The sequence below is a fragment of the Camellia sinensis genome, chromosome 12 (genome assembly GCF_055761805.1).
Source record: "Camellia sinensis isolate YWXY chromosome 12, ASM5576180v1, whole genome shotgun sequence".
Taxonomy (NCBI): Eukaryota; Viridiplantae; Streptophyta; class Magnoliopsida; order Ericales; family Theaceae; genus Camellia; species Camellia sinensis.
This window is the reverse complement of record NC_138972.1, coordinates 134225719-134297168: the sequence shown is the minus strand read 5'-3', so window position 1 is coordinate 134297168 and position 71450 is coordinate 134225719. Positions and strand designations below refer to the sequence as shown.

Sequence of the window (71450 nt, the reverse complement as noted above, 5' to 3'; positions counted from 1 at the left end):
AAAGTATAACCGCCATGATTCGTGTATTATAACTCTAAGGTTTGGGTATTTTTATTTAATGGTCATAATTAGTTTGTTAGTTACCCAACAGTCGACAACGTGTGTTATATGTGCCAAGTGGGAGAATGTAAGAATATCCATAAAGTGACCCATATGCCACATGTTTATTTTATTTATTTATTTATTTATATTGTATATATTTATTATATATATTTAATTAGTTTTATGGTTAATGGGTAACTGACGTCTGTTCAATATCCCATATGGTGGTTTCATGGGACCTTACAACTTCCCTGATTGTAGGAAGTTATAAGGAGTTTGTGTGTGTCAATTTCCAACCACACTGCCAAACTAGTACTCAGTTAGAGAACACTGGCAGAATAGATTAAGCCCGAACGACTTGCAACAGAAAGAAGAGATTACGGCGGTGGTTCGTCTACCTAGGGGCACTCCGACGATCAAGTCAGTTATCTCTCAAAGATAGCAAAAATGCTTAACTCACTATTCAGAATATAAATTGCGTACCTTAGACCCATAGGGGTGCCTTTCTTTTATAGCCAATACAATCCTAGTCCCAACAGAAGCCTAGCTCCAATGGACTTAGGATTACTGCTAATCTTGGACTCCCAGTAGAATTAGGATAAACTCTCTTAGAGTCTTATCTTTAACCAAGCTGAAGTCCTCTCCCTTTCTAGGACTCTTGTCCCTTATCCGCTTATCCCGAATTCTGATTTCTTCGCAGATAACCTCGGCCTAGCCGAGATTATCTCGGTGTCATGACCAAGACACGTGGCACCTAGGCTGTCACTTCGGTCACACCTCGGCCACGTGTTATCATTCAAAATTTATGTCCCCACAACTGCCTCATAGGTTCTATTACCTCGGCATCCTGAGGTGATGGAACCTATATCAATACTTCCTTCTAGCACGTCGGCTAAACTCGCTTCTTTATTTATTGCCGAAGTAATAACTCATCGGCTCAGTATGACCAAGACCTATAGTCTGCTTCCATCAATGCCTCAGAACCATTAACTAGGGTTTGTTTAAGTTTCTCAGCCGAGATCATCCTCTCAGCCGAAGTCTTTGCTTCTTTAAACCAAGAACTTCAAGAGTTCTATCACGCGTGTGAGCTGTCACGCACAATATTCCAACCGTTTTTGCCACTTGTCTTTCCCCTACTGAGCCGTTCCCGACACGCGCTATCAAGTCGCATCACTCATGCATACGCCGTCTGATAGGCACGTCATCCTAGGCACATTGATGGTATTTTGCCACCATTCTTCGCGTTTCGATCAAAAATCCCTTCTCTCTCTCCGTCGCTTCACTTTTTGCATCCTCGTTCTTAAGCTCCCAACTCTTTCTTTCTCTAACTTCTCTCTCCAAATCCGCTATTGTTCCAGATGTTCAAGCTCTGTAACTACTTTTATTCCTCTCCTCCGGTGAAGCTTTCGCTGTCCTCTTCCGATTGTAACTGCCTCCTGACTCCGGCATCTTCAACACCGGCTTCACTCCTCTGGTAAGCTACTGTTTCCTCTTGGTTCCCAATTCTTGGTTCTCTTTGAATTCTGTTACATTCGTGCTTTGTTACTGTGGCTTCGTTCATATTTTTTTATTACAAATCTGTGTATGTGAACGCAATCATGCATTTGGGTATATTTACATCGTGATTTTATTTTTGGCCCATTCCACTCTTGATTATTCACACACTGCTTACATATCTATTGATCTTTGCCACTGTTCTTGGCCTGACACACCTGCACAAACTTTGTCACTGTGTTCTTGACGATTTCATCACTGTTCTTGATTTTGAATCACGTTCCTGTTTCTGTTTGCTGTGTTTTTTTCCAGATTCTTGCCTTCAATCTTCACTTGTCTAGACTTAGGTTTGGGATTTGTCTATAGAACATACGAACCTTAGGAAAAACTGACACGAATTCCCTTTAGATCCATACAAACTCTTACCATAGTACATTTTTAGGTTTTAGTCGAGGTCCCTCAAACCCTTCCAAAACACTTCCTTCTGAAATCCAACTTCTCCAATTAAGCCGACGTCATGAGTATGTGGAAGCATAGGGTAGACACCCCAACTAAGTTAGAGTACTTTAGGTGGGAGTTTTCCATCCCTGCCGACGTCCACCTCAGGTTGGCAGGGGAGGAGGACTCCATTATGCCCGACGTGGACCTCATGCCTTTTCCAGTAGTAGCCTTTATCGAGTGTGGACTTAGGTTTCCACTTGACACCTTTTTCCGAGAAGTCCTCCACTACTACAAGTTGAACCCAATGCAACTTGCCATCAACTCTTACCGAGTTATCAATAGTATAATCGCCCTAGCCAAGAAAGAAAATGCTAGGGTTACCCTTGCCGATATCTAGTACTGCTACACCATGTGTCGCCTGAAGTCGAAAAAAGGCCACATCTATTACCTCAAGCCGAGGTCCACTGAGTACAAGCTCATTGCCGACCTCCCAGACTCAAACAAGGGTGCTGGAGATGATTACTTCATCGTCTCGGGCAACTGGGAGTTTCAACCAAACGATGACCTCCACATTTATCCCCTAAGCCGAACAGTTTTCAGGGAAAGAGATGGTAAGCGCCAAGTGTCACTTTTCCTTGCTCTTTTTTTTTTTCTTTTTAAGTTTCAATACTTTGTTCTAACATCTGTGCTCTTCTTTTTGCAGCTCTTCCATAGCCACCAAAGGGCTTTCGCAAGTCCTTCTTCCCCAGCAAGGACTTGAAGAAGCTACTGGATCTGTCACTTCACAAGCGGAGAGCCCCTTTGCTACTCAACTTCATTCATACTTACAAGACGGTTCTTCTCGACGTTCTAAAGAAGAAGAAGAGTCAGTCTCCTCCGTCCGCCACTACTCCTCCCATGACTTCATCATCTCGGCTAGATCAGGGGTCAACCTTTGATCCAGCAAAGCAGCTATCTACCTTGGCTCCACAACTGATCCTACCATCTCAACGCCGTCGACGACACCGAACTGTTTTCGCTGCTGAGATGGGCCGCAAGAAAGCAGTCGCTGAAAATCTCTTGGCCGACATCCCATCCACCGTTGACGCTCAACCAGCACCAGCTCAGCCTCACCCAAAGCTGAAACGAAAAAGGCTCAAGAAGGCTAAGCCAAAGGCAACGATGACTCATATTGATATTGAGGACACCTTGCCAATTTCAAAATTGGCTAAGAGTGAAAAGACCACTTTCACCGCCGAGAAGAGGCCCACCGAGGCCGAACCATCCCAATCCACTCGATCAAAAAGGCCAAGGTCTGAGTCGGCCACAACCTCGGGGCCAATGAAACCAGATGCCCCCTGAGCCCTCCCGATCACCATTGAGGACAAGCCGGTCAGAGCTGGCGACAGTGCGGCTGACCTCGAAGTCGGCGTCGCCCTCTCTACGGCTCTGCTCCTTCCAAACGATCTTAACCGAAACGCCGAGATGAGCGATTACGAGAATTTCGCTCTGATGCTCCAATATTAAGTTCAAGTAAGTCTTTCACACTTGGTATTTTTCTTTCTCCATTCTTTCATACTCAAAGAATTTTACTAACTTTTATCTTGTTCATTTTCTTTCAAGCGATCCAGCATGCCCACTCATTCTCAATGCAAGCTTTTGAAATAAGGAAGGAGTTGGCCGACAGAATCAGGGAGGTCGCCGCTTTACAAAAGTCCCTCAATAGGGCCAAGGACAAAATGAAGACCTTGACAGATCAAGCCGAGGTAGCTGTAAAAGCTCAGGACGCGGCTGAGGAGAAAGCTGACACCGTAGAGGCCATTAAGAAAGTCCTTGAAGCCGAGAAGAATGAGCCCTTAATAAAAACCGCTGAGGCTCAAGCCAAGCTCCGGACTGCCCTGGCCATAAAAGATGCTGAGATCAAGGCCGCCGATGAGAAAGCGTATGCTGAGGGGGTGGCTGATGTCATGGCGGACTACAAGAGTCAGGTGAAGCAGGCATGCAACAAGGGTTTCACCCTTGGTTGGATGGCTGCCCTCAAAAAACTTGACGTCCCTGAGGACTCCCCCCTCAAGAATACCGACGACCTCCCCCTGCCATTTCCCCCTACCCCAATCCAATCCGAAGACGATTCCGAGTCTGAGGATGAAGCTTTGGTGAGGAATGTGAAGGAAGTCTCTGGGGCCAAGTCCCCTACTCTGAATGAGCAAGTCATAGACTTGTCTCAGGATAAGGAGGGTAAGGTCTCTAAAGATGCCTCCTCTCAGAAGATAGACTCCGAGGTGCCCATCGCCAAGAAGAGCCTTGATCAAACTCTTCAGGAGATTGATGCTGAGCTCGCGACTGAGAAAGCAGCTGAGAGGTCTTCCCAACTGTCTTCTAGGGGTGAGACATAACCTGCTGCTGACGCCGAGTAGTTTGTTTTGATGCTTTCTTCTTTACTTCCTGTACTTTGTACTTTGTTTTTCTTCTTTTTGGAGCAGGGTAAGTTTTAAGTCGGCCGACATGTCACTTTGTAGTCTGAACAATTAATTTTCAATGTTTAGGCCGAAGTGCCTTCTTTCTTTTCTGAATGCATTCTCTAATATTTTCTTTGAATGTTCATCCTCTTTTTTCTGTTCTTGTATGACTCTTATACTAAGAACATGTTGCATGTCTTCAACGTACACCTTAACTGTGTAATCTTTTCAGGGTGATATATCTCGGTTTATACAAACCAATGCTTTTATCTCGGCAAGTACGCAAGTACTTATTTCGTTTCAACCTTGGCTTAACTTGTAAATTTTTCAAAAATTTCAACAAGTGTTTAAACCAATCTTCCTTTAACACAAAGTCAGTTTAACTTCAACTTGTAAATTTAAAATTTTAACAAGCGTTAAACATGACCTCCGTTTAACTTCAACTTGTAAATTTAAAATTTCAACAAGCGTTAAACATGACCTCGGTTTAACTTCAACTTGTAAATTTAAATTTCAGCAAGCGTTAAACATGACCTCGGGTTAACTTCAACTTGTAAATTTAAATTTCAACAAGCGTTAAACATGACCTCCGTTTAACTTCAACTTGTAAATTTAGAATTTCAACAAGTGTTAAACATGACCTCGGTTAAACTTCAACTTGTAAATTTAAATTTCAACAAGCCTTAAACATGACCTTGGTTTAACTTCAACTTGTAAATTTAAAATTTCAACAAGCGTTAAACTAATTTCATCTTTCAAGAACCATTTTCCAATTCTCTACCCCCTAATGTGAACCTAAGTTCCACTTTGGTTCTCATTAAGTATGTATTTCGGAAACATCATCAAGTATCTCATCAGTCACAAGTGTAAAAAATAAGCTAAAATTTTATTATTACTTCAGCTAATAACAAAGAACAAGAAAGTCTAATAATAGAAAAATTTCAGATTGTAAGTATTCGAAGGCCTTAGCAACTCCTTGCCTTCGCTATCTTCAAGCTGATGTGCCCCATTGCCTAATACAGAGATGATTCTATAGGGTCCCTCCCAATTCGGGCCAAGCTTGCCTTCTCTAGGATCCTTCTTGTTGCCGATGACCTTTCTCAGGACGAGGTCACTGACTTGAAACTCCCTTGGCTTGACTTTCTTATTATAAGCCCTGGCAAGGTACTGTTGGTATGCCCCCAGCTGAATTGCTGCTTTCTCTCTTCTCTCTTCTAGCAGATCCAGATCTTGGGCTAAGAATGCCTCATTGGTCCCATTCTCTACTACCTGGGTTCTGATCCTTGGGATGCCGACCTCCAATGGGATTACTGCCTCTGTGCCATAAGCCATGGCAAATGGGGATTCCCCTGTTGATCTTCTCGGCGTAGTCTGATATGTCCAAAGTACACTGGGCAACTCGTCCACCCATTTTCCCTTTGCTGCTTGCAGCCTTTTCTTGATCCCATCCAATATGACTTTGTCGGATGCTTCTGCTTGTCCACTACTTTGGGGAAAACTCGGAGTGAAAAAATAATTCCTGATTTTGAATTTTGCACAGAAGTTTTTGATTAGCTTACTGTCAAACTGTGTTCCATTGTCAGCTATTATTGCTCTTTGGATCCCAAACTTGGTGATGATGTTCCTCCATATGAAGTTCTTCATATCCACGTCTCGGATCTTGGCAAGGGGTTCAGCTTCTATCTACTTGGTGAAGTAATATATTGCTACCAGCAACTGGATATTGGGTTTAGGTCTACTGCTGGTTGGTGTATCAGTGGTGCAAACCTTTGGCACTTTTCACACTTCTTGACATAGGCTTCTGTATCTTTCAGCATGTAAGGCCACCAATACCCTTGGGTAATGGCCCTATGAGCAAGTGATCTACCCTTAGAGTGGCTTCTACACTCCTTCATGTATTTCATACAAAAAATATTCAACTTGTGAAGGATGTACACACCTCAAAAGGGGTCCAGTGAATGATCTTCTGTAGAGATGTCCCTCTGCTGTCAAACTGAATCTTGTCGACTTCAATCTGATCTTGTGTGCCTCCTTGTGATCATTTGGCAGTTTTCTTTCTTTCAAGAATGCTATTATTGCATCCATCCAGCTTGGTCCCATGTCCACACACATTGTTTCACGCTTTGTGGTCAGTGGTTCGATGCTCGGGCCCAACAAGTAGTCAACTATTATCGTCATTGCCTTTCCAGGTTGTATTGCACTTGCCAGGTTGGCCAGGGCATCAGCGTGACTGTTATCATCTCAGCTAATCTGCTGTAGTCGGTAATTCTGAAACAGGGCTATCAATCTGCCGACCTCCTTTACATAGGCCGACATCCTTTCGTCTCGGGCTGCGAACTCGCATGTTGTCTGGCTGACTATAAGCTGAGAGTCACAGAAGACTATCACCTCATCTGCTTCTACTGCTACTGCCAGTTTTAGTCCTACAATCAGTACTTCATACTCTGCTTCATTGTTTGAGGCCTTAAACCCCAAATGAATGGATTGTTCTACTATCTGTCCATCTGGAGATACCAGTACTACTCCTACCCCCACTCCTTGTTAGTTTAAACTCCCATCAACAAACGGTCGAAAGGAGTCGCCGATATAAATGCTGCAGGGCCTAAGTTTTTCTTCCTTCCTTTGTTCCGTTGCTCGCAGATGGGCTCCTCTTTGCTCTCTTGGACATCGTTCACCTCGGCTCAACGAGCCTGATGTACGATGGCTCCTAGTGTGAACTCGGCCACGAAGTCGGCCAAAACTGGGCCTTTGATTGCTGTTCTAGGTCTGTATTCTAGGTCTGTATTCTAGGTCATATTGGCCCAAGGCCACTGCCCATCTGGCTATTCTGTCTGTCAGATCTCCCTGCTGCAACAGGGACTTCAAAGGATATTCAGTTAGCACCATAATTTTGTGGGCTTGAAAGTAATGGTTCAGTTTCTTTGAAGCCATTACTAAAGCCAGCGTTAACTTCTCCAAGGGTAAATACCTAGTTTCTGCATCAGCCAGGATTTTACTCACGTAGTAAACTGCCATTTGCTCCCCATTTTCTTCTCAGATTACCACTGCGCTTACCGCATGTTCCGAAACTGCTAAGTACAGGAACAGCTCCTCTTCAGGTTCTGGATTTGAGAGAACTAGAGTCGTGGTCAAATACTTCTTCAAGTCGGCCAAGGCGACTTCGCACTCTTCTGTCCATAAGAAGTTTGTGGCCTTCTTCACTAAGCTGAAGAAGGGTTTGCATTTGTCAGAACTTCTGCTGATGAACCTATTCAGGGTTGTAACCCTTCCAGTCAACATCTGTACTTACTTCACAGATGTTGGGCTTTTCAGTTCTATGATGGCCTTGATCTGATCTAGGCTGGCCTCAATACCCCTTCTGGTCACCAAGTATCCCAAGAACTTACCAGATCCAACTCCAAATGCACTCCAAATGCACACTTCGATGCATTGAGTCAAAGCCGATATGTTTTAGGATGTCAAAGACTGCCTTTAAGTCTTCCAGATGGTCCTTAGGTTCCCTGGTCTTCATGACCATGTCATCGATGTATACCTCCATTATTCGGCCAATTAGGTGTCCGAACATCTTGGTTACCAATCTTTGGTAAGTTGCTCTTGCATTTTTTAACCCAAAAGGCATCACTCTGTAGCAATACAGCCCTTTTGGGGTGATAAATGCAGTCTTCTCCTCATCTTGGGGGTACATGGCTATCTGGTGGTACCCTCTATAGGCATCCAGGAAGCTCATCCTTCTATGCCCTGAAGTGGCATCCACCAATTGGTCAATCTTAGGTAATGGGAAACTGTCTTTGGGACATGCCTTGTTTAGGCTAGTAAAGTCCACGCAGATCCTCCATTTACCATTCTTTTTCTTCACCACCACTGTATTTGATAGCCATGTCGGGTAATTTACCTCTCGAATGGCCTTGGCCTCCAGAAGTCTATCTATTTCCTCTTCCACTGCCTCAACATGCATCAACGTCGGTCTTCTTGCTCGTTAGATTACAGGTTTGGCCGATCTGTCTACGTTTAGTTTATGACAGGTGACCTCGAGGTCAATGCCAGGCATCTCATAAGGCGTCCAGGCAAATACCTCAATGTTTGCTCTCAAGAAAGCCTCCAGTTCTGTTTCCTCTTCCTTGGCTAAGCCCGAGCAGAGAAAGAAGAAGCGTTCCTCATCCCCTTGCTGGACAAGGATTTTCTTCAGGGCTTCTTCACTCTTCTTGGCTGGCTCTTTGCCGACGTTATCTAGGACTTCCACGGTCTAGACTTCGATCTCTATTGTCTCTGGTTCTCGTATGCTGCAGGTGGATTTCATTGCTGCCATGGAGCAGTTCTTTGCCTGCAGCTGATCCCCTCTAACGTCCTCTATCCCATGCTCTGTTAGGAACTGCAATAGCCGATGCAACATTGAGGGAACAGCCCCATTACATACAGCCATGGCCTTCCTAAGATGGCATTGTAGGAGGAGGGTGTGTCGATTATGGTGAATTCTATTTTTATCTTTTTGGTACCAGTCTGCACCTCCAAGCTTGCTGCTCCTAGTGGCCACATCGGCATTCCATTGAACCCAATCATTGGACTGTTGGACTACTCCATATCGTCTGGGTGAAGGCCAAGCTCCTTATAACACCTGACATACATGTTGTCACAAGAGCTGCCTTGGTCAATTAGGATGCGCTTCACTTGGCACTCTCTAACCTGGAGGGATACTACCAAGGCATCGTTGTGTGGATGTTGTACCATCTCCAGGTTGGCTTCAATAAAGGACACTACTGGTCCTTGGCACTCCTCGGCCGAGGTCTTTTCTGCCGAACCTGGTACACATGCTGCAAGTGATTTACCTTCTGGGTCTCCCCCCGTATTTCGTTTTCGTTAACCTTCGAGTGAATTACATTAATTACCCGAGGTCTGCCTGCCTACGATTGTTGTGCTGGGGGAGGTGGAGCTGCTGGTGCCTGAGGCAGTCTTGCCTGCTTTTCCCTTGTCCTGGCCTCGTCTACAAGGTCCCTTAAATGGCCCTGCCTTACCAGGTCTTCTAGATGTGCCTTCAAGGCTCTACAACCTTGAGTCAAATGCCCATTTTCGTTGTGGTAAGCACAATGCTTACTAAGGTTTCTTCCCATAAACTCTCCTAGTACCCTTGCTGGTGCTCTAAAGTAGGGTTGGGTTCGGATTTTATCCAGGACTTTGTGAATTGGGATTCGGAATACAGTTGTGACTGCCTGTGCAGCCCTCAGTCCTATCTCTTGCTTGTTGGATCCATTGTTACCTCGGTTTCGCTTCGGCGAGTCGTTTCCTTTCTCTTGCTTTGTCGCCTTAGTCCCTGGCATGTCTTCCTCGGCTCTGGTATATTTCTCAATTCTGGCCATGAGCTCCTCTATGCTTTTTGGCAATGTCTTTGCCAATGAATTTCGTAGTAAACAATCATCTTTTAGGCCGTTCTTGAAAGACACGACCGCCACCTCTTGGTTGCACTCGGGTATTCGGTTGAACACCTCATAATACCTTTTAGTATAGGCCCTAAGGCCTTCATCCTCACTAATTCTCAGAGCCATCAGGGCATCTACCCTTAATGGCTGTAGTTTGTTTGTCACGAACCTGGCCACGAACATCTCGGCCAGGCCTTCCCAGGTCTTCACAGTTCCTTTCGGCAATTTGTAAAACCAATCCGATGCGATTTCCCTGAAGGATGAGGGGAACATCTTGCAAAGCAATGGCTCGTTCCTAGTGTACAATGCCATCAAGTTCAGGTATAAACAGACGTAAAAGTTGGGGTCCGATTTACCATTATATATCTAGAACCTCGGCATACTGAATCTTTTCAGGGGCTCAAATTTGTCCAATTCTACCGAGAACGGTGTTCTTGGCTTAACCGGAGAATTAACCTCGGCATCTTTCCGCTTCCTTTGGAGGTAAGCTCTCAGATCTTCCTTTGTCCGTCCAGGAGCTCGGCTATCTCTAGATTTCAGCCTTTTCGGTGCACTACTATGTGTCATTGTGAGTCCTCTTGGATCTTTCTCCATTAGTTGCATCGAAGCACAACTCCTGTCCTTGAACATGCCGGTGTTCTTTAGGGTTGGCTTCCTTGGTGCGATATGTCCTCCTCGATTCTTCCCTTCTTGACTCTCCTCGCCCGACCTCCCTTGAAGGCCGGTGAGAGTGTTTCTCGGCCCTAGTGTGCTGAGGGGCTGTGGGGACTGTTTTTTGCCCCTCTTTTTGGGCATTTTTCTTTGTCGCTGGAATCGGCGTATCTTGCAGTGGGTATGGTGGTTGCATGACGTTATTCTACATCATGAAATTGACCACTGTTTATAGGTCCGCCAATTTGTTCACCATGGCCTTTACCTCATCGTCCCTCCGCAGGCATCTTTCTTTTCATACCTGGAGGTCGTCCTCGTTATAGTACCCGCTTCGGTCCGTTTTCTTTGGTACGTCGCCTTCCTGGCCGACGTCCTTTCCTTTGTGATTCTTATCTTGAGTCTCTCTGTTGTAGTTGTCTCCTTCGACGTCAAGGTCTACAGGTTTCCCACTCCCAGTAGGGATGTCGTCCCCAACCTTCTCTTTCTGTCCGTCGTTGGCCATCTATTCTCCTTTCTTTCCCACAGACGGCACCAAATTGTGTGTGTCAATTTCCGACCACACTGCTAAACTAGTACTCAGCTGGAGAACACTAGCAGAATAGATTAAGCCCGAACGACCTGCAACAGAAAGAAGAGATTCCGGTGGTGGTTCGTTCACCTGGGGGCACTCTGACGATCAAGTCAGTTATCTCTCAAAGATAGAAAAAATGGTTAACTCACTATTCAGAATATAAATTGCGTACCTTAGACCCATGGGGATGCCTCTCTTTTATAGCCAATACAATCCTAGTCCCAATAGAAGCATAGCCCCAATGGGCTTAGGATTACTGCTAATCTTAGACTCCCAGTAGAATTAGGATAAACTCTCTAAGAGTCTTATCTTTACCCAAACTGAAGTCCTCTCTCTTTCTAGAACTCTTGTCCCTTATCTGCTTATCCCGGATTCCAATTTCTTCGCAAATAACCTCGGTCTTGCCGAGATTATCTCGACGTCATGACCAGGACACATGGCACCTCTGCTGTCACTTCGGTCACGCCTCGGCCACGTGTTATCATTCAAAATTTATGTCCCCACAGAGTTATACTTGGATATGGGTCCAAGCCTATCTATATATATGTCTGTGATAGCCATCAAACACAGACATTGTTTTGTGAATAAAAATAGGCTTGAAATTCTGTTCCTTTCACTTTTCCCATATGGTTCTGTAAAAGTGTTTTGTGAGTAAGTTTTGTTTATACATTCAAGATTTGATCATTCAAGGATAAAGATTCAAAGGCTTGAACATCATGGCAGGAGGTATTCTTTTTTCTGAATTAAAATTATTTTAATTCTCACATTTATACCCCAAAAAAAAAAAAAAAAAATCTAACCTTTGGTAATTATTTGGGTAAACAAAGCTTCTCAAATGATAGAGTCCAGTGGCACTGGAAGCCTTCCATCTTCGTCGATGGGTTTGTTAATGGGGAGAACGGAGGCACAAGAATGTAGGTCTGGAGAGAGAGAGATAGAGAGAGGATTGGGTTATGAGTTTCTGAAAAATGCGAGAGAGAAGGGATCCAAATCTGGATATGTAGTTCAACATAAAATTAAAAAAAAAAATTCGTTACTTACTTCCGTTTGGCCAAAATGGTAGAAATTGATGCCATTTTGTCTGGCTCTTGAACTCCATAAACATGGCTCTCTCTTCGTCGTCGGATCTATTGTCGCCACACATCTCCATCTAGTAGATATGGCTAGAAGATGCTGGACCATAAAAGGCAAGAGATGAGGGAGATCTAGGCTTTTGTGTAGTAAACAAAATATTCAAGGACTCCATTGTAAAAACATTCCCATCAATGCCCTTGTTTCCTAAAAATTCACTAATCTAGAAAGCACGGGTGCCTTTGTTTACACACCACATATCATCTCAAGACACACCAATGCTTAATTCACACTTTTAATAATTTAATAAATAATAAATTTGTTCAGTACACACAATGTTTCATTTTTACCCTTAATTACACACCCCGCCACCGCTACCACCTGCAACCCAGCTCTGTCGCCGACGCCGGTGTTAGCCCCTCCCCCTTGCCCTCTCTTCTTCAAGCCACCATTGCGATCTGCCCTTCAACCTCCCCCACTTCGGATCTAAGGTTTCAGAGGCGAAGGGAAAATGAAGAAGAAGAAGGGAAAGAATGGTGGGAGAAGGGTATCGGAGGGAGGGGGCTGGAGAGGGAAGCTGACGGGAGAGGTGCTGCAAGGGTGGCGCAGAGGGGTGGAGAGGATGGCACGAAGCTAGTGGCGTGGCAGCGTCATCACTGGCATCGACTAGGGTTTGCAGTGGCACCATAGATCTTTCACCCCCTCCCCATAGCCACCAAAACCCCCTTCCACAAAAGCATGAGAGAGAGAGAGGGCGAGCGAGAGATGTGCGATTTACCGGAAGAGAAGATCGCGAAATCTAAGTTGTGGAGGAGTGCTTGCGATGGATGGAGAAGGCAAAAGAGACATTGGCAGCTGCGAAAGGATGCGGGAGAGAGGTTGGCAGTGACAGGAGATGGGGAAGTCACCGGCAGCGGCGGAAGAAGGAGCTACTGGTTAGGACTTCGGAGGAGAGAGAAAAGAGAGATAGAGAAGAAGGGAATATTTTGATAATTCTCTTTATAGACAGAATAATAATTAAAAAAATTGGCGTTGGATGAATAAATTACTTAGTGTGTAAATAAAGGCACCCAGAAAGCACTGTGTAGTTGTCACTTCACTCCACTTTAATCTTAAACCCAACATGTAATGATGTAAGTAAGATATCACCGAAGAGAGAGAAAGTGAGAGAGAGAGACCATGATGAGAGGTACTCATCCTCCGCTTCCGCCGGACGACGACGGCGACGCCGTGAGGTGGGGCGGAGGAGTCGGAGTGATGAGGAAGAAGGCGACAGGGGTGAGGCCGTGGCTCCTCCTGGACGCCACAGGCCGAGCACAGGTCGAGGAGGCCGGGAAGCACGCTATCATGCGGCGAACGGGTCTGCCCGCAAGAGATCTCCGGATCTTGGACCCAATTCTGTCGTACCCGTCCACGGTGTTGGGTCGCGAACGGGCCATCGTGATAAATCTCGAGCACATCAAAGCCATAATCACAGCTCAGGAAGTTCTTTTGCTCAATTCTCGAGACCCTTCTGTGATGCCCTTCGTTGAGGAGCTTCAGAGACGCATCTTGCGCCACCATCAAGCTACCACATCCCAGGTTTCTCTCTCATCTTATACATATATTTGTGTATGTATATATGTATGTGTGAATTATGAATTTTGTTCAATTGATTTATCTATGTAGGTAAGTCAATTGCACACTGTAATTGGGATTTATGAGGTGTTTAATGGTTTGCCCTTTTTCAATTTACTCGCTTAATTGCTGTTAATTTTCTCACTAATTACAAAATTTCAACAGATTCGAGCAGTTTTCGCGGGGAAATTTGTTGAGAGTGGTAGCTCCATTGATGAAAAATCTAGTTGAAAATATATGATTGTCTTAGCTGAAATTTTGTATAATATTTTAATTATAAATAAAAAAAAAAAAAAAAACTCTATGGGCTGATTCAGCCTCCGTTTGGGTAGTAGGTTGCCTTTTTAATTTTTTTTTGGCTTTTTTAGCTTGGTTTGGGAAGGACTTTTTGGCTTTTTTTAGTTTTTTTGTGAGAGAGTATTGTAATGATTATGGGTTGGATTTGATGTTTTGTTTTTTGTGATTAAAATAGCCTATTTTGTTTTTTGTGGCTATTTTAGCCAAAAAAAGCCTGGCTTTTTTCTTCCCAAACGGAGCCTCAATCACCTGAAGTAATTGCAATTAGGTTATTTTTAACTCCTTTATACTCGAAAGACAAGATTGAATGGTATGGAGTTTACAATTCTGAATTTATTCCCCCAAACCTATGTATGTGTTTCTTGAAATCACACAACTTCAACGCTGAAGTAAAAAACACTACTTCAAAATTTTTTACAATATACTAATTGAAGTGGTGGTTTGAAAATACGACTCTAGAGAAGTCATGTTTTAAAGTTGTGTTTTTTAAACATGACCTCACAAAATAAAATGGGTTAAGTTCAAAACAGCGTGGATTTGAGAAATAAGTTTTAAAAGAACATGGATTTTATTTTTTGTTTTTGTTTAAAAATAACTCTACAATTATCATTATGTGGCCAAATGACATGCTATCTGTTTCTGACATTTGGTAAACACCCATTGTTGATCTAAGGGCTAAAACTTCAACGTTCCTATTTCTCAAAAAAAAAAAAAAAAAAAAACTTCAACTTTCCTAATTTTGCACTGAATTGACTTCTGGTTTTGTTGTGGTTATGGTTTTCAAGTTATGTGCTTTAATCTTGAGAACTCATAATGTCTGTATTGTTTATTTTAAGTATTGTTGGCTGATTGTTTCATGTGCTGTTTGGAAAGGAGGGTGGGGTCAATGCTGATGACACAGACTGGACAAATTTGTATGATTTGGTAGAGCCACATTCAAGGTTAAATAGCCCTCAAAAGTTATCCGGAGGCTTCCCGCCAAAAGATGACGAAGGTAAGGTGGATGGGAAACAAACTCTTGAGAAACAAGATGCATTGAAAGTTCTTCCATTTGAGTTTATTGCTTTGGAGGCCTGCCTTGAGGCTGCTTGCAGTTGCTTGGACAATGAAGTAAGTAACTTTACTAATTACTTATTATTGTTATTTTTCTATGCATTCATATTGTTGATTTCACTTATTTTTCTCGTTATTGTATTGATTTTTCTTGTAATTTTAATCTAGGCAAGGACATTGGAACAAGAAGCTCATCCAGCCTTAGATAAGCTGACTTCAAAAATCAGTACTCTTAATTTGGAACGTGTGCGTCAGATTAAAAGCCGTTTGGTTGCAATAACTGGGCGTGTTCAAAAGGTAAGTGGTTTGGCTTGTACTTGTATTTCCACCACTTGATTTAATTTTAGCCTTCCAAGATCTTATTATGGGCTTTTGTTTTCAGTCAGTATAACTAGGGTTAATGATAAATATAGAGGTTGAATTTGAAACCATGTTAATCTTTGACAATTCCTTGTTAGCTGAACTATACATTATCTATGCCTCACTAATCTACAAGGTAGTTAATAGTTGTTGAATTCATGTTAAATACATATTGCTCTTATTCATCCTATTTCATTGGTGGGTAAATAAATGGACAACAATGCTTTTTTATTATCACAGATTCCCAAGTGTGGTGTTTACATTTGTTTGCTAAAAGACGTAAAAGCTCGGGCTTTTAAGTTTGTGAACACGGAATCGTGTGAGAACAACCATCGTATGCATATTTTCTCAATGATCAAGGTTTTGTTCAGTTTACCCCTCCCAGCTTCTTGATTTGGAAGGTCATTATTAAGGAATGGCCGTTTCACTCCTCCTGAGTCATGCATACTATCTGATCTTTTTACTTATCCGGTTCCAAGCCTGGAGAAAGGAGGGTTGTGATAAGTTTATAGCCAACTTTAAGTTTTCTGAATGAAACTGTATATTAGATTGCCAAAGAATATATTATTTATATAGAACACTAATTCCTAATCTTATAAGGAAAAAGGAGAACACATTCTCACACCCCCGCTCAAACTCAAGGTGTTTTAGTAGGAAACGTTGAGAGTTTGTGAAGAAAAAATCGAAACCGAGCAGTGGTGTAACTCTTGGTGAAGAAGTCAGCAAGTTACAGAGCCGAAGAGACAAAAGGAAGCGAGATAAAGCCAGATTGCAGATGCTGACGGGCAAAGTGACAATCAATTTTAATATGCTTTGTCTGTTTATGAAAGACAGTGTTACGAGCAATTTGAATAGCACTTCGGTAGTCACAATAAAGGGAGGTCGGGAAAGATTGAGGGACACCCAAGTCAGATAAGAGACCACGAAACCAGACAATTTCAGCAGTAGCATGAGCCATAGCACGATACTCAGCTTCTGTAGTAGAACGGGCAATAACAGCTTGTTTCTTGTTTTTTCAAGAAATCAGGGAATCGCCAAAAAACATACAGAAATCAGAAATAGATTTACGATCATTAACATCACCAGCCCAATCAGCATCACCATAAGCCACCAAGTCTAAGGAAGAAGTAGAAGAGAATAGCAAGTCCTGGAAGATAGTACTGTAAAGATAACGAAGAATCCAAAGCAAAGCAGCCCAATGTGTAGAGCGAGGAGCAAAAACAAACTGACTAACCACATGGACAACGTAGGTAAGATCAGGGCGAGTAACTATCAAATAGACTAAGCAACCCACAAGCTTGTGATATTACGTAGGATCAGTGTTTTTAAAGGCTCAAGGTGCACTAAAGCGCTGAAGGTCCCTCGGGGCCTAGGCGCAAGGCGAGGCGCGGGCTTTATTGAAGTAAGGCGCACAATCTTCGTAAAAAATAGAAAAATTAATATAAACTAATCATTCATAGTACTAAGACAATTTTTTACATACTAGTACTTACTACACAACACCAAAAATAAATAACAGAAAAAAAACAATTTCAGTATAATGATTATTACATAAATAAAAAAAAAATAACAATTTCATACATACAATTTCAGTATAATGTTTAAATTAAATAACAATTTCAGTATAATTAATTAATTCATACATACATAAATAAAAAAATAGATACATAAATTAATTAATTATTATGATTATTACATACATAAATAAATAAATTAATTAATTAATTCATACATACATAAATAAAAAAAATAATTAATTCATAAATAAAAATTATTATGATTATATGATTATATAATTAATTCAAAAAATAAAAATAATTAATTCATAAATTAATTATTATGATTATAACAATTTCAGTATAATGTTTAAATTAAATAACAATTTCAGTATAATGATGAATCAATTTCAGTATAATCATAATGAATGTAACGTATCTATTTTTTTTATTTATGTATGTAATAATCATAATGAATGTAATGTAATGTATGTATAATCATAATGAATGTAATGTATGTATGAATTAATTAATTAATTAATTTATGTAATGTATCTAATTTATTTATTTCAGTATAATCTATTTATGTATGAATTAATTAATTAATTTAATTTAATTCATGTATGCCATTTTTTTTTTTTTTTAACAGAGACAGTCAAAACAAAGGAAAAAAATAAAAACAAAAAATAGAACAGAACTAACTAGCAGAATAAAAGGGGAAGAAAAAAAAAAAAAAAAAAACAAACAGAGTTTCGATTCGACAGAGAAGAGCCCAGTCGGAAGAAGGAGAGGAGCCCAACGAGCGAAGCAGAAGAAAAAAAAAAAAAACGATCGAGGTTCGAAGAAGGAGTCGAAGGAGGTTCGACAAAGGTTCGCGAAGAAGAAGAAGAGGAGGAGGAGTTCCTGGTTCGAGAGAAAGAGACAAGCCCAGTCGGAAGGAGTCGAAGGAGCTTCGTCGAAGGAGAACACAGATTAGGGCTTCGATTAGGTTCAATTCGAGTCCTCTTCTCTTTTCAGATGTATTGTATTGCATCTGAGTTGTAATCGTATGTGTTGGAGGCAAGAGCTTCACAATTTTCAGCCGTCAGATATGAATTAAGCACAAACCGAAGAAGCCCGACTAGGCGCGCGACTTGCGCCTCTCTGCACCTCTTCCAGGCGCACCCAAGGCGCGCGACTGTTATACCTCGCCTCGCCTGGGCCTCCTCAAGTCGCGCCGACTGCGCCTCGCCTCGCCTGGCGCCTAGGCACACCTTTGACAACACTGCGTAGGATCGTCTAGAAGAACACCATCAGTAGTATTGAGCTTTACATTAAGCTCAATGGGGGTATCAGAAAGCTTAGTGTCAGTAAGTCCGGCACGATGGATAACCTCGTTGGCAGCCTGGGACAGAAAGTAACCCTTAAGAGAAGAAGCCACCTTAATACCAAGAAAATACCGCAATGGTCTCAGATCTTTCATTTCGAAGGTACGGAAGAGATGCTGCTTGACCTCAGAGATAACAGAAGAGTCAAAGCCAGTAATAATCATGTCATCCACATATAGTAAGAGAGCAACAAAACTAGCTGAGGTATGTCTTAGAAATAAAACAGAGTCGGAAGGAGAAGGATGAAACCCAAGCTCGATAACAGCAGTTTGAAAGTGATCATACCAAACACGAGGAGACTGCTTCAGACCATACAGAGCACGCCGAAGACGACAAACCTGGCTAGAGGAATGGTGAAGACCAAGGGGAGGACGCATGTACACTTTCTTAGTGAGATGGCCATTAAGAAAAACATTCTTAACATCCATCTGATAAAGAGGCCAATAATGAACAACAGCGACAGAGATCAAAGTTCGGACAGTAATCATCTTGGCAATAGGAGCAAATGTCACCTCATAATCAATACCACACTCCTAGGAGAAACCTTTGGCCACCAAACGAGCTTTGTATTGCTCAAGAGAACTATCAGAATGAGTCTTGATTTTGTAGATCCATTTGTAACCAACCAGATTCTTACCAGCAGGCAAAGGAATCAACTCCCAAGTACTAGTTTTCTGTAGAGCAAACAACTCATCCTCCCTAGCTTGAAACCAATGAGGATCCTGACAGGCTTCTTTGTAAGACTAAGGTTCTGCAAAAGAGTGAATAGTAGACAAAAAGGTACGATAGGAAGCAGAAAAACAAGTATTAGACCAACCCAACCTGTTTGGAGGATGACGCCCACGAGGAGGATGTCAGTGTGTAGCAGGATCAGAGTCGTCAGAAGCAGGAGGATTCAGCAGTAGAGGCAGAGACAACTGGTGGAGGAGGAGCCTTGCGACGAGAATAAACTAACAACGGATGAGGAGGAGAAGACAAAGGAGGAGATGCAGTCAGAGGTGAAGCAGGAGGAGAAGATGGAACAAGCTCAGGAGAAACTGTGGAGATGTACTCATCAGACAGGACCTCAAAAGGAAATGGATCAATATGAACCAAATCCTCTTTGAAAACTGGGTTAGTGAAAGGAAGAAGCTGAAAGTAAGATAGATGTTCGAGAAAGGCAACATGGCGGGAGACATAAAGGCGATAAGAAATAGGATCATAACAGCGATAACCTTTTTGAATGAGGCTATAACCCAAAAAAACACATAGGACAGACCGGGCACTAAGTTTAGTCCTATTTTTACGGGGTAAAAGGACAAAATAAGTAGACCCAAACACACGAAGGAGGGAGTAATTAGGAAGTTGAGAAAACAGAGCCTCATAAGGAGACTGACCAGAAAGAAGGGGGGTAAGCATACGGTTGAGAAGAAAAGCAGCAGTAAGAACTGCCTCACCCCAAAACGGAGCTAGAACGGAGACAGATGGAAGGAGAGACCTAGCTCTCTTAAGGAGATGATGGTATTTACGTTCAGCTCGACCATTTTGGGCAGGTGTATCAGTACAAGAAGTTTGGTGAATGATACCCAAGTTGGCCAAATATTTTCAAAATTCAGTTTTAAAGTATTCCTCACCCAAGTTAGACCGCAACAATTTAATAGTAGACCCAAATTGTGTGGTGACCATAGACTGAAAAGTACGGTATATCTGGTAAAAGTCAGGCTTATGAGTCATAAAATAAACCCATGTGTAACGGGTGCAATCATCAACAAAAGACACATAGTATACTAAACCCTTTTTATTAAGAACAGGAGAGGGTCCCCAAATATCAGTATACACAAGAGAAAAATGAGAAACATAAATAGATTTTTATTAAATGGTAAAACTGACATTTTGGCAAGTTTACACTCTCGACGTTCATCAATTTGGCTTGGAGAAATTTTACCTAACAACCCTAACTGAGCTAAAGACTCTAAGTGGCCAACAGACATATGATTAAGGCAAGAATGCCATAAGTAAAACTAATTTGACTAAGAATATAACTGAAATGAGGAAAGTGCAGCTGGAGAGGTGGATAAGGGGAGATGCAAGCTTTCAACCACATAGAGATCTCCAACTTTACGGCCAGTCCCAATTTGTTTCTTGGACACCCGATCCTGCACACAACAAATAGAAGATGAAAAGATAACATCAAAACCAGACGCATCAAGTTGACTAATAGATAATAAACTGACAGATAGTTGAGGGACATAAAGAACAGAAGGAATAGTAACAGCAGACATAGCAGATGGTAAGATAGACTCAATAGACAAAATAGACATACCAGATCCATTAGCAGTATTAATAGTAATAGGAACGGGTGGGGGAATATAGTTTTGAAGTAAGAAAATGTGAGGAGTCATATGATGAGAGGTACCAGAATCAAAAGGCCAGACAGAAGAAGGGATACCTGAGGAGGACCCAAGCTAACCTGAATGAAGAGAGGTAAGAACGGAGTCAGATGGGGATGGCTAAGAGGTGGAGTAAAAATGCTGAAGTTGTGTAACCTGAGCACTTAAGGAAGCCAAGTCAGGATCGAGAGCCGGAGTAAATGTAGTATAAGCGGCAAGAGGTCGGAAAGTACCTGAGGTAGGATCACAGAACTGTGTCTGAGAAGACGGAGCAGGCTGATGTTCCTTCTTGGGACAGTTGTTCTTCCAATGACCCCTCTGATGGCAAAAAACACTCATCTGGCTCTAATGGTCCTTTCTTGGGTTTCGCAGTGGCCTGAAGCTAATAAGGAGGTGGGGTCGATAACAAGGGAGGCTTGGCAGGAGCGAAGAAGACAAAAGGAGGCAGAGTCTGACTAGCCGTCTTAAAACGGGTTTCCTCGGAGCGAAACTCACGAACAATAGCATCCACAGATAGAAGAGGAGATCGGTGAAGAATGCCACGTCAGATAGCCTTATACTGAGGGGAGAGAGCTGTTAAGAATTGCACTAAACGACCTTGCTCCCGAAACTCAAGATAAGCATCTAGTATCTTGAGACTAGGTGGTTCCATAAGAACCAGCTGATCCCAGAGACCTGTCATCTCAATATAGAAGTCTTGAATAGTCTAATCCTGCTAACGAGCATTCTGAAGAGCTGTTTCCAACTCATATCGCTTAGCAAAGTTGGACTGCTGATAAACACCTAGTAAATAATCCCACACCTCACTGGCAGTACTGTACTTGGAAAACATCATTCCAATACAATCATCCACAGAGTTATGGAACCAAGTCAGAACTTGGGCATTAGCACAATCCCAAAAGTCACAGGAAGTCTGATACCCTTTCGCCTTTGGATCCGATGGACGAGGAACAGAACCAGAATCAGAATAAGAAACATAGCTCCATTTTTTTTTGACTAAGAAGAAAATTCTTCACAATACTGGCCCAATAGGCATAATTGCCACGAGTGAGTTTGTATTTGATGGCTTGGATTTTAGTATCCGACATTGTAATAAAGCAAAGTTTATGGTGTTTAAGTATAAAACAACTTAATCAGAGGGGTCAAACTGTAATAATCCCAAAGTTAGCACAATTGGGTCAAATACTGGTGAACTCAGATACTAATAACAATACAAGAGAGAGAGAGAGAGAGAGAGAGAGAGGGATAACCAGAGAGCTCAATACGAGAGAGAGAGAGAGAGAGAGAGAGAGAGAGAGAGATAACCAGAGGGCTTGATTGCGACGATGTTGAAGCCCTAAGGAGAACCAGCGAGACAGATAGGGACAGCGAATTGGAAAACCACAATCCAGCGATGTAGAGAGATGCGCTAGGGACCTACAGATCACACTGGACCAACGACTCACACTGAGCCACGGATCAAAGATGATAGAGACCCAGTCGCAAGGGAGAACCAATCACGAAACAAAGGGAAGAACTACGAACCAGAGCCAACTCAGAGTCAGAAAATAGCAAATGGCTTCTAGGGTTCCGGTGGTGGCTCTGATACCATGTAAGTTTTCTAAATGAAACTGTATGTTAGATTGACAAAGAATACATCAGTTATATAGAACCCTAATTCCTAATCCTACATGAATACATCACAAGTCTAGTAGGACCCTAATTCCTAATCTTATAAGGAAAAAGGAGAACACATTCTTACACATAAAACTTGTAGTCACACTTTATAATTATAGCTGACCCTGAGTAATTGAGACCCAGGTTTGTTGGGTTGAATAAAGTGAGTTGCGTATGTTGAGTATGGTGTTTAAAGAGTGGAACTTGTTTTGCACCCTCATAACATATATTGTTGTTTAGTATTCCTGCAATTGGGACTAGTGTCTTTTAGTTTTATTAGTAATAGCTGCTTATATTTAGATTTTGGAAGAACTGATTTTCTATTAATTCTGAATTCTGAAGCTGTTTTGACAATAAAGGACTTGACTATATCAAGATAATGCCTTCATGAAGGATAGGGCTGTGCCAATTTATACGACGTCTTACTTAATGTCCAAGAATATGTTTTATTTATGTGATGTCTGCTTTACAATAGCTTTTTACATTGAAACTAGATGGATACATGAATGCATACGTGAAATTAACTGTTCTGTAAGCTGAACTTGTTGAACTCATGCAATGGAAATGCCAAGAGTTCTGTCTGGAAATCCGTGTAGTAGCCACTGGACCATCCTGAGAAATTTGTCAATTCTGTTTGATTTGGGCTGAAGTTAACTTAACATACTGAGGAGAAGCTTTCACAAGGGCCAATGCTCAATCGCTGGTGTTACTAGCCTGAATTTGTTATGTACTGAAAGCTTATGGGTATATGGATTCGTCAAATATGGGTTCTCTCAGTCCATTTTTTATATTTTATCGACACAATTTTTCTTACCGGAAGCTGGTATTACTCCATGATCTCATGGCCATCTTTATTTCCTAGGTTCTCCTGTTGAATCTGTTCCTTTCTTGTTTTTTTCCGATTGAGATGCATGCATTTCTTTCTCAGGTAAGGGACGAATTAGAACACTTATTAGATGATGATGAAGATATGGCAGAGATGTATCTGACTGAGAAAATGGTGCAACAACACCTTGAAGATTCTTCTCAATCGTCTATGAACGAGCAAGATGGTATGGAAGATGATGTTCTTCGATCGGACATGGATGACAGGCATGTAATATCCCACATATTGCTTCGTTCCCCAGTCTTTACATCATGATTACATGCAAATGAAATATGTTTCTTGTCATACATCAGGATTCCTGCTGAAATTTCATTGGAAGGAAATGAGGGATCCACCAGTTATGAAGGCAATCTTCAAAATATTGATAACCCTCAATATAATGTAATTGGCAGAGACAGCCATGGGACCCACACGAGTACCACCCGTAGTGCCATAAGCAAGAATCTTGATGTGGAGGAACTTGAAATGCTCCTGGAAGCGTACTTCGTTCAGATTGATGGTACATTGAATAAACTATCCACGGTATGCAACTCAACACTTTTAAGTTTGTTTACAATCAATTTGTGTGTTCTTATTAAGAATTGCTTATTGGTCTTGGCATTCTATAAAATTCACAAAACTCAAAATCCTGCAATAATTTTTCAATTTATCTTTTTATTTAATTGATAATATTAACATTGTTTTATAACTACAATTTTAACAACATAAGTTTGAAAATTATGAGTAGATGACATTCAGAATAAACAATTAAACTTAACAAATTAATATCAATTCATTGAAAATACTAATGATAACAATTAACCTCAACCAAATCCAACATAACCCATGATTTCAATTTCTGAAACTTGTCAGTATACACTGTGCATATTATATAATCATTTTCCTTTCTTTTTTTTTTTGGGGGGGGGGGGTGCTCTTGGAAGCTGAGGGAGTACGTCGACGACACAGAGGACTACATTAACATTATGCTAGATGACAAACAGAATCATCTCCTTCAGATGGGGGTCATGTTGACAACGGCAACCCTTGTGGTGAGTGCATTTGTCGTTGTGGCTGGAATTTTCGGCATGAACATCAAAATCGATCTCTTTAATGAAGAAAAAGCTGGGATGCAAGAGTTCCTGTGGACTGTCGGTGGCAGTGCTACTGGCAGCATATTTTTGTACGTGATTGCTATTGCTTGGTGTAAGCATAAACGCTTGCTTGAGTGATTTTATGCAAAAAATTGTTTGTTGCTTAATACTTGGAAACACCCAAATTGATATATGGGCAAACTGATATTTGGGCATACTTGAAAAGTTTCCACATAAATTCCTGAAGCTTTCAATGGTGAATAAAGGACTTCAGATTGAAAGATTCTATAATTCTTGAAATTATGTACCATCTATGGATGAGAATGTCATTCAAAATGTAATAGGAATATGAGAATTTCTTATAGATGCTGTTTGTAGTTTTATTTATTTACTCATTTGTTTGTTTGGGAGTTTATGTCTACAGCTTGTGCTTACAGTTTGGGGCAAAAATAATTTAAACAAGTTGAAAAAAAGTTGATTAATTTTAACTTTTGTTTCTTTATTATCAATTTTCAATTTACAAAAAATTACACCAAACAGGAAGCATGACCCAGCATGACCCTATGTTATGTTTGGATGAGTGGGATCATTTAGGGAAGAAAAAAAAAAAAATACATTTTTTATTGGAGGTTCATTACGGATTCTGTTTCGATAATTCGAACCGTTTAATGTGTAGAGCTTGTTGAGTATTTTATTCATAAAAAATCACATTGATCAGATGTTGATAATTACTTGATCGGATTAAATTTTTATCAATAATTGATTTTGAAAATTATATTTATTGTTGACAGAAATTTGATCGATCAAGTAGTTGTCGATATCCGATCAAAGTAATTTTTTACAAAAATAAAGTACTCGACAAACTTTATATATTCAACGATTCAGATTATCGAAACATGATCCGCGATGGACCTTCACAAACTTAAGAGCACGCTCTAATCCAATCTCGAAGTGAAAACAAGCCAGGCCCTTCTTCACCATAAGGGAGTAAGCCTGGACACTGGACTGACTGTGCCTGCTTAGACGCTGGACTGTGCCTGTCTGACTCTAAACCCTTCCTTGAAAAAAAAAAAAAATGGTCTCTAGACCGTAAAATTGAAGGCCCCGGCCCTAGCTCAAGCGTAGGCCATGAGCTTTGTTTGGTCAACAGACTGGGTAGCCCATCCTAAATTCTTATATTCGAGGCCTTACCAATGGCCTTAAAATACATGGTCTTGTGTGCTTTGGGCCGAATTGGGTCCATGGACATAATTTGGGCCTAACGCATGCTTGAATTCGGACTATTTTTAGTTTTCTCCAATTTTATTAGAAAAATGAAGTTTTATAATACAAAATTTTGATATGCATCACAATAATCAGAATTGCACAGTGAATACAACAAAAATCTTTATTTGTCGAAATATAAAAATTATATTCATCATGGTTATTTTATTAAATTGCATTTATCTTTATACTCATAAAATATAGTAACCAATTTCGTAGTTCTATTTTATTCACTTATGCTGTGTTTGGTGGAGGGATTTAGAGAGGAATTTGAAAAAAGAAAGAGAAAAAGCATATGAAACTAGGTGAAATGTGGGTGTGTTTTATTCATATTTCACCTATTTTTTTCATTTTCCTTTCTAAATCCCTCCTCAAATTCCTCAACCAAACACGGCATTAGTTTTTCAATTTTAATTTTATTTTCTCACTAAAATTACAAACACACACAAACAAAGAAAAGAAAAAAAAGAAAGAAAAAATGTATTATTTTGTGTATATGGGCTTAGGGGTCCTGCTACAATCTATTATTCTGTGCATATCAGAAGGGCTAATGGCTGAGCTTTGGGCTACAGTTTTGTTATAGAAAAATGGCTGGTAGCTCGAAATTAGTGGCCCGATTTTGGCTCGAATTCGATTTTTTTTTTTCTTTTTCATTCGAATACTGAGAGAAAGAGAAGAGAGAGAGGAGAAAAGAGGAAGAGGGAAGAGAGAAGAGGAAGAAAAGAAAAGGAAGAGAAGGCTCGTGCTGGCTCTGCCGACGACGGAGGACGACGGCAGACGATCGTGCTGGTTCTGCCGACGATGCAATCGTGCTAGTTCTGCCGACGACGGAAGACGACGGCGGACGACGAACGCCGACGAGGCTCGTGCTGGTTTGCTGCTCTGTGTGTGTGGGTGATTTTGCTGCTCTGTGTGTGTGTGTGTGTGTGTGTGTGTGGGTTTGGGTTTGATTTCAAACCCACCCTTCTTCTTCTTCTCCATTCTTTTTCTTCTTCCTTTTGCAACAAAAACGCAGGGGAAAAAAAAAAAACACCAAAACGACGTCGTTTTGGTGTCGAGCCAAATTCGAGCCTCTGAATTCGAGTTACGAATCGGAACTGTTTATTATGAGCCTACTACAGACCCAAGCTCGGTCCTTCTTGTTTAGAGTTGGGCCAGGGCGCTGGGCTTTTTTATGAGACTTCTGAGGGAGGTGTGAAAATCAAACGAGTAATGTTAAGGATTATAATATTTTTTCACGAAGACAATCATGAGAGATTCTCTATTTTTGAATTACACATACAATAAAATACCAAACACTAATCAATAGATGAAAATTTTTCATGATGCATTTTATGATATTTTTCTTATGATTCAAATCTTGCTTAAATAAAAAAGGAAAGTGATTTTTATTCCTTGCCATCAGATCTTAAAATTGACTTGCAAGGAAAAAAAGGACCAAGAGAATATTATCATCATCATAAACTGGTGGCTGAGAGAGAGAGAGAGAGAGAGAGAGAGAGAGAGAATGCAAATGGCAGTAAGAGCAACTGTAAGCAAATTTGCTTCATCCAATGTATCACCAGCTGAAAGAAGAGATGATGGAAGAGCAAGAACAACAACAACAACGACAAGAGGGAGAAGGTTAATGACAGAGATGGGAAGGAGAGGCATCCTCCTATCAACTGTGGTTGCAGCTTCTTCCCAAGTCAATGACTCCAAGACTGATCTTCTTCAGAGTAATGATTGAAAAAGTATACATATACACAGAAAGTACCGGACACAGAATATACAGATATGTGACAAAATATTCTCAATTATAAATGTGAATATTTTATCTCACATCTATCTTCTGTGAAATTAATTTCGTGAGCGTAATACAACTTGTAATGATGTTATCATCTGCTTTTCTCACTTCATAAGACCCATTTGATACTTTTTTTCTTTTTATAATTTACGCTGTTTTTAAAACGGATATCTAACCCATTGAGAAACTTTATCAGAGTATCTGAAGAAATCAGAAGAAAACAAGGCCAAGAATGATAAGGAGGTATAGCACTACTCTTTGGCTGCTTAAGAATTTCTTAGAACACAGAATTATTCAGTAGTCTCAGAAATTGTGGTATGTGCACGTGGTGCTCCTAATTAATGCGATCAAAGAAAAGGAATGGATGGGACTAACATCCTCTCTTACTCAGCCAACAAAGGTAGATTAGATCAACTCCATCCATCCTGTGATTACCGTTCATATTAATCGGAGAGCACCATACTAGTCTATGTTGATTCTTTGGGATCTATTGTTGTTAAACATAAGAACAATGCTAGGTATACAAAACTCAAGCACAAAAATATCCCAAGGAAAGTTATTGTGTAATACATAAGTTAAATTTGGACCATACACATATTTCAAGTATTTTTGTGTGTACCAGTTCTGTGCAGATATCTTTATACTAAACATTAATATAGCACTGATGGCTATGTATCCTAATTAACGGCTCATTTTATTGGTGATAATGTTCCTCATAGCACTATGCTAAAAGAATTTGAGCAAGTCTATTTTTTCTTTGTAAGACGGCTTTTATCCTCTTGTTTGCATTCTCTAATTGTGTGCTGTTCTTCCATAACAGAGATTGGATAGTTACTACAAGAGAAATTACAAGGATTACTTTGGATTTGTAGAAGGGTCTCTGAAGGGGAAGAAAGAGGAGCTCTCTGAATCCGAGAAGGGCATTCTTGATTGGCTTCAAACTAACAAATAAATAAACTCCAAAACCAAACACCACCCTTGTATTCATACTGTGTATGCATACGCCACCAAACTCATTAAGTGCCTATTTGTTGCATCTCAAGAAATAATGATTATTTGTATGCAAAATCTAAAAGCATTTCTCCGCCTAATTGATTTTTTTCAGCTTATTTAAATTATTTTAATTTTACTGCATAAGTTGTAAGTGAAAGTTATGGTAAATGATTTGGTACAAAATTCCAAAATATATGTATATATAAGCAACTCATTTAAGAGCGATTCCAACACAAGCTAGAATGGGTGAGACATTTAGCTAGTGAAGTTTTATTTTTGTACCTCCAACAGGCTCGGTATGAGAAGAGGTATTTTGTCTATTTTCATTTTGGCTCTACACATAGAAACACCAATACTAGGCAAGAGTATCTTCCCTCCGGCCATTGTGTTGCTTGATCCATCTTTGTTGCTCCTCTGTTCACTCTCCCATGTCTTGTTTTATTTTATTTTTATTATATTATTGAGATTGCTAAACTTTTGTGAATGACAATTTTCTTTTGGAATTGTCCCCTATAAGTTTGGTGCAAAATTATTTATTTTAAAAATATTATCATTATGAAAATGTCGTATCGATAGCTATATTAGAACTAAGTATTCATGTGGCTTGTTATGAAAAAGATAATATTTTTTATTTTGCGTATGTAACATTAATCTTTTGAAAATTGATTAAGTTAGTGATTTAAATTGTAAGTCTCAAAATTATTATTTTTTTAAATGACAAAGTGGCTGAAAAAAGGCATTCCAAAATATGCTAGCAACCTTAACTAAAATGATTATATGTAACTAAAATCTATTGCATTTGTTTTTTGTTATTTCATTTGTGCTTCTTTGTCAAACTTCATTTGTGCAAAAGGTCTTGAATTTGATGTTAGTGAAGAATTATACTTAACGTCAATAACACATGAAGAAGTTTTTATGAGTTTTTTGGGTTGTTTTGCTAACATATTAGATTTATTTATTTATCTCTTTTTATATGATATGTGAGAAAACAAAAATACAATTATTAATAATCTTCCTAAATAAGATTATTATGTACTATGGCACTCATATTTAGTGGCAGAGGGACATAGGGGCAGAGGGGGTCACGTGCCTCCTTGACTTTTCAAAAAAAAAATATTTTTTTTTGTGGGGTCTTGGTTACACACTGTGTCCCTCCTATACATAATACATAGCCCTCCCAATTTACCCAAACACACTGACACACCACACGTACCCACTTTTTTTTTTTTTTTTTTGAATCACAATCCCAACCAAACACTGACACACAACTTTTTCGGGGGTAAGTGCACACAACTCCAATTACGGTAAGGCTAAAACCCTAAAAGTTAATAAAATTCTTTATTTTTTTATTTATTAATAGTAATTGTTAAGTGTCTTCGCATTTTCTTTATCTCCCTTTGTTACTTTACAATTTATCGACTCGCGATTTATCAAATTAGGATCACACAACACAGATTTGGACCACACTACAACATTGGTATCCTCTCTTTATTGTTTACAGGTAACTTTATTTATTATTTTTTATTTTTAAATAAAAATTATGAGTATTAATTTATAATCATTTGTTAAGTTTTGATTTGTAAAAAAAAATTATTAGTTATTATTTATGTTAAAATAAGATATTTTGATATGCTAAAATTATGAATCTTAATTGGTAGTGATTTATATTAAAATTATGGATTTTGATTTGTTGTTGTTTGTGCTAAAATTAAAAATATTAATTTGCAGTGATTAATATTTGAATTAGGGATTTTGATTTGTTATAATTTGTGCTAAAATTATAAATTTTGATTTGTTGTGATTTGTTCTAAAGTTAAATTTTTTGATTTCTATTAAAATTGGAGATTTTGATTTGTGGGGGCTTGTGATTTCGATGATGAATTTTTATTTTGATTTTTAGTTTTTTCAAACAGTCATGGAAAAATATTTCAAAAAAAAATTAAAGTTGGAATCATCTCTTCCTCAAGAAGAAAATGATAATTATTCTTCTGCAAAACAAAGTCCCATTGAAATCAACTTAATGGACCTTTCTGCAAATCCAGGACTACACCCTCGAATTATGGACTATAATGCTAATGATCGAGATCAAATTCGTAGGGCATATCTACAAAAAGGTCCTTGTCAACCTCGTGATCATAATTTTCTACAAAAATCATTTGGACAAAAACTTTGGCGATTTAATCAGACTTGGTTTAGTGAATTTCCTAATTGGTTGGAGTATAGCGTAGTAAAAGATGTAGCATTTTGTTTATGTTGTTATCTTTTCAAACCCGAGATTAGAGATCAAGCTGATGGTGATTCTTTTGTTGGTGAGGGTTTCTCAAATTGGAAGGAAAAAAAATGCAAACTCATGTTGAAGGTCCCAATAGTGCTCATAATCAAGCTTCGAGTAAATGTCAAGACTTTTTAAACAAAAACCAACATATTCAAACGATTTTCTTCAAACAAATTGACCAAGCTCGAATTGAGTATCGAACCCGTTTGAATGCACCGGTTGATTGCGTCAAATTTCTTCTAAGATAAGGACTTGCGTTTCGTGGGCATGATGAATTTGAAAATTCAAGTAACTAAGGAAATTTTCTTAAACTTTTCAAGTTTCTTGTTGATTGTAATGAAGATGTCAAAGTTATTGCATTGAGCAATGCTCCACAAAATCTCAAGTTGACATCTCATGATATTCAAAAAGACATTATAAATGTGGCTGCATTTGAAACTATCAATGTGATTATTAGAGATCTTGGTGATGCACTTTTTTCTATTTTGATTGATGAAGCTCGTGACATATCAATCAATAAGCAAATGGCAATTGTAATACGATATGTTGACAAAAAATGCCAAGTGATTGAGCACTTTTTGGGTATTGAACATGTTGTTAATATGAATGCTCTCTCACTCAAACAAGTTGTGGAAAACTTATTCTCCAAACTTGAATTGAGTATTTCCAGATTACGGAGTCACGAATATGATGCGGCTAGTAATATGTAAGGTGAATTAAATGGTCTTAAAACACTTATATCAAAAAAGAATCGTCGTGCATATTATGTTCATTGTTTTGCTTATCAATTGCAATTGGCACTTGTAGTCGTGGCAATGAATCATAATCAAATTGCTTTACTTTTTACTTTGGTTTCTAATGCGGTGAATGTTATTGGAGCATCATGTAAACGCTGAGATATTATTAGGGAGAAGCAAGCTACAAAAGTTGTTGAGGCATTTAATACTGGAGAGCTATCTAGTGGGCAAGGCTTAAATCAAGAAACTAATCTTAAACATGCTAGTGATACACGTTGGGGTTCACACTATGGTACTTTAGTCAGCTTGATTAGTATGCTTTCAACAATGATTAATGTGCTTAAAATGATTTTGGATGATGGTTCAAATTCAAAATAAGAAACAAAGCAAATGTATTGTTGGTGTCATAACCTGCTCTCCGTACCCAAGGATTAAGTATCGTGATGGCCAGTAACTGAAGTTACCTCTATCAATTCTTAAACAATTACTAAATGCGAGCGGAAAAATATTTAAGTGAGTGTACTAAAATAATCATTAGAGCTTATATTTTTATAACAAAATTTATTGACAAAAAAGATCGATATTTACATATGAAAATTAGAAATTGTAACTACTATAAAAGTGCTATGTGTGTCTATTTTTCAGCCCTGCGTCTAAGACTCTCCAAAAGTTATTTCTGAATTGCATTGTTTTCTGAAAATTGGTAAACAACTATAAGCACATGGCAGAGTGCAAAATATTATATTAAGAGCATAAGAGTATAAAATTCACCATGGATATTATTGGCTAAACAAAACTTGATATTAAAATACAGAGTATATAATAGGGAAATCATTTGACATATAATACATAAATCATATAAACAGAATAATGATAACCACAGTATTGAACGGAACAGAACAGATGTATGGACTCAAGAGGTGGCTCGTATGAACTCTAGAGGTGGCTCCCACCATAGTGTAACATTTAGCCCCGTACAACACTTTGCCCCACACCAGAAATCATAACCACGATACAGAATATAATAGATATATGGACTCAAGAGGTGGCTCGCACGAACTCTAGAGGTAGCTCCCACAATAGTGTAGCACTTAACTCCGTACAGCACTTTACTTTACACCAGAAATCAGAGTGTCAGTAAATCCATGACAGACAGAGGGTCACAACATGACTAATCAGAGGGCCAATGGTTATTTAAATCTCCCAAGACATGAGACCTCCATGGTGGTACTTATAAAATAATTACTCAAAACATATTTTAATAAACAGTTATATCCATGGGTTTTCCTTAATATATAAAATAAGGTTCATAAATTAAAAATGCTAATATAATTTATAAAATACAAATTGTGTAAATACCTCACTCTTTTTTTTCACTATCAAAAACCTTTTTGACTTTTAATATTTTTTTTCCCTTTCTTTTTGTTTTTCCTTAGCTCGAACATCTCTTCCCTATTTATAAGGAGGCAAACCGTGAGTCCCAAGCCCAGCCTATACACGTGGCTTTTCCAAATATAGGCTCTTCCAAATTTTCTCCCTCAATCCAAGCTTATCCAACCGTGAGTCATTACACCTATATATAGGTAGGCAAGCCAGATGTTTTTCTCCAAATTGAAGGTGGCAATGTCCCTTTTATATTTACACTTTAACCCTTAAATTTCTTACTAATTATATTATTTTACAAAATTACACATAATAATATAAAATAAATCGTATATTTTCCCAACTATGATTAAATGATTTTAGTACAAATTTTAAAGAATAATTAAAAATCTGAGTTATTACAGTTGGACTCAATTCAATTATTTGACTTTGTATTCAACCTTTATTAGATAAAAACGATATTGGCTATTACAAGTAAGTTATCACAAGCACTACAAAAGAAAGATCAAAATATTATTAATGCCATGAATTTAGTTCAAATTTCTGAAGTACAGCTCTAAAAGATGAGAGAGAGTGGGTGGATATCTTTACTTGATGATATTTTGTTTTTTTTGTGAAAAACATGAAATTGATGTTCCCCAAATGGATGATATGTTTGTAGCTCGAGGGAGAAAAATGCGCAATGCTTACGAAATTACAAACTTACATCACTGTTGCGCTAAATTATTCTACACTGTTTTGAATATGCAAATTCAAGAACTAAATGCTTGTTTCACTGAATCGAACACTAAATTGTTACTTTGTGGGGTATGTTTGAATCCATCTAACTCTTTCCCTAGTTTTGACAGGAAAAAGTTAATTCATCTTGTTGAATTTTATTCCAAAGAATTTTCTTCAGTGGAGCTCATGGTACTTAATGAACAACTTGATACATACATTATCAATATGTTATCCAGTGGTGAGTTCTCAATGTTGAATGGAATTGCTGATCTTGCTAAAAAAATGATAGAGACTAGAAGAGACAAAGTATATACATTGGTGTATTTGCTCTTAACTTTAGTATTAATCTTACCTGTTGCAACTGCTATTGTTGAGAGGGCATTTTCAGCTATGAATATTGTGAAGAATTGGTTGCGGAACCGAATGGGTGATGAATGAATATATGATAGCTTGGTTGTCTACATTAAGAAAGACATTTTTGATGGTATTGACAATGATACTATCATGAAAAGATTTCAAAAGATGAAAACTTGTTGGGATCAATTGTAAAAGTTTAAAATTAAATTTTTTTTGTAATGAATATTAATTTTTAATATTTAATATTAGCTCGAAAAATTATTATTATGTTATTGTTAGTGATTAGGGAAGAAAATTTTTGAGATTATAATTAATAGGCGCCTCCTATATTAAATTCTTAGCTCCTCCACTGCCCATATTGTCAAAAATATTGTTTCATATTAACAATCATCAAATTTATTTATTTTATATTTCCCTCATTTGATGTTATATTACATTATAGAATTTCTTTACATTATTTACTTTTAGGGTAAATTAGAAATACACCCCCTAAGGTTTGTTTAAAATACCAATTGGCCTTGTGATTTGAAAAATTATAAATACCTTCCTGTTAGAATTTTTTATTTAATAGAATTAATTAAAAAAGTGAAATTTCTAACTGTTCACCTATACAATAATAAAATTATCTAAATTATTAATTGAAATAAAATTTTAATATTATTAAAAACTGTTAATTAACTTGATAATTTATTAATAAAATGACCTATTTGTTATGAAATTAGAAACCATAATGTAATTTTTAGAATCATAAAAATAATTTATAATTTAAGTAAATTTCAAAAGTATGTTTGTAATTTACCGTTACTTTTATGTTAACACTTTACGTGCATCACTGATACTTGTACAAATACTTACGGATCGTATTTGTATTTGTATTCACGAAGCCTGATCACGGGGCTTTTCCCAATATAAGCCATTTTTGTATTGTATTTCCAAAACTAGGCCAACTTCTGACGGAATTCCAAAACTAAGTTAAAGCGCCATTACTATTCGCGCTTTTACTGTTAGGACCGCAAAAGTAGATGAACAGTAAAATCGCTATTACAAATAGCGCTTTTGATTAATAAGTCGCTATTACAAATAGCGCTTCTAGTGTTATTCTTTTTCCCAATAAAAAACGCTGTTCTTAACAGCGCTTTTCACACAAAATTTTGTTGCCAAAAAACGCTATTGATAATAGCGATTTTAACAAAAAAAAATTTCCAAAAAAACGCTATTTATAATAGCGATTTTAACAAAAAAATTTTTGCAGGAAAAACGCTATTCATAATAGCGATTTCAGTTCAAATTTTGTTCCAAAAAAAACGCTATTTCTAATAGCGATTTTAACAGAAATATTTTTCCCACCCACCGTTTTTAACATAAACTTTGTTGGAATAAAATGCTATTTTCAAGATAAAACCAAAGAAAAAAACATAAAGCAATTATCATGTTCAAATATGTTTTTTTTTTCTTTTGTTTTTGTTTAGAATGTGTAATTCATAAATTTTACATAATATGAAAAAAAACCTCTTTTCATATATTAATTTTACATACTATTTTTCATATATATAATTTCAAAATCATATTCATGTAGATATTATTAAGCCAATCATGTTCATTTATTTGGCTTTACTGAAGCCGTTGTCATGTTACATTTTTCATTTTTTCTTTTGTCTTTGTTTTGTTTTAGAAAATGTAATTAAAAAAAAAATTTCGTCTTCACTAAAGTTGTTTTCTTGTAAAAAAATTTTTTGCTTATTGTTTTGTGTAATTAATTATTTTTTTTTTCGCTTTACTAAAGTCGTTTTCATGTAATTTTTTTTTTTCTTTTGTCTTTGTTTTGGGTTGGAAGGTGTTATTTAGAAAATTATTTTGGCTTTACGAAAGCCGTTTTCATTTAAACATAAATATATATTTATTCTTTTGTTTTGGGTTAGAAGGTGAGAATGTAATTCAGAAAATCAGTTTAGTAAACCAGTTTAGTAAAACCGTTTTGTACCCGTTTTCATTTAAATTTATTTTGTTATGGGTTAGAATGTGATATGCATACTGTACAGTTCGAAGCACACCCACACATTGTGCAACTCGACGACATTTTTGTAATAATACTTAATACATAATATACGAAGTCAGTACTTTACAAAATACTCTTACGGGTATGAAAACAACATAACTGAAGTTGCAAATGTAATAGTTTTCAGTTACGTAGGTAGTACAGACATAATTCTCCCACAAAAATACATTATGGACACCATGAACTAAACACACATTACATACATCCTGGACACTCTTAACTGAACACACAATACATAAACATAACAGTTAGATAGAGAAACACCTAATTCATGACCTAATATTGCATATTAATAGCCGTAACATTTGACAGACACAATACATAAACATAAACTTAAACATAAACATAACATAACATAACAGTTATACTTACTCTAACACAGACATTACATATTAATGGAAGTTGTTATATTGCCGAAGTGTAGACATTAACACCTAATTCGCGCTTAAATCGGCAGGTGGCTCAGAGTCTGAACAATCCGAAAGCTCAGCGTCAGAGACAAGTTCAGGATCCTCCATGATAGCCTTCATAGCCGCAACATTTGGTTCTGTTTTGTTCTTCTGGGCATCCTTCTTAAGTATGAGTAGCTGCATATCGCGGGCCAATCTACGACCCATTTGAGAAATCTCACGTTCTAGTGTTTGACATAGTCGATCAACATTATCAGGATCTTCCTTTTGGATCTCAACAGAACGTGCTTTTGGCACCTTCAGTCCTCTTTCCCGACATAATCTTTCGTTTTGCACTCGCTCTATAAATAGTGCGGGCCACTTAAGAAGTCTAGCCTTTGCATAACCATATCCTGTTTGATTTTCTGATGGATCCTCCACCAAACCACATGGATCTCGATAGTACTTGGGCATGACGAAATGTCGCTTCCCAAACCTATCATGATAAGCACAAGAGGCATCCAAGAAAGGAAATGGTGTTTCATCTTCAGCATCGCCACTTCCCCTTCCCCTTCCTCGTCGTGAACTTTCACCCCTTTGCAAGTTCCTACCACCTCTGCGACCCCCACTCCCTCCTATGAACCATGTAGCCATGCTAATTTTTTAAAACAAATGAATAATAATTTCGTAGGGCGAAATGAGTTGTAAGGTTGTGTCTTCACCTTGAGTTGTAAGGTTGTGTCTTCACCTTTACTCGTTTATATAGTTGATTATGAACGGATCCCACATATATGCATGCTGACTGTAAGGTAAATGCATGCTGACTGTAAGGTAAATCAGTAGATTCATTGTTGCCATGTGACTTTCTAAATTGAGAATCCCACATATATCAATACGAGATGAGTTATCACTGTAACAAAAAAGTCGAGCAAAAAATGGAGAAAACCAAAGCATGTGGACCAAGTCACATCACTTCACAATCCATCTGCATATACGAACAAAATAAGGGCATGGTGACTGTAAGGTAATTCAGTGAATTCACTGTTGCCATGTGACTTTCGAAGTTGAGAATCCCACATATATCAATAACAGATGAGTTGTCACTGTAATAAAAAAAATCGAGCAACAAATCGAGGAAACCAAAGCCTGTACACCAATTCACATGACAAAGACCATCCATCTGCATATAAGGACAAAATAAAGGCATGCTGTTGTTAAGGTAAATCAGTGAATTCACTGTTGCCATGTGACTTTCTGAGTTGAGAATCTCACATATATCAATAACAGATGAGTTGTCACTGTAATAAAAAAAATCGAGCAAAAAATTGAGAAAACCAAAGACTCTGCACCAAGTCACATGACTTCACAATCCATCTGCATATACAGACAAAATAAAGGCAGGCTGACAATAAGGTAAATCAATGAATTCACTGTTGCCATGTGACTTTCTGAGTTGAGAATCCCACATATGTAAATAAGAGATGAGTTGTGACTGTAATAAACAAATCAATAAAACCGAAGACTGTGCACCAGGTCACATGACTTCACAATCTATCTGCATATACTGACAAGTCTCTCCACGATTTGACTACTCAATGTGTGAAAAAATGAAGCTTATGAAGCTTATGACCCGCTATTTGTATTTCATTGAAAAGTATGACTATTTGAATTGTTCTTGTCATTTGGGAAGCTATTCACCGACCTACCTGTTATGTTTTATGTGTTGTTGAAGGCGGTAGTTCGATTCACCGAGTTTAGTTTTTTGTCAACCCCTCATTCATTACCGGAGTCATAATTTTTACTGGACTTTCAAGAATTGGAAGGTGACTCTTTCTTCTTTCCTGATGGAGATTGAAATTCGTTGTAATTTCATCCCTATTTCAGCAGCCCCAGTTAAGGGAACCTTTTCTCCAAGTTGCCTGATCTATTTTATGTGTTTTAAGTATTCACATAATTGAACATACATTAATCCATTAATTAATCCAGAACATTCATTAACAAATTCCAATTCAATAAAGAAAGTCATGAACTCATAAATGTGTACTTATAAATGTACGTATTTCATAAACTTCAGGTTCATAAGAAAAATACTTGAAATACATCCGTACGTTACACCAACAAGAACGTTGTCTTACACTCCAGGAACGAACATATGAAAGATAACGGTGTTTGATTTCTTATTCGTCATCTGACATGTAGTAGTCAGAGAGATATTTTTCATTGTTGAAGACATTATTTCGCTCAACCATTGTCAAATCTCTGTTGCGTGCTTCTGCCATTTCAGTGGCTAGCTGAAGCATGAAATGTCGACATCTCCGCATCAACATCCTGTTGTTCTCCTTCTTAATTCTGCTAACTGCTTTTTCATAGTCACTCACATTTCGTCTAGCCATGGTCAATGAACGACGATGAGGTACCGGTGCCCCAAAGTTACGTAGATCATTATACAATCCTTCTTGCTCCGTTACCCTGAACGCCCATTCTGCTCAGATACCAGCATAATAATCCTTCGGACTTGAGTACTTTTCGCTCTTGTAGTCATACATAAATGGAGGTAGCAGCCACACTTTCGGATTTCTTTGCCGGTGTGAACTTCCTGCACCTCTTGAAGACATTGTTAATAAAATTAAAAATAATAATAATAATAGTAATTGTATATCTATTACTATTGTTATGCCTTCAACAAACATCATACTGGGGTATTTATAGACATGATAGTGGTGCTAGGGCACTATGGAATAAGTGATACACGTGATATTATTTGATGTTATTCATTTCATGTAATTTTGATTACCCGTGGCTTTGTGTACCTGTGATGTAGTCACGGGCGTGGTTGTAAGATAAAATAATAATTGTAGGCCATAGAATCACAATGCTATCCCTTCATATTCGAGCAGTGCATTGTCAAATAAAACAAAATGCAGTGAGTTGTCACATCGGCACATGAAACTATTTTGTCATGCTTACTTTTGTAATACAATAAGTACTCACTTGGAATTGACGATTTCAGTACGTATAAGTGTTTTCGAGAAATTATAAATCAAATCGAAAAATGAAATTTTCTTTGTATTCAAGTAATATTGTTCATAAACTATCATTGTTTTTCTCACCAACATAAGAAAATGGTCACCTGCTAGGTAGACACGATTGGAACGTTGGTGCCTATATTTTATCTTATTTTCAGTTAATGAACTTCACAGTCATCCGATTTTTATTGTCATTACACAATCGTCCATCATATTTTTTTACCAACATAATAGCATTTCTGCTTCTTTTCACAGTCATAATAATGTGACTTAGATGAATTCTGAAATGTGCGGAAAAAACAAAGCATGTAAGTTGCACTGCAGAAGTCACATGCATCACGTAATGTCAAGAAAAAAGTCACAACGTATACAAGCATGGCAAAGTAAGAAAGTCACATGCATTACTGCATCACTGCATAAAGTGACATGCAGCATTGCATCACTGCACAAAGTCACATGCAGTGATGCAGTGATGCACAAAGTCACACGCATCACTGTATCACTGCACAAAGTCAGATGCATCCCTGCATCGCTGCACAAAGTCACATACCTCCTACGTACTGTGCCCATTGCAATTATGCACAAAGTCACAGGCATCGCTGCAGCTGCAGCACAATAGCCGATGCTACAGGCCGTTGATTCGTTCATGACTGCACAAAGTCGAGTCCTGACAGCCGTATGCACTGGATAAGGTCAGTGGCATGCATGTGATCGAACAGGAAATTGCATACACACAGCTACCATGTGTGTATATGGTATAAATATCGTAGCATACCACAACAAAAGTTTTACAGCTATTTCTACCGATATGATCATGACATATACGGTGGTTGATCTATATTCAGCAATGGGTCGCTATTGGGTTGCAGATGGAGATGAATTTCAATACCCATTAAATCCAAATTTGCGTTACTCACGTGCCACCGTCAATACCATGAGAGCTGAGTGGGAATTTTGCAAAACTCGAGCAAACGTTCTCGTTGAGCTATGCCGTGAAGTTAATCTTAAATTTCCTCGCCGGTTAGCCATGCGTATGCCAACTGACACTCCACAGTTGTTGCAAAGGGCATTGCATCGTATCCGCGACGAGGTTAATCGCATGACCCAACGTTTGCAGAGGTCCGAACTAATGAAGACCGCAAATGAGCGTGCCGAAGATGGGTTAATGGATGATGCACACCAGTACTACGCCTGGAGCATGGATGTTATGTATGAATCTGATATTGAGATGTCAGATGATGATGATAATGAATGAAATTGTTTGGATGAACGCCCAGGGCATTTCTGTAATGCATGCAATTTGTAATGCTTATCCATGACTTATCAATAAAGCGAGATATTTCAATTATTTTTAGCTTTGAACAAACATATTTTTTATAGCTTCTTTACACGTTTTGTTCAAACCAAACGCGTTTGTAATTTATGTTCTCCTAAATTACGGATAATGAGAGAGGGGTAGAGATGTGAAACAGATTTGTGTGATTCATCAATATAAATAAGAATAAAAAATTGTGAAATGATAATTGCGAATAAATAAGTATGACACTTACATCAGCTGTACAAGTTTGACACATACAAACAAAAACAAGAAAAAAAAAACCTATATAGTCCATATCGCAACCGCTAATGCCCTAACCTGCCCCCAGTCCCACAACCCCGACCGTGGATCTCCCTCCTCGGTCTCCTACGGTAGACTCTCTGAATAACTGGCACTCTCTCCCCTGCATGCTGCCCTCCACTGACTGCCTGTGGAGCCTGTGAGTGTGAGTGTGACCCCCCCTCTCCTGCATCTGATGCCCCTGATCCTGCCTGTGCCTATAGATCATATACTGCTGTGAGCTGTGAAACTCCCACTCCCTCGTCTGGTGCAACTGTATCACGATCTGCAGGTGGAGCACGACCTCTGCCTCTGCCCGCACCCCGACCTCGGCCGCGACGTCCCCACGACCATAACCTCTCCCTCGCACTCTGGGGGGGGCTCAATATGGCCCTCATCATCAATGTGTGAGATGTCAGTGAGAACTGCATCATGTGTACTCCTGGGCGCGGTCGAAGTAGTCCCCATAAAAGCAGGTGGTAACTGGGTGGGTGGGGTAGCAACATCATGCATGAACCGGGGGGCGGTCGAAGTACTCCCCAGAAAAGTAGGATGTAACTGGGTGGGTGGGGTAATAACATCATGTATGAAGCGGGGCGGTGACCAATCAGGGTCAGGGTCAGCGTGCTGGGTAAGATGTACGTGTGGGGAATATGGAGAAATGTATGGGGTATCATGTGGTGGGGTGACTGAAGTCGAAGGACCTGCTGTGGCTGGCGCTGAACTGGAAGGCACTGACGTGGACGGGACTGATGTGTCTGGAGCAGCTGCTGCAGTGTGTACACCGTAGTCCCCAAAATGCAGACGATCTACCCGATGGGCATGCTGGATCCCCTCGTACAATAACTCTCTGATCTCTACAAGGGCCTGCAGACCAAGCTGTCCATCACGTCTGAAAATGGCGTCCTCAGCCAAGTGATATGACCTCCCAGCTCGAACCACCTGTAAAAAAAATAGATATATTAGGCTATAGTTGACTGAAAATAATCAATTATGATATTAACAATAATCGGAGATATAGTACGCTACTCACCAATGACTCGAGAGAAGGCCCAACTCCCTGATATCCGACCTCGGAGAGGTGGCTCGGAATACCGACAAGTAGGTGTGTATGTCGCCGATACCACAACATGTAAGGGTCGGGAGAGGGGAGGACCCCATCGCTCCAGTCAGCCTGTACAATAGTGTCGCGACGGGCATCCCACAACTGTATGTATCGCATATGATGCTGACTCCAGTCAGTGCTGGCTCGGCCACGTCTATCCGTCGCATGCAACCGCCACTCGGTGTCACACCGATCCGGCACGGCCTGGACCCGACCAAACTGTCGGAGGACACGATCAGGGAGATGCCACTCAACCACGTCATAACAAATAAGTGGTACTCTCACCATCCATATATCCTCACCTAGGCGGCAGTAGTCTAGGAGCGTGTGGAGGACATCAGCATAAGGCTGCCAGATAAACTACAATAACGACAAGTCTATTAAAAATCGGTCATAAACGTATACAGTCCATATGACAATTAAAATTTAGGTATTTAAATTTGATACCTCGCCGTCTATCATCCGGTCAAGCTGGTCTCTATACACGACCACTACGTGGGTCGATACGACCTCGTGGCCCATGTCAACCCTCCATCGGCTACCTCGAGGTCCGGCCGGCATCTGCATGTCTCCCTGCCCGATGGGAACCTCACCAGGAGCAACTACTTGCCGCCTAGCCGGGGCAATGCGAATCAATCTCTCCCACGCCCAAATCTACAATAGTTTGAACGCAATTACAATACTGATATATGCCATACAATATGAATTGACATGTAATAAAATTCTTACTAACCTGTAGCAAGACAAGGGGTCCTCCGATCTGAGTCACACCCACCTGAGTGGCTCGACATAACATCCTATACAAGCATGCCAAAGCCGCGGCGCCCCAGCTGTACTGGCCGATGACGTCAATGTCTCTCAACAGTGGCAAATACATCAGCTTGAGCAGGTTCTGTGACTTATCAGGGAGAAGTACCCCCCAATAAGCCACAGAATATAAGCTCGCGCATGCTGCTGTACTAACTCATCTGCAACATCATCTGGAACATCGCCCTGAAAATGCTCCGACAGCCACCTCACCCTCACTCTACCTGCCTGTAAGTCTGCAGGTGTAGGTGCTACTCCCAATAGCTCAGCACATAGCGCTATCCACTGCTCCGTCGTCAATGATGGGTTAACTCCAGTAACTGCTCGCCCATCAATCCGTAGACCGTATAGGACAGATACGTCCTGCAATGTGACGGTGGCCTCACCGGTCGGGAAATGAAATGTATGAGTCTCTGTGCGCCATCTCTCGACGAGAGCAGTAATGAGTGGGTGGTCCAGTCTGATATGGCCTATACGATATACACCATAGAATCCCGCGCGTAGTAGACACTGCAAGACTCTATGGTCCAATGGACGATCCCACAGGCCGGAATCTCCCCGTCGGCATGCCACCACGGTGCGTGACTGGTCCTGCATAACAGAATGAGTATTTTAAATTATAGCATTATCAAGGAAATGAAAAACAAAATGCAGCGTATTTTCATTGTACGCGTAAAGTCCAACAAACGTTATTGCATACCGGGTCCTCCCATATACTGTCAGCCCGATGTGGATGACTCAAAAGGGGGACCTCATCAGGTAGATGTGCCATTAAGCCTGTACAGTTGAAAAACAAATACATTTTGAAAAACTGTATTGGTGAGCATATAATTTAACTATATCAATTAAGCTGAAATTATTATGTACATGACGACTTGAAAAATAAATGTGGTCCATTATTTTAAAAGTATAAATTTGTGTGCCATTAACATGGAAGCAATTAACTGAAATCAAATTTTTACATATTATGTGCCCATTAAATATGATAAGCAATTCAACATAACCTATCGTTATCTATGCTTCGGACTAATATAAAAATCTTTTACAAAGTCATTTTACGATATCAGTTACATAAGCTTAATAATGACCAATAACATGTGGATAGTTTTTGTATGTCAATATTTACAAACAAAATGGAATGATCATTTTTTTTTTTCAAAACTTCATTATTGATTTTGGCATATTTGACATAACGTCATTATTGATTTTGACATATTTGACAAAATTCGTTACATTTATGGCATATTCGACAACTTCATTATTGATTTTGTAATTTTTGTTTTGCAATAAAGTAAAAAATTTGTAAATTACGTACATGTAATTCACAAAATTCTGTAATAAACATTTTCAATGAAGTAGAGAATAAAAACTATGATAGTTGTAAATTTCGTCAAGCAAATAAAACAATTACAATATATAAAGAATTAAACAACAGAAATGATCTATTACAAATAAAAAATGTTCTATTACATGTATGACCCCGTTTACAAATAATGAATTACAAAAGAAAAGAAAATGATCTATTACAAATAAAGAATTACAAAAAGATCTATTACAATATGTAAGTATTACATAGTCTTCATCGACCAAGTCGCGCCGGACATGTTCGCCTGTCATGACCTGTCTGCTGGCACTCACTGCAACGAGCGGTCAAACGCCTATCTGATATGTCCATCTCATTCGGAATACGAGACATAGATGCACAACCCCGTTTCACTTGTCGCAGACGCAGTACATTAGGCATTAAAGTCCACTGCGGATCAGCCCAATAATCTTGATGCGGTATTGGATTGAATTTAGTTTCCCAAACCCTCATGTATACAGGAAGCCTATATACTGGATCAACGTACTCGAATGGATTGTCACCGCATTCACACATTACAGCGAGCATATGAGAACATGGATAGTGTCGTATCTCATATTTCCCACAACTGCACGTGGGTTGATTCATCCGCACAATTTGTGTATTGCGACCTCGTCCATGGCGAAAAGATGTTTGCACCTCAAACACGCGGCGTGGCCTATAAAAAAATTATAGTAGAAACTAATGAAGTTCATGTTTTTAGGTGTAGTTAAATTGACAATATAATAACAATAATTTAATTTATATTACAAACTAACCTGTCATATGATATCAACTTGAAAGTATTTGCCCTTGCGATGCCATCCTCAATAGTTTTTTGCATCTGTCTAGGGTATTGGAACTCATTTCGTACATCTAGTTCAGCTTGGGCTCCCATCTCGTCAAAATATTTTACAAGCCGCCGAAATGTAAATTCTACCATAGCTGAGATAGGTAAGTTCCTTGCACCTTTCAAGACGCTATTGAAGCACTCTGCATCATTGCTAGTCAATACCCCCCAGCGATGTCCACCGTCATACGAAAGGGCCCACTCCTCAGGATTCATCTTGTAAACCCAAGTGATGGCTTCTTGGTCAATAGCCTGTATTTGTTGTAAGTAACCATTACACTTTCGTCGTTGATGAGCACTTCCTGCTTTCCATAGAAGTTGTTTCAGCTCCTTATTTCTGAACGTAGTGTTAAAGTTACTACAAACATGTCGAAGGCAGTGCCGATGATATCCAACAAATTGGAGCGAGGGATTCAACCAATGCCGCCTCACAGCAGCTAAAATACTCTCAGCTCGATCGGATATCAAAGTCACTCCCTGTCGGTCCATGACAATATGTTCCTTGATATTTGAAATGAAGAACGACCAAGACTCCAAACTCTCCTTGTCGACAACAGCAAATGCAAGCGGTAGTACTTTGCCATTGGCGGTGACAATCGTTGCTACAAGCAACACACCAGTGTATTTCCCGTATAAGAATGTACCATCTATGGTTATAACAGGCCTACAATGTCTGAATCCATCGATGACGGGTTTGAAAGACCAAAAAACAAAGTGGAAGACGGGCATAATGGTTGTATTTTCGGTATATCTATGCTTCCATTGCACGATGGTACCAGGATTAGATGTTTGTAATGCATACATGAATTTAGGCAACATCATATATGATTCATCCCAATCTCCGAATACCATTCGAATTGCCTTTGCCCTTGCATGCCACGCCTTCTTGTAATGTATAGTATAGTTCATGGATTTTTTTATGTCTTCGATGACATTCTTAATGGGCATATCAGGTTCGTTCTGCATACAACAATACCTATGAGTCAGATTATTTTGGTGTGAACACTTTAAAGACACAATTTTGGTGTGAACACTTTAAATAAACAATGTGTATATAAATGTAAACATTTATTTTGTATACTCACCGCAACTTGTCCCAAAAGATGAGAAGCAATGTAACTGGAGCTAATATTTGTGTGGTCCCTGTTCGTTCGTGGGTATAAACAATGGTGAGGACCCCTATACTGCTTTATTTCAAAAAGCCCATGTCTCTTACTAAGAGATGCACGCAACCACCATCTACAGTCGTGCTTGCAAGCACACACCCAAACGTCTCGCTTGGAGGTTACGACTTTGTACTCTCGATTATTTGTTGCATGGTACAATTTCACAGCATGTACGAGTTGCTTCTTATCAACGAAAACCATCCCTTTGTCCAACTCTGGATTTTCAGCATTCCAGATTCGGTTACGGGGAACGACATCGCGGTTACTAATGTCAAAATCACCACCCATGTGAATGTTTTCAAAGAAAGGGATTTCAGGTCTAAGTGGAATGGGGGCATTCTGAATATCAACGGGAGCGTCGACATCATCTTCTTCATCATCATCATCATCTGATCCGCCCAATAAATTTTCTTCATCACACATTTCATTCTCATCATTGTCTAGGGCGACATCAGGACCGTACATGTCACTGTCAGCAAATTGCACAAAATTAACCGTTTCAGCCATATTACCAGCAACTTCAACTGGAGTCGTATGATGGCTATAGGTGGGCACATCTTGGGTGTTATTGTGAAATTCAGTCTCGTATCCACCATGTGAACTTGATTCTCCACCATGGCCATGAAATGTCTGTTGTGTGTAGCCAGCTGCATAACATTCATTTGATTCATACATAGAAGACTGAAATGCTGTCGTGTCAACCCCATGTGTCAGCAATGTAGTGAACGGATGCGATTCCATCTGTGTTACATTCGGAAGATTCTGTACAACCTCTTTCTGAATGTACACTTCCAAACAATTTGGTGGTTCGAAAGTTCCACCGATACTTAAAACGGTGTTCAACGCCTCATCGTCATTTATCGGTAATATTTTGTATTTGCTGGTTGCTTGCCACTGGCGATAAGGATATCTACATTTGAAGATCAATCGGACTGTTTCCCCGTAACTTGCGACCTTGGACATAAACATCTCCTCCAAATTGCCAAGTGTGGTGCCAAGTTGCACCATATATATCCCTTTCGGCTCAACATCATATGACACACCTTCATCGGGATCCCGAATTATGTTTCCCCCCCAGTAAAAGATAATTGGAACAGTTGCCATATACTTGCTTCAATGAAACAATAAATATTAAAATATCAACAATATACATATATCGAATTGTACTTGTAAAATAAACATTAAAATTTGCAGAAGCCACAAATAAAAGCAACCCTCTAATTTTTTATAAATTTATATTTTCCAGGGTTGAAGGAACTGTAGAGGTGAAACATTAATTCAATTTGTATTTTGTCAACTATATATTTGTGTCTCAACTTGATTATTACTTTTTATTCAATAATCTTGTTCACTTATTTTTATTCGTATAACAGAACAGCTGAGATTTCATCTATACGTGGAGTTATATATTGTGTCTCATTTACTTCGTATGTGAAGACTCTTATCTTTTCAACGTGAATGTTCTTTGTTGTCATTGCTCTATTGTCTTCATCTAAAAAACACATAACAAGAAGTATACTTGTTGTCTTAATTCTTTCGAATTAGTGGCGAAAAATAAAATAGGTTGAGAGATATTTAGTAGAGGGTGACGCGATTGATTTGGACAATATAAAATACAGGGTGCAAACATTGAGAGAGATTTTTTTAACCTGGTGATGTAATTGTTCAGATTTATGGAAAATATAAGTTAATTTGATTTGCTCTAACTTGTGCCATTACGGACCTTAATGACAAAGTTATTTCCTATGTGAACTAGTAACCCTCGTCCATTTTGTAGAGGGCATAGAGGCTTTCTTATAAAATTAAAACAACAAACTGATTTTGGATCATTTTGGATTGTTCTGAAAAGTAAGAAAAAAATTAAATTTATTTACTCCTTTTTTTTCTTACACATACAAAAACAAAAAAATTATTACAGAGATAATTTATAATGGCCAAAAATTAGAGATAATTAAATTGAAGTTGGTGGTTAAATGTATGGCCTACATTTTGGATAGTTATCCATGTGAATCTATCGGGCCATCCGTACCAATTATTTGGTATTACAAAATACATGCTTACCCATCAACGTGCCAATTTTTTTTTCCCTTCTTACGTACGAAATTGCTATGGACTATTAATTAAAATAATTTATTACTCTTTTCATGCATATATGTCTGCACACCTCTATGGACAGAATAATTATGATATTTGCTTCCGCCAACCCCTAATTTTGTAAATCTATTTAAGTGGCCTTCGGTAATCTTAGGATTACTGGCCGGTCATACCTATAGTAGCGGGTTTGGGTCGTGATAGAGTGGTATCAGAGCACGAGTTATACAGTACACATGAGTCTATATAAGCTACTAGATGTCCTAGACAGAATTAGGGGCATTACATCAGCATGTGTTAGTGTATGTGAAATTATACGACATGTCTGAAACAATTAGACATGAAATGAAATTGAACATTGTCAAAACTATAAACGAGCTATTTGCCTATGTTTATTAGTGCTCTATTTACCTATAGCAAATGGAGAGAACAAGAAGTGATGATGTGATTGAATCCTTTGATGGCAGAATGGAAAGAATGTTAGAAGCTTTAACCGAGTCCATGAGATAACAACAGAGACAACAACTACCTCTTTCGCCTTCTTCAGTGCAAGTGGAACTGATAATTAATGACATTATCGGGTTGACTCAGAAATTTAACAAGATGAAACCTCTGACTTTTCTAGGTGTTATTGAGCAACTGAAAGTTGAAATCTGGATACTAGAAACTGAAAAATTATTTGAAGTGTTTCCATGTTGGATCATTTTGGATCGTTCTGAAAAGTAAGAAAACTTGATTTTGGATCATTTTGGATCGTTCTGAAAAGTAAGAAAAAAATTAAATTTATTTACTCCTTTTTTTTCTTACACATACAAAAACAAAAAAATAATTACAGAAATAATTTATAATGGCAAAAAATTACAGATAATTAAATTGAAGTTGGTGGTTAAATGTATAGACTACATTTTGGATAGTTATCCATGTGAATCTATCGGGCCATCCGTACCAATTATTTGGTATTAAAAAACACATGCTTACCCATCAAAGTGCCAATTTTTTTTTTTTCCCCTTCTTACGTACGAAATTGCTATGGACTATTAATTAAAATAATTTATTACTCTTTTCATGCATATATTATAACTACTCTAAATTTATTACAAAGTAGATTTTCCTTTTCAATGGTAGTGGACAATCACAAAGTGAAAAAGACGATAAGTCAGTTCGTTCAATACCCATTTCAAAAACTTTCTCAAATTTTCTTCAGTTTTCTCATAAAATTTTAATTTGTACTAGAATACTATTATATGTATTACAAATTCAGCTCATTAAATGTTTTAATCATATTTTGGCTGCTTGACCCCAAATATGACCCCAAATATAGTGAAATAAACCAAACGAAATTAAACCAATTTTTTTTTTTAAATCAAATACAGTCAGATTTAAATATTTTCAGAAACCAATAAAAATATTTCTTTTCAATAAAATAGAGTCAAAATTAAATATTTTGATAAACCAATAAAAATATTTCTTTTTAATAAAATAGAGTCAAAATTAAATATTTTGAGAAACCAATAAAAATATTTCTTTTTAATAAAATATAGTCAAAATTAAATATATGAATTTCGGATTTTTTAATCGCAATTCTTAATTAAAAAAAATTACTTTTAAAACCCTAATTTCCTTTTAATTCCTCTTCACAAGCAAAAAAAAACAATTTCCAATTCAACAAATGTACGTTGGTTTATTCAATATTCAAAATATAGACATTTTCATTCACAAGCATAATTTCAAAATTCTAATTCCTAATTTCAAATTTAAAAATATAAACATTCAAAATATTCAAATTTATTCAAATTCAAAATATTTTTCTTTTGGGTCCAATGCCAGTGGTGCAATACATAGTAATTAATGGGTGGACATTGGAGATTCTTCTTTCTACTAATAAACCCACTTCGCAAAAGTATGAAACAAAGAACTAGCTTGTTGGTCAAGAGTCTTTTTATAGCTATTTTAGCCCAAACATGACATGCCAAACGAAACCTAAGATTGACAAAAATTAAATTTAGAAGGCATAACACTATTTACATACATCCTAAAATTATATATATTACAGCTAAATTAGCTAATTGCCCAATAGAAATCCAGTCTATGATTTTGCATAATGATGAGTAGCTCTTTCACTTGTTCATGAATTCCCTTCATTTGACTTGATTATGATTGTGTTTGAATCATAACTTTGAACACAGATTAAAAATAAAATAAAATAAGAAAAAAAAAACAAAAGAAAAGAAAAGAAAAGAAAATAGAAGAAAAAATTAGATTTTATTTTACTCACATTTTTCTTTCTCTTATTTCCAACTCAGTTTTAAGAGATTGATTGACCTGACAAATGAGACACTTTCTTAATCAAAGTTGTATTAGATTTATCATTGCAGAATTGATTGTAAAAAGAGAAAAAAATACTCTCTTTTTTTCTTTTTTTTCGGCTGAAGGTTAGATTTGATTTCAAGTTTTTGGTACACCTATTAAAAGACTTGTGAATTAAGTTAATGTGGTCATTTAATGTTGTACCCGAGCCTTGGATTTACCAAGAGAAATAAATAAATTCACCTCATTTTCTTTTTGTCAAGATAAAGAAACATAATCTTAGGGTGTTGTCATTTACTGCATTCCAACAAAAAAATCAAGATTGAGATCTGAATTTGGTGTAACCAAAGGGTTTGTTTGGATATGAGTCGATTTTTTTACTATTTAATTTGGGGCTAAAAAATGTCGTTAGTGATAGGTTTTTTTGACTTTTATGAGAGAAAAAATAAAATAATTATGATTTAGATGTAACATTTTGTCTTATATGAATAAAATAACTTATTTTATCTTATATGACTATTTTAGCCCAAACTAATATCCCAAACGGGAGCAAAGCCAGATTGAGTTGTTGTGCCCTTTCTTTGACTTGAAACCTTGAAATTTGTTTATGTTCATTTTATTTTTTATTTTATTTTTGGGTAGCCCTATTAATATTTTGGTTTTGTTGTAACGGTCCATGAAATTTTGGGATGATCAAATTATATTAAATCTAGCATTTAGTGAATCTTATCACGTTTTCAAGAGATGAGGATATATAATTAAGTAAAATATTTTGATCCTCCATGTAATTCTCTCTGCCTTAAATTAATCAGAGTATACATATGTGACAAAACTTTCCTATTTTTTTTTTTTTACATTTTAATTTAATTTGTTTTTTGGGGTAGGTCATCCATATGTGATCCTAACACATTCAAAACCCAATAAAGAAAACCCCTAAATAGTCCCAAAGAAACATGGATCCTTTGTCTCTTGGGTATCACAATGCAGGTCTCGAGTCTTGACCTCTACAATTTCTCCCAAATTAATGACATTTACATGCTTTGATTTCTATTTTAACTATCTTCATTTGTATAGGAGAATGTAAAACATAAATAGAAATAAATATGATGAAACTTAGATATTTTTGTACATAGACAAAAATGTTCTCACATTTGAAATAATGAAATTAACTAATTTATAAAAAAAAACATAACAAAATAAAATGATAGTATCCTCTTGAATAAAAAAACAAAAAGCATTAATATTTCATTATAAATAAAATATAAATTTATAAATCATATAAATAATATTACTTTCTTTATTTGGAAGCTCATTTAACTTGAAACAATTCTTTGAAATAGATTGTTGAATTTCACTTACAATTAGATTTTAATCTATTAATTTTATAATATTAGAACCAAAAAAATAAAATCCATTGATGCTATAATATTACAAAAAAAATAAAGCATTTCAATTTATTCCAAAAAATAAAAAACCAAATAAATAAAAATACTTTATTTAAAATTATATAATGACAGTATATGTTTCAAATTAAAAATACTTTATTTTGATAAACCAATAAAAAATTCAAAAAAATTCAAAAACTAACCATGATTCCAAAAAATTCAAATTCATTTAAAAACCCTAACATTGACAGAAAAACCCTAACCCGTATGCCAAAAAATTCCAAACCCTAATTTCATAACCACAATGATAAAAACCCTAACACATTTAATAATTCACAAGTAAAACCCTAACATTGACAAAAAAAATACAACACATTTACAAACACAAAAACTAAATACATAAAAATTAGGGTTAATGTCATACCACGGAGAGAGAGAGAGAGCAGAGACAGAGAGCGAGAGCGAGCTGAGATGGAGGAGCGAGAGCAGAGAGAGAGAGAGCGAGCGAGAGCAGAGACCGAGCGAGAGAGCAGAGAGCAGAGAGCCAAAAAACCTAAGTCTGAAAATCTGCAAAACGTATGCAAATGAGGGGGGGTTTGTTCGTATATATGAGGACTTTGAAAACGCTGATCTAAAAAGCGATTTCATTTAAATGAAATCGCTATTACAAATAGCGTTTTTTTGGCAACAAAATTTGAACTAAAATCGCTATTAGAGATAGCGTTTTTTGCGGGGAAAATTTTTTCTTAAAATCGCTATTACGAATAGCGTTTTTTGGCAATTTTGAAAAAAGCGCTGTTAGGAAAAGCGTTTTTATCCGCAGCCAAACAAACACTAGAAGCGCTATTGTAACAACCCCCATACTGTTTACTGATTAATGACGGATTGATTACCGATAATCACCGATTACTGTTAAACGGAACTGATAATGACTGATAACTGACTGATAATTGAACTGATTAAAGTACTGAACTGACTGATTGAAATTGGAAACTGAATTGACTGAGTATATGTTAGTTAATTGCATTCTATCTGTTTGATTGTCTGATTATCTGTTCATGTTTATATGTTTAAACCGCTAATTGAAGGCCTTATCGGCGGCCGAATTAGAAACCGATTGATGTTCCGTGACCCTCATAATTAATGTGATTTTATGGTATAATTTTCTGAAAACTGATTAGGTATGATTAATTAGATTAAAGTAAGCTAATTGAAGAGTTGGACTTAATTACCGTTTTGCCATTTGTTAGTGGGCCCTTATTATAACATGTTAGAGCCTTGGTATGCTTGAATCAAACATTTTGCTCAGCTCATTTCTTGCTTTTGCCGACCTAGAGAGGAGGGTTAGAGAGAGAGAGAATTGTTCTTGTTGATTGTGCTTGTAAATTGCTTGGTAATTGAAGAAATTGTTGAAGTGATTGCATATTTGAGCTCCCTTCTTGAAATACAAGACTAAAGGTAGCTCCATTGTCTTCTTATTCATGTTTTGAGTGGATTCTTGCATGATTCATGCTTCATTGTAGAACTAAGTCATGTTTTGGTTCATTGTTGTTGAATTGAAGCTCAATCTTTGCATGCATGTACATATATTGAAGTTTTGAGGTTGTAGTTCATAATGCCTCACATGCATGTCCATCTTTTGGTCATACTCCATGAGTTCATCCTATCTTTGAAGGTTTGAGCTCTTTTGAAACAGCATTGAAGCTTTGAAAATGATTTATGATCATGCATGTCATGTTTGAGGATTGTTCTTGGGAAATGGTTTGAAATTGGGTTTGAATAAAACACCCTTGGGCTTTGATTTCTCAAATTGAACCTTGATTCATGTTATTCTATGTGTTTATAAATGTTTTCCAGAAAATGGGCCCAAGAGGATTGGTTTTGATGCTTTTGAGCTTGGTTTTGGACCTGGAGCTCGAATCTGGGATTTCCAGATTTCAGTCGTCCGCTCGAGCGGGGGAAGTGCCGCTCGAGCGGGAAAATCGAGCTTCCAGCATCTTGCACTGTTTTACAGTCCGCTCGAGCGGAAGATTGGGCGCTCGAGCGGAGTCATGTCTCAAGCTCGAGCGGGCGTCGAGCGGGGATTTCACCCATCCAGTACTTTACAGTACGCTCGAGCGGGAAAATTTACGCTCGAGCGTGTACCTTTGTTGCATGACCGCTCGAGCGGGGAAACCTGAGCTCGAGCGGGACTCTGTTTTGCTGAAAATTCTGTAACTGTTTTCTGATCGCATTTTTGCATCCTCATCCCATCCTAGGCATTTTTAGGCCTAGTTTAAGACATCTTGATGAGGATATCGTTGTAGAACACACCAAGGCAAATTAGGGATTAAGTTATGCTATTTCCCAACTGTGTAGCTTAGTGTGTGTTCAACCTGTGAACTGTGTAGGGTTGGCGACTGGGGGGACACGCTCTAGCATACCGTAGCCCAGAACTCTGTGAGTAACAATTGTGTAAAGATATGTTCAACTGATTATCTTTTGAATACTGAACTGAACTGTTTACTGAACTGGTATTATTTACTGAATGAATGTATGTCCTTTATTTCTGAACTGTACTGTGGCATCCTTAGTACCTACTGTTTACTGTTACTGTTACTGCGACAGAATTCTCTGTCGGTTCCCTCGTGGAACCACTACTGTTTACTGACTGATGGCCATCATTACTGTTCGGTCTTTCAAGACCTACTGTTACTGTTATGCTAATGGATGTACCACATATGACTGTTTACTGTACTGAACGACTGAAATACTGATTGAATTGAACTGTTTTCATTACTGTAAGGACATTCATTCTAAACCCCTTTACGCTTTATGTTATTCACTGGGCTTTAGCTCACTGCTCATCTATATATGTAGGTGTTCAGGCACCAGACCGCAGCTAGAGGCGTCAGGGTTACTCCAGTTTTGTCAAGCCAGCCTTTGTGCCTCACTGCGAGGTTCCGAGTTGCCATGCTATGGCTTGGGGGTGTTTTGTCTGTTTTTCCCCCTTCTGTACCGTTTTACTGTTTTGTATAGACCGTACTGTTTGTACAGACGGAATGTTTTCTGTACTGTTCTGTAGGGTTGAGTCCCTAGTTGAATGGATGTGAATATTGTACATACTGTTCTGTACTGTTTATGTGTGAATGTATGAAAAGCCTTTTTGCATACAGACTGTCACAGCTCAATGGACACTATTTATTTACTGTATTGGCTTCCGCCAGGCCCTGTACTCTGTTTTACTGTATTACTGTTCTGCAGGCCTTCGGTAATCTCGGATTACTGGCCGGTTACGGTGCTAAACCCATAGGGCCGGGTTTGGGTCGTGACAGCTATTTGTAATAGCGACTTATTAATCAAAAGCGCTATTTGTAATAGCGATTTTACTGTTCATCTACTTTTGCGGTCCTAACAGTAAAAGCGCGAATAGTAATGGCGCTTTAACTTAGTTTTGGAATTACGTCAGAAGTTGGCCTAATTTTGGAAATACAATACAAAAATGGCTTATATTGGGAAAAGCCTCGCCTGATCACTGCTGGTAACCACGACGAGGTCCCAACTCACGTGGTGGGCCACTCGGTTTCCTTTCCCCCAATGAAACTCTTCCTTAACCCCTAAGGAGTTCATATAATATGGTTTTTTTTTTTTTTTGAGAAAGCGGTAAAAAGTTAATTTTTTGAATTTTTGAATTTATTTTGTTTTTTAATGGATAAAAAATATGAGAAGTGATATGATTCAAAATGAGTAAAAAGTTAAAAGTTGACTTTTTACTTCCTTGCCAAAGCACCCCAATATATATAAATAGAGTGGTGTTACATGTATCAATTAGTGTATTAACTAGTGTTAGTACACTAGTTATAACATTATTATTGACTCTACTTATTATATAAATTATAAATATAAAAAATATTTTAAATTACGTCACATTATTAATTGGTAGACTAATTAATGCACTAATTGGTACATATAGTATTAGTTATATAAATATCAATTAGCATACTAAGATAATGTGATATAATTTTAGAGATTTTAAATATTTATAATTTATATAATGGGTGAGGTCATATTTTTAAAGTAATAATGTCATAATATATATTGATACATTAATTAATATATCAATTGGTACATGTAGCATTACCGATAAATAAATTTATAAAAACGTGAAGAATTAAAAATAAATACAGCAATAATGGAAATTTTAAAATTAATTGCAAAAACAAGTATTTTAATATTAGGTTTGACGTCTCATTTGGAAGAATTTGAGAGGCTCGTAGAATTTATCATGAATTTAATTTTAATGATCTGAATTATTAATTTTATAAAACTCTTTGTATGTTTTGCCTTTTTTTTAAACCACTTAACTAAAAGGATTTAATTTATCATTTTATTCATTTTTTTTAATAGGAATTATTTTACTCTAAAAAATAGTAAAAATTGTTTTGAATGTTCCATACCATTGGTTGCTTATGAAGGGCAAAATAGTCATTTTGCATTTAAAAGAAAAATAAATATATATATATATATATTAAACATGTTTATATTAAAAACAACGATTAGAGCCAAAAAAAAAAAAATTTATTTACTTAATTACTAAGGTAACATTTGGTAACGTTTACATTTTTGGTTTATGTTTACAAAAATTTTATAAATTAGTTTTTGTTTATTTTTAGAAAAAAACAAATTACAAACGTGTTTGGTTTGAACAAAATGTTTAAAAAATTTTAAAAATATAAACTAATTGAAAAAAAAATTAATTGAAAAAGAATGAAAAAAACTAATTAAAAAATAAATGAAAAAAAAATATTTGAAAAAAATGAAAAAAAATTTAATTGGAAAAAAATATTTGAAAAAAGATTAATTGAAAAAAAAATTGAAAAAAAAATTATTTGAAGAAAAAATTAATTGAAAAAAAAAATTGAAAACTGAAAACGTAAACTCATTTTTTGAGTTTTCGTTTTTTTCCTCAAATTTATAAACTGAGACAACCATTTATAAACAAAAAAAATTATCAAACAAGTTTTTATCACAATTTTTAAAATTTTTGTAAATATAAACTGAAAACTAAAAACGAAATGGTTACCAAACAGCCCTAAAGATTTTCATTAAGCCAAAAACCAATTAGTGTTCGGCAATCTCACTTGGTTTGGTTGAATTTTAAAATTAATAAATAAAAATAAAAAATATTTTTAAAAATTATTTCATATTCAAAAAACAAAAAATCATATATAAATAGGTTATGTTTGGCACGAATTTTTTAGGCTAAGATAGTAAAAGTAAAAAAAAAAAAAAAGGATTAAAAAGTTAATAAAATAACATATCTCATTCAAATCGTAATTATTTTATTTTTTTTTTATAAAAATCAAAAAAAAATTCCAAATAAAGATTTTTAACTCTAAATTAAAATGATTAAAAAGTAAAAGAGCCAAAAAAAAAAAAAAATCAATTCACATCGCAAACAAAGACCTGATGTGTTTTTATTTTATTTTTTTTATATTTTCAACAAATAATTTTAAAAAACTAAAAAGGCAGCTCCAGTCTCTCATATTTTTTTGGCCGCACTTTAGCCCTTCAAACAGGGAGAGAGCGCAAAGAGTGAGCTCTTTTGCTCCCCTGAGTTTATGTTTTTTTCTTAAATTTATCAGTTGAGACAACTATTTATAAATTAAAAAATTATTAAATAAGTTTTTATCACAGTTTTTAAAATTTTTATAAATATAAATTGAAAACTGAAAACGAAATGGTTATCAAACCGGCCCTAAAGATTTTCATTAAGCCAAAAACCAATTAGTGTTTGGCAATCTCACTTGGTTTGGTTGAATTTTAAAATTAATAAATAAAAATAAAAATTATTTTTAAAAATTATTTCATATTCAAAGAACAAAAAATCATATATAAATAGGTTATGTTTGGCACGAATTTTTTAGGCTAAGATAGTCAAAAAAAAAAAAAAGGATTAAAAAGTTAATAAAACAAAATATCTCATTCAAATCGTAATTATTTTATTTTTTCTTTTATAAAAATCAAAAAAAAATTTCCAAATAAAGATTTTTAACTCTAAATTAAAATGATTAAAAAGTAAAAGAGCCAAAAAAAAAAAAAAAAAAAATCAATTCACATCTCAAACAAAGACCTGATGTGTTTTTATTTTATTTTTTTATTTTATTTTTTTATATTTTCAACAAATAATTTTAAAAAACTAAAAAGGCAGCTCCAGTCTCTCATATTTTTTTGGCCGCATTTTAGCCCTTCAAACAGAGAGAGAACGCAAAGAGAGACCCCCCCCCCCCCCCCAAAAAAAAAAAAAAAACCCTAACTAATGCAACCTTTGACACCAAATCTATCTGGAGTTTAACATCAAGAACCTCACCATCTCTCAATTTTCATTGCACTGAGTGTCAGGTACATCTTCTCTCACTTTTTTCTGTTTTTTTTTTTTTTTTTTTTGGTTTGTGGTGGATGCTTTGCCATTTTATAGTTTTGATGCAAAGGAGATAAATTTAGTAGACATTAAGCATGGTTTGGTTTGGTCACTAAGAAGATTGAGGAAGAGAAATAAGGGAAAACAAGTGGGCAAGACATCACTTCTTTTTCAAGTCTTTAATGTGATCTCCACACCACTACCCTTGAGTCATCCAAGAAAATTGGTGGCGTTGTGTTCTCATAACTCACCATTGACAATTCTATGGACTTGTATAGAGCCACTTTGGCTCTATTATTGTTCATATTTGCATTAAAAGGTAAAGAAAATTCTCTATTTGGAGATGCAAAGAAGACATGTTAAAAGCATACAAGTTACTCCTACAAACTCATATTTTCCAAACTATTTTAGAGATCTCCATATTTGAAATTGTATTTGATTTGCTCCCGGTTTATGATAAACGGCATCAGATCATTGTTAGGAAAATAAATGAATCAATAAGCAAAGATATTACAATTTTGTTATAGTCAACCCAAGAAAATGGGTTGTTTCTTCTAAAGTGGTAAAGTTAAAAAATAGATCCTTTCCCACTTTAATATTGCACTATGAATAACTTCTTGTTTTTTTCAGACTTTAAAAGTATACACTATGCTTTTGGACTTCTAACACTAATTAATTTTATATAGACTATAGAGGATATACTGGCCTGTAAATCTGGTAGAGAGAGAGAGAAAAAGAGAGAGACTGAATGAATGTATATTCAGCTGTACCATGGTTACAAGGGTGATGATTCTCATTTATAGAGAAGAGCACCGAAAGCATTATGAAGTATAATGATGAAGGTGTGTGTGGTGTGGTTCCTGTACATTTCTTTATAGCATATAGGTGGGTTCCTTTCCTTTACAGCACCGAAAGCAAGCATTCTATAATGTATATTACATATATATTAACAGCCCCCAGCAAACTTAAGGAGGGTAGGCATTCACCAAGTTGAGTTGGGAAACAAGATCACTGAAGCGTCCAGGAGGATGAGCCTTGGTGAAAATATCAGTAGGTTGATCGGCAGAAGCAATAGGGAGAAGATGAACAGTACCACGGGTAGCATGCTGGCAAATGAAATGACAATCAATCTCAATATGCTTGGTGCGATCATGAAAAACATCATTGTGAGCAATCTGAATGGCACTCTGATTGTCACAATAGAGAGAGGTAGGGCCAGAAGAAGAAACACCCATATCAACAAGGAGCCAGCGAAGCGAGAGAAGTTCTTGAGTAATATCAACAAGAGCTCGGTATTCAGCTTCGGTACTAGAGCGGGCAGTGGGGGATTGTTTTTTGCTACGCCAAGTAAGAAGAAAATCCCTTAAGAAGAAACAGAATCCCGTGGTGGAGCGTCAATCCGTAAGATCTCCAGGCCAATCAGTATCAGAAAAGGCACGCAGTTCAAGAGAGGAGGAAGCAGAGTAGTGAAGGCCATGGAACAGAGTGCCTTTGAGGTAGCGAAGGATGCGGAGTAGAGCAGTATAGTGGGGAGTGTGAGGAGCCGACATGTACTGACTGACAATGTGAACAGTATAGGCAATGTCAGGACGAGTCACTGTGAGATAGACAAAACTTTCGACGAGCTGGCGATAAAGAGTAGCATTTAGAGAGGAGATCCCCATCGAGAGGAGTGAGACGAATTTGAGGATCAACTGGAGTAGAGGTAGTTTTGCAATCGGTAAGACCAGCACGAGCCAAAAGATCGGATGTATATTTGGCCTGGGACAAATAGGAACTAGTAGAATCATGAGAGACTTCAAGGCCTGAGAAGTAGTTAAGAGTACCAAGGTCCTTCATCTCAAACTGACGGTGGAGAAAACGTTTGAGGTGGAGAATACCAGTTGCATCATTACCAGTGATAATCATATCATCCACATACAGAAGGAGAAGAGTGGTACCATGAGGAGTAGTTCGTATAAATAGAGCAGAGTTATAAGAGCTAGAGGTGAACCCGAAGTCATGAATGGTAGAACTAAACTTAGCAAACCAAGCTTGGGGCGCTTGCTTGAGGCCATAGAGGGCACGCTGTAGTTTGCAAACCTTATGAGGTGGAAAAGTGGACTCAGGTGGAGGTTGCATGTAAACCTCCTCAAGAAGATTACCATTGAGGAAAGCATTTTTGACATCCATCTGAAAGAGCTCCTAGTGGCGAGCAACAGCAACAACAAGTAAATTGTGAACAGAGGTAAGCCGAGCAACAGGGGAGAAGTCTCCTCATAATCAATACCATATTCCTAGTTAAAACCCTTGGCAACAAGACGAGCTTTGTAGCGTTCAAGAGAGCCATCAGAATGAGCCTTGATTTTGTAAACCCATTTGTAGCCAATCGCAGTCTTGCTAGAAGGAAGATCAACAAGATCCCAAAGATGAGTTTTGTCCAAAGCCTGGAGTTCATCAGTCATAACTTGCTGCCAAAGAGGACTAGTAAGCCTCACGATAGGAGGTAGGTTCATAAGTAGAAAAGGCAGCAGACCCAACAATATAATCACGAAGATGGATAGGAGGTTGAGTTACCTGGTGTGGTCGACCCGTAGGAGGATCGGTGGGAGGAAGAACCGGGGGAGAAGGAGGTGGTGTAATGAGAGGTGGACCTTCAGGGAAAGCAGTCTGGACGGGATCAGGAGTGAACAAGGGCGTCTCGATGAAGGAGGAACCTGTATCAAAATCATCAGAGAAGAGATCTATGGAAGCATTAGTAAACAGTACATTAGTGGAAAGTGCAGTTAAATGAAAGGAGGATAGGGAGGAAAACATTTTGTGCTCCCAGAAAACGACATGTCGGGAGATACGGAGACGTTTAGAGAGAGGATCCCAACAGCGAAAGCCTTTATGTTCAATTTCATACCCAAGAAAGCAACAAAGACGAGAACGAGGTTCAAGCTTGGTGTGTTCATGGGATTGAAGCAGAACAAAGCAGGCAGAGCCAAAAACCCGAAGATTGGTGTATGGAAGGGGAGTGCCATGCAGACGTTCAAAGGGAGTTTGATTATGGATGACAGGGGTAGGAGCACAATTGATGGTGTAGACAGCAGTGAGGGCAGCTTCCCTCCAAAAGTTTTCAGGGCAGGAAGAAGAGAGAAGGAGAGCATGAGTAGTGTCAAGAATATGCCTATGTTTCCGTTCAGCACGGCCCTTTTGTTGGATGTGCCAGCACAGGAACGATGAGGCAGTGTACCATGACTCTGAAGAAAAGAAAGGAAATCTGAATCCTAATATTCCATAGCATTGTCAGATCGAAAAAGTTTGATGGTTTTTGAAAATTGGGTGTGGACCATTTGGGCAAATCTATAATAAAGGTGTTTAAGTTCAGACCGAGTTTTCATGAGAAAAAGCCAAGTAAACTAGGAAAAATCATCAATAAAAACAACAAAATAGCGAGATTCCCCCATAGTAGAAGTAGGGGAGGGGTCCCAAATGTTCGAATGGATAAGATCAAAAGGTTCATGGGAAACAGAAGTACTTTTATTGAATGATAAAGCAGGTTGTTTGGCAAGTTGACAGGATATACAATCGAAATTATCTAGAATTACATGACCCAATTGTTCATTAGAAACCAAAGACTTTAAGCGATTAACAGAAATATGCCCTAAGCGACAATGCCAAAGATAAAAAGGAGATAATGAGAAAGCAGATGAAGGAGCAGCGATCTGAGGAGAGTCAGGAACATGAAGGTGAATGAGTTCATACAGACGTCCGTGCTTACGGCTGATCCCAATAGTCTGCCCCGTCTGAGGGTCCTGCACCAAACAATCAGTAGCAGAAAATGTGACAGTTAGACTAAGTTCACATAATTAATCAATAGAAATAAGGTTTAAGGTGAGAGTAGGGATATGATAAACTTGAGGTAAAGATAAAGAAAATGTGGAAACAGTACCAACATGACGGACAGACATGAGAGAACCATCAGCAGTATGAATTGAGGGAATATGAGTAGATGAAGAGATGAAAGAAAATATAGTAGAACTGGAGATCATATGATTACAACCTATGAAGCACGGACACGGACACGGACACGCATACGGACACGGACACGGACACGGGACACGGCAATTTCTAAAAAATGGAGACACGGACACGGCAGGGGACACGGCAAATTTTTTAATTTTTTTATAAATATTTTTATTTTAATACATATTAATTATTTTATTTATTTATTATATTTTTAAATAATGTGTTGTAATTAATTATTTTATTTTACATACATGTATTTATTTTTTTATTTATTAATATGTATAAGTATATATTATCTTATAATATGTATTATCCATTATCTAATGAGTATATTTATGTTATATAATAACTATTATATAATATATAATAAAATAATAATAGTTATTAGTTATATATATTATATATAGTTATTATATAATAAAATAATAATAGGTATGAGTTATATATATTATATATGAATATATAATAATTATAATTGTTATAATATCAAGAGATGAAGACAGACGGGAGAGACCGAGAGAGAGGGAGACCGAAGCAAGAGACGATCGCGATCAGAAGCGAGAGAGAGGGAGACGATCGCAATCGCGATCGCGATCAGGATCAGAAGCGAGGGAGAGAGAGAAGGCGAGAGAGAGAGTGAGCTCTGCGAAGGCAAAGGCGAGACAGAGAGAGAGCTCTGCGAAGGCGAAGGCGAGACAGAGAGAGAGCTCTGCGAAGGCGAAGGGGCTGGATCGTCGAAGTAGAATGGGGCTCTGGATCGTCGATCGAAGTCGAAGGGCTCTGGATCGTCGATCGACCAGGTTTGTTCTCGTTTTCCCCCTTTCAGTTACTCTTCTCGCCGTGTCCATGGCGTGTCCAGATTCGGACACGCGTGTCCCCTGCAAAAAAATAAATTAAATTAAGGGGACACGCCAGATGCCGTGTCCCGTACGTGTCCCCGGCGTGTCCCCGTGTCCCCGGCGTGTCCCCGTATCCGACACCGCCACGGCTTCCATTTTGCCGTGTCTATGCTTCATAGATTACAACAGGTAGAGTCAAAATACTAAGAAGAGTTACCTGGGATCACAGACAAAGCAGTAGGAGGAGGTGTACCAAAAGGGGAGAGAAGGTGTTTGAACATGGCCTCTACATCCGTTTGTGAAAATAGAGGGGTAGACGGAGCAGGTGACTCAAAGAAACCGTCAGAGGCAGCAGCAGCAGTGTGATGAGACTGATTCCCGGAACGATGAGAGCTCCCCCGGGAAGAACCACCGCGAGAGGAGTGGCTAGTGGAGGATGATCGGGATGGATTGCGAAAACAATCCTGTTGCAGATGACCAGGACCAAGTTTGTTGCAGTATCGGCAGGATCTGACAGGGCAATTGACCAAGAGATGTGTTGAAGGAAGGCCCCGATTCTGACAATAGAGGCAGGCAGTGGTCCGCTGGGTAAATGATGGCCGGTACTGAGGAGTGGCAAGAACAGAGTCCACATGATGAGTTTGGAGAGTACCAAGACGAGTCTCCTCTGATAGTAGCTCAGAAATAGCTTGTTCAAGAGTGGGCAATGGATGGCGATGAAGAAGAGAGGCACGTATGGGCTCAAAAGAGGAAGTGAGAGCCATGAGAAAGTGTACCAACCTCTGCTGATTACGATAGATAGTAAATAAAACAGCATCTTCTCGGTGAGGCCAAGTTGGTTCTAACAGAACAAGCTGGTCCCAAACAGAATACATTTGAGAAAGAAAGTCATTAATGGACTGACTGGATTCTTGGCGCATGTGGTGAAGTTGGCTCTGAAGTTGATATTGATGGGCAAGACCGGTAGTCTGGCATCGTTCTTTCAAAAAATCCCACATGTCTTTTGCAGGAGTAGTTACAAAGTCAAGCTGAAAACGACCAAACTAAAGACTGATAGAGGTAACAGAGGTATTTTGAAATCAGGTAATGATCTGGTAGTTCTTACTGTTTCATTCCTCAAGTCGGTCTTCATATGTAGCTGTAGCAGTAGCAGTATCAGTAGCAATACCAGTAGTTTCATTAGTGTCTTTCACCGGTTGGGTCACATCCCCGGTGATAATGTGCCAGAGCTTCTTTCTTTTGAGGAAGGAAGACATGGCTTGGGCCCACAGAACATAGTTGGAACCATTAAGAATAACAGAAATGGGATGGGAGGTATCATGACGATCTATAATAATAGGTGAGTAGGGCGAAATAAATAAGAGCGGACCTGTAGAAGCAAAATTAGGTAAAACAGAGTGTACCAGTGAGTCCGGAAGGTCGAAAATAGCTAGGAAAGGTGTGCTGGGCAGAGATGACGTCAACAGAGGTTAAAATGATGTTAGCGGCGCACGTTAGCAGAGGGCAGTGAGGAGCACGATAGCAGGAAGGCGTGCGGCGCACGGTAGCGGACTGGCGTATGAGCGGCGCATGAGAGCAGGTTTGGCGCACGCGGGTGCACAGTAGCGGAGTGGCGCAAGCGCGGCGCACGGGAGCAGGTTTGGCGCACGCGGGAGCACAATAGTGGAGCGGCGCACGTGAGGCGCACAGTAACAGGCGCGGCGCACGCAAAAAGCAGGGCTGACATCAGACGCTGAAGTGAGCAGCAACAGAGGGCGCGTGAAGGCGCGTGTGAGAGTGGTGGCGGAAGCTGAGACGCGCCGAGCACAATGGCGGCGCGTAGGGGCGCGTGACGGCGTTTCTGATGACGGATGTGGTGCCGTTGGAATCGTGATGAGATTCCGAGCTGTTTGGTGTAGTGCCACTGTGTACGGGACTAAGCACCAAAATCGAAAATTGCCAGAAATGTATAACTGGGCTCTGATACCGTGTAAATCTGGTAGAGAGAGAGAGAAAAAGAGAGACTGAAAGAATGTATATTCAACTGTACCGTGGTTACAAGGATGATGATTCTCATTTATAGAGAAGAGCACCGAAAGCATTATGAAGTATAATGATGAAGGTGTGTGTGGTGTGGTTCCTGTACATTTCTTTACAGCATATAGGTGGGTTCCTTTCCTTTACAGAACCGAAAGCAAGCATTCTATAATGTATATTATATATATATTAACATATTAACAGCATATATTAACAGCCATGGTGTATGTATGAGAGAGTGGAGGAAAAGGTTAATCAAATCTTGTTGCTTTGCTCATTCGCTTCAATTTTAAGGTTAGTCCTTGTTTTTATGGGGTCTAGATTTCGTAGATAATTGATCATTGATACATGTGGTGAAGGCTTGGGTTAGGATCAACTAGGGAAGGTTTATAGGAGATCTAGGTGTGTTTTAAGAGAGTTGTGCCACTTTGCCTCTGTTTTTGTGTTTGGCAGGAACATGATGAGCAAACTTTTAAGTTGAAGAGATTTCAGTCATTGGAGTTCAAATTGTAATGCTTAAATTGATGCTTTGATAGTTTTTTTGAAGGGTTATCTTTGTTCTTTTCTCTGTTGAAACTTTTTGGGGAATACCTGATCTAGCTACAATCAATCCCACTTTGGGTTCTGTTAAATGAACATTTTTTTTGTAGCTGCTAATGCCATTTAATTTGGTTTTTGCTTTTTGTTCACAATCTTGTTTTCTTGCTTGCCCTAGAATCTATATTGTATGTGTGATCCCTAGCCTACTAGCCTCTCCTAGTATTAATGCATAAGCTGCAATCTTGAGGAAATAACAATGCTTCCGTTTGATTGATCTGTTATTGTAGCAAACAATTTCAGCACAGAGCGAACAAGTCATGGAAAAGAAGCCTTGCAATGATGGTTTAGCAGGTATATGAAGCATTATCATCTCTCTTTTCACTTTATATACATGCTTTTCATCATCATCATATGATCACATCCTTCTCACACAAAACCCCCCAACCCTTTGAGGTATTAATTACTGTGTCCTGAAACACTGACACTTGAAAATAGGCGTCCTACATAGCCATGTTGGACACTATGGGATACGGACACAGCAGAGACATGCCACGCGTCCATATTTTTAATAATTTTTCTTAAGAGACATAAGGGGACATGGCGGGACTGGTCTTTTTTTTTTTTTTTTTTTTTTAAATTTTCAAAGCTAATTTTGGGTGTCATATTATAATCTTTGGAAGCATGAGGGTTGAGTTTAAAAATAAAAAAATGAACTCATATCAAACAGTTGACAACGTAATGCATATCTATCCACAGTTGTAAGGCCCCGGTTGTTTTTAGAGATAAAATGAAGGAGGATTCATAGTGAGAGGATTGTTGGTGAAGGAATTGATAGTGAGGAGATTAAGTAAAATTGTGTTTATTTTGCTGCTAGCTGTTGGTAACTTGGTATAGGGATTGGCAAATTATTTTTATATAAAATAATAAAACAAATAAAAAAATACAAAAATATTAAACATTAATGTTCAAAAAAAAAAATACCCAACATGTAAAAAATAAAAAATTTCTAGAAAAAAATAAAACAATGATTTTTACTTAACAAAAAATATAAAAAAAATTAAACATTAATGTTCAAAAAAAAAATGCCCAAGATGTAAAAAATAAAAAATAAAAAGACCGGCAGACTAATTTCTAATACCAAGTCTCACGGGCCTATCCTAATCCCCTGCCCAAGGGGATTTTTAGTCCGGAAGGGATTACGAATCCCCTCTCCATCTCTCAAAACAAACATGATATTAGTTGGTTCCAACTCACTATGAATCTCAATGCCCTATAACCCAAAACAAACGGGGCCTAAAGGATATAAACTAGCTTCTAATAATCCCTGAAGCCAAACACAACATGGCTCTAAATTTAGTTTTTTTATTTATTTAAATGTTAAATTAGTGTTAGTTTGCATTAATTTTGATTGCTTATGAATTTAATATTTTGATTGCTTATGAATTTAATACTTTTTTTGGTTGTTTCCCCGCTGACCGTGTCCTAATATTTTTAAATCATTGTGACCCATGTCCATATCCATATCTTTGCTTCCTGGACCATGTCAAAATATGGTGGAAGATCTTATTCCACATTGAGATTATATTACACAAACAAGCCCTCCAGTAATGACATATATTTTCAATACAAGTTTATATTTAATGAGCTGCAGTGATGTTGTGGAAATGCTTTGAGCCTTTGATTGTATTGCAGAAGTTTCAAGATCAGTGAGAGATCTTCGACCAGCTCACTACCTATTCAAAATTGAGTCCTTCTCAATACTTTTGGAAGAAAAAATTGGAAAATACGAGTCAGATGATTTTCAAGCTGGTGGTTATAAGTGGTATGTTTGAAATCGCTACTATAATTTTCAGTACTTTTTTGGCTCTCAACTTCAGAATAAATATTACCATAAAAATGGGTTTCAGGGAATTGTGCCTCTATCCAAATGGAAACAAGAAAGGAAACGGGAAAGATCACATCTCGCTCTACCTGGTTATAAAGGATACAGATAATCTTCCTCATGGTTGGGAGGTTAATGTCCAGTTCAAATTATTTGTCTTTGATCACATACGGGACGAGTATCTAACCATCCAAGGTAGTTAATTTCTTCAAAACTTAGCTAGCAATCTTTTATCGTGATATAGTATTTGGTCTCATACACACTAGAAAGATTGTACACTCAAAAATGGGTGCCATGTCCTTGTCTGACACATCAGATACCAACACCCCACAAACATGTGTGTCCATGTGTTGGACACTCTACGTGGCGTGACAATTTTTTTAATTATTATTGTTTTTTGTATGACACGTTGGGAACACTTCATGGATGGACATGCCTCGCTATACCTTTGTGGGTTTTCTTTTAATAATTTTAGAAACTTGATTTGGGGTCAAAGTAAAATATATGGAAACAAAAGGGGGAAAAAGTGATTAAAAAAAAACACCTACATATACTGATATCCCTTACGTCCTGTGCCCTAAATTTATATACATACACATTGCAAATAAATTAAAAGTAAAAGTAAAAAAATTGTGGTATCCTTGCCGTGTCCGTGTCCGTGTCCGTGTCCGTGTCCGTCCTTAATGTACACATATTAATGCAGATGCAGAAGGAAAAATAAGGCGCTTTCACAGGATGAAAACTGAATGGGGTTTTGCTCAATTACTTTCTCTAGACACTTTCAACGACACATCAAATGGGTACCTCCTTGAGGACTCTTGTATATTTGGAGCAGAGGTTTTTGTCATCGAATATGCTGGCAAAGGAGAGTGTATGTCCATGATAAAAGTACCTAAGAACAATACTTTTACTTGGAAGGTTGATAATTTTTCAACAATTACTGATATTTTTCTCTGCTCTGATGAGTTTAAAGTCGGGGAGCGAAAGTGGTAGGGAATCTTTAATGTTTTTATTCGAATTATGCTGCTCTCATTTAAATACTTCATATTTAATTTCTAAGGGAAGCTTATTTCAGGAAGCTAGAGCTCTATCCCAGAGGAAATGCAAAACCAGAAGGTGAAAGTCTATCTCTGTTTCTAGCCGTGGCTGATTATGAAGCACTTCCTCTTAATTGGAAAGTTTATGCAAAATTCAAGCTGCAGATAAAGGACCAAATTAACGGTAGCCACATCGAAAAAATAAGTAAGCAGTATATTCCTTTTCTGAATTTGTATTGGATGATAATGCATATGGCTAGAATTTTTTTGTTTTTATTTTTTTTGGAATTGATTCTTTTTTCCTTCTCTTCTTTTTCTTTAGTTTCAATTTTTGTATTATTTCACAAAAATCTTTCTTTCAATTCAACTTTTTTCTCTTGTAGCTCAATGCTGGTTCTGTGCCTCGACTCGTGATTGGGGATTCTCTAGCTTCGAGAAATTGTGTAATATAAATGACAGAGGGAGTAGTTTCATAATGAAGGATACTTTAATTGTTGAAGTTGAAATTATGGTCATGTCTGCAGTTAAGAATTTCCCGTAACTTATTATGGGAATAAACTGTGCGCGTTAACCATATGCCGTCTTGTAAGTATATGCTTTTGTTTTTGGTTTTATGAACTTTGGTTTTTGGCGATTGTTACACTTACACAACTTTAGTTTTTTGGGTGAAGATTTTCTGAAATGTTTACTAGTACTTTCTGGTACTGATCATAATTAGCATACAAGAAATTGCTTGGTTTTATCATTTCATGATCTGTTTATTTTCAATCAAATTTTGGTGTAAGAACTTTCCAGTGTGTAGAAGAAATTATACAAAGTCAATACTGGAAACATCATATGAAATTTATACTTTGTTCAACTTGCAGAGGTAATCATCAGTTGGTGAATCTTGTTTTGCAATGACTCTAGGCCTGAGTTTCTGAAAGTCTGAAGATTTTAGGTAAAATTTTACTTTGCGACTTTACACTTTCCATCCATTCTCACTTTACTCCTGACCTTTTTATTGTCCCGGTCAACTCCCTAGGCTTTCCATCCAATCTCACTCCCAAGATTTAAGTCCCTCCTCTTTACTCTTTATCACTCATACTTTTATCAAAATTTCACTTTGGTGCTTCCGTTAGTTTTCAAAACAGAGTTATTAGACCGAGTCCAATTGCAACTTGATTTAAAATCTAGGGATTGATAGAAAGAATTAATAGGACAGGAGGTAAAGTGAGATTTGATGTAAAGTACATGGGCACAAAGTGAAAATTTTCCAAGATTTTATTTGAATTATTTTTCTTAGAAGTGTTTTGGATTTCTAAGCTACAAGTCCAAGAATAATGATATTGTTGGGATTCTCTAATCTTTGTTGGGTGCACTTAAGCATACCATGGAAATGAATCTATTATGCTAACCATAAAGGAAGAAGAAGTGAAAAAAATCTGCCCTGGCATTTGTAATGAAATGGCAGCATCTGACTGGCTACAGGAAGGGAAGCTGTTTTACAATTAGTTTTTTCTGTTATGTTAGTTAGACAGACAGGCTGTGCAGAACAGGGTTGAACAGAGCACATTTCAGAGGGAAAAATTGGATAGGAATTGGTTGTATAAAAGGGACTATAGAGAGGGGAAAGAATTTGTTATCTTAAAACTGGACTTATAATCTTCTCGTTTGCGTGTTGAATAACACCGCTTTACAGAGAGGTCTTTCATGCTCTGTTTTCTGTAAATTCATTTCTTCCTCAGGTGTTTTTCCTTTCATACTCTTTTTATTTTTAATGGATATTTAATTTGTAGAATGATTACTTTGAAGGCGAAGACAGAACAGGAGTCTGAAATTATTGATTGGCTTCATTTCAAAGTAACAAAAACTATAACATATTGTTAATTCAAAGCAGTTCAAAAAGGGTATTCATTGTAAATCATTCTTCTATGTATGGTGCATGCAAACAAAGCTGTTGATGTTGTGGCTCTAATTCGATTGGAAATTATGTCTTACCCATTGGTGACCCTGACTGACCTGATTTTTGCATTGGGTCTATTTTAACCCGGTTTGTTACTTTTGGATCCTTGTATTTATATGGTTAAACTGATCTTGTGAGTTGTTGAAAAAGAAAGTCAGTTCACTGTAATATTTATGTTCATAGTGGAATTACTTCATCATTCTGTGTCTGTGAACATAGACTTATAACTGTATTACTTAAATTCTTATGTGCTTGGATATTTATTCTTTTTTAATTTTGCTTATCATTTTTCTTATGTGGTACACAAAATAGCGGAAAACATTTTCAAATAGAAAACATTTTTTTATGGAATTTTTTTTTTTCTGAAAATATGTTCTAGAAGACTTTTTTTATCCAAACAAACGGTACATTATTATAGGTGAGACATCATAATATTTTCGCTTTAATGCTGTGTTTGGTTGAAAGATTTGAGGAGAGATTTGGAAAGATAAATAGAAAAGATAGATAAAATATACTTACATTTTACTTAATTTTACACACATTTTCTCTTTGCCTTTTCCAATTCCTCCTCAAATTTTCCCAACCAAACACAACATAAATAAAATAATTGTTTAGAGTTAATTAACTGTTAACCATCAACAAATATGTTTATTTACAAATAGACATGTTTTTTAAAATATATTATTCAAATGAAAAATTGTGACTTTCATAAATACCCCTATAAGCTCTCTATAAATTAGAATTTTCTCATTCTTTCTTCTCTACTTTTTCTTTGTTTTCAGTTTCAGTATTTTACAGAGAAATTATGGATATTCTCCATAATTGCTATATGTAGGATTTCGGGTTTTATTGAACCTTTTCATATTTTTC

The 71450-nt window shown here is 37.6% G+C and overlaps 5 protein-coding genes across 9 annotated transcripts; 4 read left to right on the top strand and 1 right to left on the bottom strand.

The window, feature by feature from the left end:
• The first annotated feature begins 13146 nt into the window (after positions 1-13146).
• On the top strand, positions 13147-24680 carry LOC114269325 (magnesium transporter MRS2-3). 2 transcript variants are annotated; one of them, XM_082899933.1, is made up of 6 exons: positions 13147-13700; positions 14910-15143; positions 15255-15383; positions 23263-23426; positions 23514-23742; positions 24144-24680. In XM_082899933.1, exons 1-6 carry the CDS (start codon positions 13299-13301, stop codon positions 24429-24431), a joined length of 1446 nt encoding a protein of 481 aa, XP_082756059.1. In that variant the 5' UTR covers positions 13147-13298; the 3' UTR covers positions 24432-24680. The 2 variants fall into 2 exon arrangements, with proteins under 2 accessions (XP_082756059.1, XP_082756058.1); XM_082899932.1 differs by having other exon boundaries at positions 13173-13700; positions 14907-15143.
• Positions 24681-26968: 2288 nt separating this feature from the next.
• LOC114269324 (photosystem I reaction center subunit N) lies at positions 26969-28451 on the top strand. Its single transcript, XM_028210633.2, has 3 exons — positions 26969-27274; positions 27539-27585; positions 28163-28451. The coding sequence occupies exons 1-3, from the start codon at positions 27064-27066 to the stop codon at positions 28292-28294; spliced, it is 390 nt and encodes a 129-aa protein (XP_028066434.1). The 5' UTR covers positions 26969-27063; the 3' UTR covers positions 28295-28451.
• A 1904-nt stretch (positions 28452-30355) lies between these two features.
• On the top strand, positions 30356-33888 carry LOC114269384 (uncharacterized). The gene is made up of 4 exons (XM_082897271.1): positions 30356-30449; positions 30953-31309; positions 31418-31495; positions 33629-33888. The coding sequence occupies exons 1-4, from the start codon at positions 30356-30358 to the stop codon at positions 33886-33888; spliced, it is 789 nt and encodes a 262-aa protein (XP_082753397.1).
• A 10298-nt stretch (positions 33889-44186) lies between these two features.
• LOC145804792 (uncharacterized) lies at positions 44187-47340 on the bottom strand. The gene is made up of 3 exons (XM_082899931.1): positions 46065-47340; positions 44909-45939; positions 44187-44808 (listed from the first exon to the last, which is right to left on the bottom strand). The coding sequence occupies exons 1-3, from the start codon at positions 47247-47249 to the stop codon at positions 44367-44369; spliced, it is 2658 nt and encodes an 885-aa protein (XP_082756057.1). The 5' UTR covers positions 47250-47340; the 3' UTR covers positions 44187-44366.
• A 10782-nt stretch (positions 47341-58122) lies between these two features.
• Positions 58123-70513, top strand: LOC114269323 (MATH domain and coiled-coil domain-containing protein At2g01790). Of its 4 annotated transcripts, XR_003631562.2 has the most exons (9): positions 58123-58309; positions 66004-66067; positions 67409-67538; positions 67624-67793; positions 68302-68587; positions 68674-68840; positions 69019-69220; positions 69502-69575; positions 70414-70513. XR_003631562.2 is itself a non-coding variant. In XM_028210632.2 (8 exons), the coding sequence occupies exons 2-7, from the start codon at positions 66034-66036 to the stop codon at positions 69174-69176; spliced, it is 945 nt and encodes a 314-aa protein (XP_028066433.2). In that variant the 5' UTR covers positions 58123-58309; positions 66004-66033; the 3' UTR covers positions 69177-69220; positions 70414-70513. The 4 variants fall into 4 exon arrangements, 3 of the variants coding, with proteins under 3 accessions (XP_028066433.2, XP_028066431.2, XP_028066430.2); XM_028210632.2 differs by lacking the exon at positions 69502-69575; XM_028210630.2 differs by lacking the exon at positions 70414-70513 and having other exon boundaries at positions 69502-70372.
• Positions 70514-71450: the final 937 nt, after the last annotated feature.

Excerpts from the sequence above, each read along its gene's own strand:
- LOC114269325 (XM_082899932.1), top strand. The coding sequence starts at position 13,299 with ATGATGAGAGGTACTCATCCTCCGCTTCCGCCGGACGACGACGGCGAC. Across the intron at positions 23,427-23,513 it reads CGATCGGACATGGATGACAG|GATTCCTGCTGAAATTTCAT; the intron begins GCATGTAATATC and ends GTCATACATCAG. Across the intron at positions 23,743-24,143 it reads CATTGAATAAACTATCCACG|CTGAGGGAGTACGTCGACGA; the intron begins GTATGCAACTCA and ends TGCTCTTGGAAG.
- LOC114269324 (XM_028210633.2), top strand. The coding sequence starts at position 27,064 with ATGCAAATGGCAGTAAGAGCAACTGTAAGCAAATTTGCTTCATCCAAT. Across the intron at positions 27,275-27,538 it reads CAAGACTGATCTTCTTCAGA|AGTATCTGAAGAAATCAGAA; the intron begins GTAATGATTGAA and ends AAACTTTATCAG. Across the intron at positions 27,586-28,162 it reads AGGCCAAGAATGATAAGGAG|AGATTGGATAGTTACTACAA; the intron begins GTATAGCACTAC and ends CTTCCATAACAG.
- LOC114269384 (XM_082897271.1), top strand. The coding sequence starts at position 30,356 with ATGGACCTTTCTGCAAATCCAGGACTACACCCTCGAATTATGGACTAT. Across the intron at positions 31,310-31,417 it reads TCACGAATATGATGCGGCTA|TCGTGGCAATGAATCATAAT; the intron begins GTAATATGTAAG and ends TGGCACTTGTAG. Across the intron at positions 31,496-33,628 it reads GAATGTTATTGGAGCATCAT|TGGAGCTCATGGTACTTAAT; the intron begins GTAAACGCTGAG and ends AATTTTCTTCAG.
- LOC145804792 (XM_082899931.1), bottom strand. The coding sequence starts at position 47,249 with ATGGCAACTGTTCCAATTATCTTTTACTGGGGGGGAAACATAATTCGG. Across the intron at positions 45,940-46,064 it reads ATCTTTTGGGACAAGTTGCG|AACGAACCTGATATGCCCAT; the intron begins GTGAGTATACAA and ends TGTTGTATGCAG. Across the intron at positions 44,809-44,908 it reads AAGTTGATATCATATGACAG|GCCACGCCGCGTGTTTGAGG; the intron begins GTTAGTTTGTAA and ends ATTTTTTTATAG.
- LOC114269323 (XM_028210632.2), top strand. The coding sequence starts at position 66,034 with ATGGAAAAGAAGCCTTGCAATGATGGTTTAGCAG. Across the intron at positions 66,068-67,408 it reads TTGCAATGATGGTTTAGCAG|AAGTTTCAAGATCAGTGAGA; the intron begins GTATATGAAGCA and ends ATTGTATTGCAG. Across the intron at positions 68,841-69,018 it reads TAGCCACATCGAAAAAATAA|CTCAATGCTGGTTCTGTGCC; the intron begins GTAAGCAGTATA and ends TTTCTCTTGTAG.